Below are 72,089 nucleotides of genomic sequence, written 5' to 3' on the forward strand. Positions count from 1 at the left end.
TCTTTATATGTCTATACCATTTCTGTCCTTTATCGAGCCCATCTTTGCATGAAATGTTCCCTTGGTATCTCTAATTTTCTTGAAGCGATCTCTAGTCTTTCCCATTCTATTGTTTTCCTCTATTTCTTTGCATTGATCACTGAGGAAGGCTTTCTTATGTCTCCTTGCTATTCTTTGGAATTCTGCATTCAGATGGGTATATCTTTCCTTTTCTCCTTTGCCTTTAGCTTCTCTTCTTTTCACAGCTATTTGTAAGGCCTCCTCAGACAGCCATTTTTCCTTCTTGCATTTCTTTTTTTTGAGGATGGTCTTGATCACTGTCTGCTGTACAGTGTCATGAACGTCTGTCCATAGTTCTTCAGGCACTCTATCTATCAGATCTAATCCCTTGAATCTATTTCTCACTTACATTGTATAATTGTAAGGGATTTGATTTAGGTCTTACCTGAATGGTCTAGTGATTTTCCCTACTTTTTTCAATGTAAGTCTGAATTTGGCAATAAGGAGTTCATGATCTGAGCCACAGTTAGCTCTCGGTCTTGTTTTTGCTGACTGTATAGAGCTTCTTGATCTTTGGCTACAAAGAATATAATCAGTCTGATTTCGGTATTGACCATCTGGTGATGTCCATGTGTAGAGCCTTCTCTTGTGTTGTTGGAAGAGGGTGTTTGCTATGACCAGTGCATTCTCCTGGCAAAACTCTGTTAGCCTTTGCCCTGCTTCATTCTGTACTCCAAGGCCAAATTTGCCTGTTACTCCAGGTATCTCTTGGCCTCCTACTTTTGCATTCTAGTCCCCTGTGATGAAAACGACATCTTTTTGGGGTGTTAATTCTAGAAGGTCTTGTAGATTTTCATAGAACTGTTCAACTTCAGCTTCTTCAGCATTACTGGTTGGGGCATAGATTTGGATTATTGTGATACTGAGTGCTTTGCACTGGAGACGAACAGAGATCATTCTATCACTTTTGAGATTGCATCCAAGTACTGCGTTTTGGACTCTTGGTGACTCTAATGGCTACTTCCATCTCTTATAAGGGATTCTTGCCCACAGTAGTAGATATAATGGTCATCTGAATTAAATTCTCCCATTCAAGTCCATTTTAGTTCACTGATTCCTAAAATGCTGATGTTCATTCTTGCCTCCTCCTGTTTGACCGCTTCCAGTTTGCCTTGATTCATGGACCTAACATTCCATGTTCCTATGCAATATTGCTCTTTACAGTGTCGGACCTTTCTTCCATCACCAGTCACATCCACAACTGGGTATTGTTTTTGCTTTGGCTCTGTCTCCTCAGATATGCAGATGACACCACCCTTATGGCAGAAAGTGAAGAGGAACTAAAAAGCCTCTTGATGAAAGTGAAAGAGGAGAGTGAAAAAGTTGGCTTAAAGCTCAACATTCAGAAAACGAAGATCATGGCATCTGGTCCCATCACTCATGAGAAACAGATGGGGAAACAGTGGAAACAGTGTCAGGCTTTATTTTTGGGGGCTCCAAAATCACTGCAGATGGTGACTGCAGCCATGAAATTAAAAGATGCTTACTCCTTGGAAGAAAAGTTATGACCAACCTAGATAGCATATTCAAAAGCAGAGACATTACTTTGCTGACTAAGGTCCATCTAGTCAAGGCTATGGTTTTTCCTGTGGTCATGTATGGATGTGAGAGTTGGACTGTGAAGAAGGCTGAGCACTGAAGAATTGATGCTTTTGAAGTGTGGTGTTGGAGAAGACTCTTGAGAGTCCCTTGGACTGCAAGGAAATCCAACCAGTCCATTCTGAAGGAGATCAGCCCTGGGATTTCTTTGGAAGGAATGATGCTAAAGCTAAAACTCCAGTACTTTGGCCACCTCATGCGAAGAGTTGACTCATTGGAAAAGACTCTGATGCTGGGAGGGATTGGGGGCAGGAGGAGAAGGGGACGACAGAGGATGAGATGGCTGGACGGCATCACTGATTCGATGGACGTGAGTCTGAGTGAACTCCGGGAGTTGGTGATGGACAGGGAGGCCTGGCGTGCTGCGATTCATGGGGTCGCAGGGAGTCGGACACGACTGAGTGACTGAACTGAACTGAACTGAGCTTCATTCTTCCTGGAGTTATTTCTCCACTCCTCTCCAGTAGCACAGCGGCCTGCTGCAGGGGCAAGGGCTCTGGGTACAGCAGACCTGACTCACATAGCCTGTGGCATAAGCCCTCTTGGAGGAGGTCACCGTTAACCTCACCATAGAGCCACTGAGCAGACAACTCACAAACTGCAGAACAATTACACCAAATAGTGACAGTGACAAGACTCAAAACTTGGTCTTCTGACTTCATCTGGGGATGAAGAAGATAGGAGTACAAGATGTCCTGCTAACTATGTAAGGATTTCTGGTCCTGGAATCAGCTTGGGTCTTGGTCTTTCCTCCATTTAACTGTGACTTTAGGAGAGAGTTTTAATCTAAAACTTGATGCTTCATTTATTTCATCATTAAATTATTTAATGTCTTCTTTTACTCTGAAAACTGAGATTCTAGTTTTAGAATCTAGTCTTATCCTGTGCATTAGAAAAGATGATGCTTCAACCTACTGACAGAGCCAGTAACTCACAGCGATGGATGTCTCTAGGACTAACACCTGCCTTGATCCTAGCCCAGGGTTCTTCTTGCCATAGCAGACTGGTGTTAGAGCTGTCATAGAGTGTTTCCTACATGAAATGCCCTTTGAAAATGAAAGTCAAGTCGCTCAGTCATGTCCAATTCTTTGCAACCCTATGGACTGTAGCCCGCCAGGCTCCTCCGTTCATGGGATTTTCCGGGTAAGAATACTGGAGTGGGTTGCCATTTCCTTCTCCAGGGGATCTTTCCAACTCAGGGATTGAACTCGGGTCTCCCACTTTGCAGTCAGACTCTACTATCTGAGCCACCAGGAAATCCCTAAAGTGAAAGTCGTTCAGTCGTGTCCAACTCTTTGCGACTCCATGGACTATACAGTCCATGGAATTCTCCACGTCAGAATACTGAAGTGGGTTACCTTTCCCTTATCCAAGGGATCTTCCCAACCTAGGGATTGAACCCAGGTCTCCTGCGTTGCGAGAGAATTCTTTACCAGCTGAGCCATAGGGAAGCCCAGAACTGCCCTTTAAAGGTCACTAAGAAAATATGGTTTAAAATTCACTTGCAGGTGCATCGTGTGCTCAGTCACGTCAGACTCTTTGTGACCCCAGGGACTGTAACCTGTGAGTCTCCTCTGTCCATGAAATTTTTCAAGCAAGAACACTGGAGTGGGTCGCCATTTTTTACTCCAGGGGATACTCCTGACCCAGGGATTGGACATGCACCTCTTGCGTCTCCTGCATTGGCAGGCAGATTCGTTACCACTAGCACCACCTAGGAAATCCTTTATTATGTATAATTGTCTCCTGTGTTCTATTTGATAATAATGGTCCCCACAAGTAATAGGATTTGAGTTAACCTAAGTAGAAGTGTTGCTCAGTTTTATACCTGTCAAAGGAATTTTCTAAAGTCACCTGCTTCATAGGGTTATTGTGAGAACTAAGGACAACAAAGATCACTTAGAACAGTGCCCAGAACACGCCACCAACCATGGATGTGATCTCCGACTGTCAGATGGGGGTGTGCTCACCAGATTTCCTCATGGAGTGGCCAGCAGGTGTGTTGTCATGTCTTCGGTGTCAGCTTAGAGAGGTGTAAGTTCCCACATGAGGGATGCTAAATGCAAGGACCTGATACAGTATCCATGCCAGTGTTGACACGGGCAGAAAGCAGACAGAGGAAGGACAGGCAAATTCATGGACAGGCAGCGAGACTTCTGAAACTGAGCCTTAATCATATTTGCATCTGTTCTGAGAAGAAAATACCTCTTCACCCTCCTCAGATAGCCCACATCCTCGACTTTATCCTCTGTACTTGGGCAGCTGGAGGGACCAATATTATCCAGGACCTTCTAGAACCGCCCTACAGGAAGAGACCTTGAAGTCTGCAGGAGAGATGAGTGGAGAGGATGTGGTTCCAGGACCTCAGGTGGTTGATAAGACAGCCCTCATCTGCATTGTTATTTTATTCCTTTTGTTCCTGGTGGCATTGGTAGGTAATGGCTTAATCATCGCGGCACTGGGCAGCGAGTGGCTGCTGCGGAGAACGTTGTCACCCTGCGATAAGTTATTGGTCAGCTTGGGGACCTCTAGCTTCTGCCTGCAATGGGTGGTAATCAGTAAGAACATTTACATTTTCCTGAATCCAACGACCTTCCTTTATAGCCCTGTGTTCCAGCTCCTGGCTGTTCAGTGGGACTTCTTGAACTCGGCAACACTGTGGTTCTCCACCTGGCTCAGTGTCTTCTACTGTGTGAAAATCGCAACCTTCACCCACCCCTCTGGCTAAAGCGGAATGTATCTGGGTTGGTTCCTTGGATGCTACTCAGCTCTCTGGGGTTCTCTGCCTTTACCACCATTCTATTTGTCATAGGCAACCAGAGAATGTATCAGAACTATTTAAGGAGGGGTCTGCAATCTTGGAATGTCACTAGGAATGCTGTGAGAACGTATGAGAGGTTCTACCTTTTCCCTTTGAAAATTGTTACCTGGACCGTCCCTACTGTTGTCTTTATTGCGGGCACGGTTTTGCTTATTACATCTCTGGGAAGACACACCAAGAAGGTCTTCTTCTCCATCTCAGGCTTTCACAGTTCCAGTGCCCAGGCACACATCAAGGCCCTCTTGGCTTTTATCTCCTTTGCTATCTTCTTCACTTCCTCTTTTCTGTCACTGGTTCTCACTGCCTCAGGTATGTTTCCCTTTCGGGAGTTCCGGTTCTGGATATGGCAGATTGTGATTTATCTGGGTACAGCAATCCACCCCATTATTCTTCTCTTAAGTAACTGCAGGCTGAGAGCTCTGCTAGGGAGGGGCTGCTCCTCAGCACATGGGGCATCTTGAATTGCAATTGATGAAAAGCCTCAGATTCTGCTGCAGGAGGCCTGCCTGGATGGAATGGGATGTTGCTTCTTTAAATTTCTTTGCCACGTTTAATCACATTTAATTCTCTTTCCTTCTTTGCTGTGTTTCATGATTAGAAGAATAACTTCATTGAAACAGGATTAAAGGTGAAATAGAAGGTACTGAAGTAGTGGCCCAGCACCACTGACTTGTATCAACACTAGCAAGGGTGTAGCTGATATAGTTAATGTTCCTTGTGGGACCTGATGTGGCCAAAGAAGCAGGAAACTTTTATTTCCCTGTGACTAAACTCGGTGTTTAAAATTATCCTCCTGGAAACTGAATGCAAGGATCCTGACACATGATTCATTTTTTATCTGTTAAATCACACTGGAGAAGATTTTTGGAACATCAATTTTCCTCTGACTTCATCCTGTAAAACCATGTTTCCTTTTTCAGCCTTAACTGATTTCCAGCCATCTACTGCAATGAAACTCTCTTTCCTTTCATGCAACAGTTCCTGGTGTCTGAACTCCCTTTACAGAGCATGGTGTAATTTGTGTATGTGTGCAGCTGTGCGTGTTACCTGGGATTTGTATATTTGCAGATTACCTTTTGAGGACAGCTGATTGCTGGGAGTTTATGATTTATATATTGCTTATGTTCTCTATTATAGTCCAACCGGTTAGACTGCTCTATAAATGATAAGGCTCATGAGCCAGATGTGACTTCTTTTATGTTGCTCTTCAGTTCAGTTCAGTTCAGTTCAGTCGCTCAGTCGTCTCCGACTCCCTGCGACCCCATGAATCGCAGCACGCCAGGCCTCCATGTCCATCACCAACTCCTGGAGTTCACTCAGGCTCATGTCTATCGAGTCAGTGATGCCATCCAGCCATCTCATCCTCCATCATCCCCTTCTCCTCCTGCCCCCAATCCCTCCCAGCATCAGAGTCTTTTCCAATGAGTCAACTCTTCGCATGAGGTGGCCAAAGTACTGGAGTTTCAGCTTTAGCATCATTCCTTCCAAACAACACCCAGGACTGATCTCCTTTAGAATGGACTGGTTGGATCTCCTTGCAGTCCAAGAGACTTTCAAGAGTCTTCTCCAACACCACAGTTCAAAGCATCAATTCTTCAGTGCTCAGCTTTCTTCACAGTCCAACTCTCACATCCATACATGACTACTGGGAAAACCATAGCCTTGACTAGATGGACCTTAGTCGGCAAAGTAATGTCTCTGCTTTTAAACATGCTATCTAGGTTGGTCATAACTTTTCTTCCAAGGAGTAAGCATCTTTTAATTTCATGGCTGCAGTCACCATCTGCAGTGATTTTGGAGCCCCCCAAAATAAAGTCTGACACAGTTTCCACTGTTTCCCCATCTATTTCTCATGAAGTGATGGGACCGGATGCCATGATCTTCGTTTTCTGAATGTTGAGCTTTAAGCCAACTTTTTCACTCTCCTCTTTCACTTTCATCAAGAGGCTTTTTAGTTCTTCACTTTCTGCCATAAGGGTGGTGTCATCTGCATATCTGAGGTTATTGATATTTCTCCTGGCAATCTTGGTTCCAGCTTGTGCTTCTTCCAGCCCAGCGTTTCTCATGATGTACTCTGCATAGAAGTTAAATAAGCAGGGTGACAGTATACAGCCTTGATGTACTCCTTTTCCTGTTGGGACCTACTAAAACTTGTGACATGGAAAGATTCATCTGTATCTGATACAGATCTAAGAAACGCCTGGCTTGGTTTGGTGAAGCATGTAGACTGCTTTTCTGCTTTCCACAGGTCTTCTCAAACTCTCCTTAAGATCAGTGATCTTTTGAACCATTCAAACTGAGATCCCTCAAAGTCCCTCTGTTTGCTTCAAAATCTCTCAGCCTCATTTTCTGTTTTTCTTCCCTTTCCCGTCTGTATGAGAAGATAGAAATCAGTTTTTCACTTTTCAAGGCTAATCTTCACACTCTCCTAGCCTCCTTTCTTTCTCCTGCTCAATCAAGAATTCCTACTCTACCCATCTTCAACCTTTTCCTCTTTATTGTTCTTCCCTTCTTCATTAAGTGTGCCCCTTACTCTCTTCCCTAAAAAAATAAAATAAATCCCCTCCATGCTCTTATTGGTTCAAGTGATCAACCTGCTCATTAGTCACTTGCTAAGAGTCCCCTCCCCCTGCTCCTCCCCACCCCTCCTCCACAGACACACTTTTCTGATGCTCTTTCTGTTGAAATGTGTTTCTAAAGGACACCCTTTAGAGCTCCTGATCCCTAAATGTGGTATCCTCAGCCCCCATTTTCCTGTGTTTCTATAAAATTTGCCCCTCTTAATAAAAAATGATTTCTTCAAAAAATCTGATTAAAATATTTTACAAAAGGTAATACCTGATTTTGGAAGAAGGTTTTAAAATGGGAAAACCAGTGTTACCCATAACTGTTTACCCACACATCTTCCTAAAACTCTTTCCTCTTGGCCTTTGAGATGCCGCACGAGGTTTTGTCCCCTGCTCTGTGGCTCCTTGTATGTCTTCTTCACTATCTGCTATTTGTCTGACTCAGTTTTTTCCTTAGCCAGCTCTCTTCCTTCCTGGACATGAATCTTCCCCATTTTCCTTTATGTTCACATCTATCTATATATCAGTAGCTTTAATTATGACCTTCGTGTGAATAATCACCAAAGTCTTGACTGTCTCCAAAACTCTAAGCCTATGTTTTCCTCTGCTTGCTGAGCATTTCTATGTGATAGTACCATGAGCACGTCAGACTTAGCAAGTTTGAAACAGCTGTCCCTTTTTTTCCTCCTCCTCTTTCTTTCCCTCCGCCACCCAGTTGAATCTATTTTTTCTATTACTGATATCCAATAAGTCAGACTTACCAACTCTGAGTTAGTTTTCACTCCTCACTCTCCATGGAACACTTCCATCTAATCAGCAACTTGTCTACAATTGGTAACCCAACAATTGTCTGTATTATCTGTTCCTGTCTTCCTGTTCTGGAAGCTCCTTTCTTAGATTAGACTGTCCTCTTCTCCCACCTCGACTGCTTATATTTATTTTTCACCACTTACTTTATTACAGTGACTTCCCACCCACCACCAAGTCAAAATACCATTACCAGATTGATCTCTTGACCATTTCACCCATAGCCTTTTCACCGCCCAGTGCCTATCAGTTGAAACACAGGTTCATAAATTGGCATGCACCACAACGTGGCAACAGTTTTATCTTTGACATGAAGAGATTCATCTGTATTTGATACTTAAGAGTTAAGAAAACTCCCGGCTTCCATTCTAGTAGACACAACCCTATTTTGCAGCAAAATTTGGGTTATCGTTATTCTGAACATGCCTGGAGCTTCCTCCATGATGTACTAAATGTGATCTCTTATCCCACATCTACCTGTCAAAATTCTATTTAATTTTTTCCCCCCTGTTTAATTTTTAAAGGTTCATTGAAATGGCTTCTCTTCTGGGAAGCTTTTCTGGATGTGCCCCCACCTCAAACTTTGATCTCTTTCACCTCGGAGGACACACAAATGAAATGTTGCTCAGTTGTGACATGAATTCTGCCTTGTAGTGGTATTATCTGTATATTCATTTTATCCTTGTGTGTGTGTGTTTGTGTATGCGTAGTTCCTCAGCTGTGTCTGACTCTATGTGACCCTTTGGACTGTAGCCCACCAGGCTCCTTTGTCCATGGGATTCTCTGGGCAAGAATCCTGGAGTGTGTTGCCTTGCCCTCCTCCAGGGAATCATCCTGACCTAGGAATTGAACCTGCAACTCCTGTGTCTCCTGAATTGCAGGTGGATTCTTTACCCTCTGAGTCATTGAGGAAGCCCATTTTATTCTCAGATTTTAAAGTTCTTAGAGGTGTGGGCTGCCTCATTCTCTTCCATGTATCCCTGGAAGTCTTACAAATTCTTGCTGCATTGAATGGAATGGTTCTGTTGCACCTGGAATCCTGCTGTAAACACATGCATTTTTGTCTGTATATATATAATCTGAGCTACTTACTACTACCAATTATATTTTTATGGTTATATTTGAGCTGTATGTGCTTCACTGTCTGGCTAGCTTGTTTTTGGAGATTAAACATATATCCTGTTTCTCTTGAGTTATACACAATGTAGGAATAATAAATGGGTGAGAGAGTAACATTTGCCTGATTTTTTTGATGCCTTTCCCTTCTTCCTTCTGTGTTTACATGTTGCTAGGCAACCATGAAACTCCTTCCTCTGAAAATTTGCGTAAAGTGCCATTGCTCCCCTTTGTTACTGACCCAGTGGCCCTTGCCTAGCATGCTCTATCGGTTCCTCTTTGTTCCTTCCACTGTTCGTATTGTTAGCCTAGGAGAATTAAGCATCTACCCCAATCTGAATGATCTCTCCACAGGAGAAGAATGATCTTCCTTATAGGAGGAAGTTCTCTTGGAACTTTTTTAAAAAACCTTTTATTTTATATTGGAGTATAGCTGATTAGCCATTAACTGACCATGGGGTTGCAAGATTTAGACACAACTTAGCGACTAAACCACCACCAGAGCTGATTAAAGATGTTGAGATAGATTCAGGTGCACAGCAAAGGGACACAGCCTTACATATACATGTATCCATTCTCCCCCAAACACCTCTCCCATCTAGGCTGCCATGTAAGGTAGAGCAGAGTTCCATGTACTATACAATAGGTCCTTGTTGGTTATCCATTTTAAATATAGCCATGTGTATATGTCCATCCCAAACTCCCTAGCTATCCCTTGAACACACAGGGAAATATAAGAGAGATAGTGTTTGTTGTATTTTTTAAATGCCTAGTAATATTATTGTCATTAATTTTTTTTACCTACAGTCTAATTTCATTATGCTTTATGATGGTATTAATGGCAATCATTTATGAATGCTTATTTTGTATGAGTGCTGGGACCAGAAAATTTATTTATTTATATGCTTTATACATTGAATTCCTAAAATAACACTGCAAAGTAGAAACTGAGGCTTAGAGGAGTTTACTGAGGTCTCATGGCCACTGTATAATATAATAGAATTGGGATGTGTGTGTGTGTGTGTGTGTGTGTCTGTGTGTGTGTATGTTAGTTGCTCAGTTGTGTCCAACTCTTTGTGACCTCATGTGCTGTACCTACCAGGCTCCTCTGTCCATGGAATTCCCCAGGCAAAAATACTGGAGTGGATAGCCATTCCTTTCTCCAGGAGATCTCTCCAACCCAGGGATCGAACCTGGGTCTCCTGCATTGCAGGCAGATTCTTTGCTGTCTGAGCCACCTGGGAAGCCAAGAATTGGGATACTTTAGTGCTATAATATGTAAACCAGTGTGATTATTGGTATAGGGATAGGTAAGTTCACCAGCAGACAATTCAGATAATAGTTACATGAAAAGTTATGTTTAATAAGTAAAGCATTTCAACTCAATGAGGGAAAAGATAGTCATTCAATAGTGTGGCAGCAAATATAGAGTAAACATTTTATTTTAGATTCCAGACAGATGATCTTTAATGTAAATGTTATTTAATATTTTTAAAGCTCCCCATTTTGGATAATTTAATTTTCCAGTATTTTTACTCCATAAACATTGTCTTTATATTTTATAGAAATGTTAACTGTTTTCTCCCTCTCTTTTTAGGTGTCATTGCAGATTATGTATGTATTATCCTTCAGCTCCCACAATTCAAAATCCATGTTTTCACTGGCCGTCTTAAGCCAGACTCAAAATACCGACTCATAATGGAAATAATTGTAAATTTGACTACAGAAAAATTTAAGACCTTTTAATAAAATTTTTTATAAATGTAGGGATCACTGAAATCCTTTTCAGTTTTAAAAGGGAAAAGCAATAATAAGATAAAAGCTAATATCTCTAGTGTATAAAGAGCTTCTACCAATCAGTAATAAAACTACAGATAAATTGATAGAATATTGATTAAATGACAAAAATAGATAAAGATTGCCAAGTAAACATGTGAAGTTTATCATCACTATTGACCAAGCTAAACAATAAGAGTTCTGCTATGAACACAGTTGCATAAGCCAATGTTTTCCCCCCTCCTTTCCCTGGAAATCACATAAAAGCAACAAGAAAGCTGAAAAACATTATTAAAACTACATTTTAAATAAAGCTAAGAGACAGATAATCCAGAAATTTCAAATTATGCAGTATCACAGATGAGATCAGGTAGAGTCAAGAAAGAAGACGAAAAGAAGTATGAAGAGACATGAGAGGGCCCAGTGGGGACAGAGAAAATATTCCAGCAAAAACACACTCTTCAGAAAAGAGACAACTTGAAATGCAAAAGCCCCTTAGTATGCATGTGATAGCTGTCTATTGATGCATAACAAGTTGCCCCAACAGTTACTGGCTTAAAACAACCTTACTACAAACTCTTAGCTCCTGTAGATAAGAAATCCAGGTCTATCATAACACCGTTGAGAATCTCAACTGTATTTTCTGGCTCTGGGTCTCTCACAGGCTACAGTCATCTCCAGGCTCAACTGGGAAGGAGCCACTTTCCAACTCACTCACAGAGCTTTTGGCAGGAGTCAGTTACTCATGAGTTGTTGGACTGAGCCATAAGGTCCTCATGAGCTGTTGGCTGGAGCCCTCTTTAAGTTCCTGGCCACAGAACCCTCTCCTTAGACCAAAGCGAGCAAATGGGAAGGCAGAAGGTGTCAGCAAGAGAGAGAGTGCCAGCAAGACGGAAGTCGCAGACCTTGTAACATAATTCATTATTTTCCTCATTATTGTTCAGAGGTAATAACCAACAGATTTGGTCAAAAAAAGTATGAGGAATGAGAAAATTACATAAAATTATGTTTATAAAGGTAAGCACTAGAACAGAAAAGGCATACTTTTCTTAGAATTAATAGAGCCACAGACAAAACTGAAGAAACATACAATAAATATAAATACAATACAGATCCTTAAAAAACGCCTTTTCAAAAATAGAACATAAAACATAAAACAATGTGCTAGAACTAAAACTAAACATTGGATATATAATTAAATAAAAATGGGCTTTACACCTAAAAACACTGGTCTTTGGATTATCTAAATAGCAAAGAACAACTTTGTGATAGTTCTAAGATCCATAAAAAGAGAAAGTTTGAAAATAAAAGAATAAAAAATAATATGTCAAGTAAATGCCAACAAAAGAAATTTACACCTAAACGACCAATGAGATAACAATAAAAGTTTTTAATGTTAACAGGTAAAATGCAAAATTAAGATAGAAATAGTGTAAATATCTATATGACGAGAAACATAGCAGTCTTATTTATGGGGGCTTTCCTCATGGCTCAGACGGTAAAGAATCTGCCTGTAATATGGAGACCTGGGTTTGATCCCTGGGTCAGGAAGATTCCTCTGGAGAAGGGAATGGCTATTCCCTCCAGTATTCTTGCCTGGAGAATTCCATGGACAGAGGAACCTGGCGGGCTACAGTCATAATTATAAGAAATATAAGCAGAATTACTAAAAGACTTATTCTTTGTCAAATAGAGAAAAATTAAATATAACCAAATGTTAGCTTTTATTGATAAATGTCAAACTGTACACTTTCAGAAAACACAACTTCTTTGTAAATACTAGTGGAATAGTCATGAAAACGAATCTAACAAAAATTGCATAAAGTAATTACAACATGATCTCACTTAAGCAACAAAATCCTAAAAAAAAATTAGAAAGCAATGTCCAATAGTGCATTAAATCATTATCAAATAGAATTTAATCAGGAATTCCCTGGCTGTCCAGTGGCTAGGACTTTGCACTTGCCCTGCCAAGGGCACGGGTTCAATCCTGGGTCAGGGAACTAAGATCCAGCAAGCAGCTTGGTATGGCCAAAAACAAAACAAAACACACAGAGTTTAACCTGAGAATTTAATGATTCATTATTAGGAAATTCATTACTATAAACTATCTCATTAATAAATCTAAAGGAAAATTCATATAGTCAACTCCCCAAATGCTAAAATGCACTTGAAAAAGTTTAATAGAAATTCTTGATAAACTACTCAGTAATACGTATATTCAATAACATGACGCACATATCTATCTCAACCCAAACCTGCAGCATATTTGACATTCTTACAAAATTCAAACTATTAAAAGAATGAATATTGTCACCACTATTTTCATTTTAACATTATAATATCAAATATAAGAGAAATTAGTTACAGACACTGAAAATGGGAGGTAAAAATATATGTCTGCATAGTTTAAAAGTCCAAACATAAATCAAAAAATAAAAGCCACTATAGAACAATAAGGATTTTGTAAAATTGTTGCTGCTCCGTCGCTCAGTTGTGTCCAACTCTTTGTGACCCCATGGACTGCAACACACCAGGCTTCCCTGTCCGTCACTTCAGGAGTTTGCTCAAACCCACGTCAATTGAGTCGGTGATGCCATCCAACCATTTCATCCTCTGTCGTCCCCTTCTCCTCCTGCCTTCAATCTTTCCCAGCATCAGGGTCTTTTTAAAAGAGTCAGCTCTTCACATCAGGTGGCCAAAAAATAGTGGGGTGTAAAATAAATGCATGGAAATAAAAAATTTCTAATACATACAAATAATCAAAACTCAGAATGTAGAAAGATTCTATTTGCAATAACAACAAAAGTAAAATACTTAGAAATAAATTTTACGAGAAATATGTAAGACGTATATGAAGAAAACTTCAAATTACTCAAGAGGACATGGAAAAAGATATGAATCAATGGAATATAATACCATGGGCTTGGATGAGAAGAATCAGCACTGTAAAGATGTCAGCTACTCTAAAGTTAATTTCTTATTATATAAGAACTATAAAATCAAAATTTACCCCCTCTTTCTAAACCTATAAAAAGAAGGTGCTAACATTCTAAGGTTAATATGGAAGTTGGAGGAACCCTCCCCACCAAAAAACGGGTAGATAAGGTCTATCATACATTAAAAAGCATGATTTAATTTGCCGTATGAACCTCAAAGTTTAAAAAAGGTATGTGACTCTACAGTAGTAGAATAGATAGTCCAGAAAGCAAACATTTATAATATGGGAATTTAGTATAAATTCAGTAGATAAAAATTATATTTCAGATCAGGAATAAATGGATTATTCAATAATTGATACTGAGATAACAGGATGGCCATCTGAAAAAAAAATTAAGGTGCTGCCATATAGTGAGATAAAGTCCAAGTGGATCAAATATTTTAATGTTAAAAACAAAGTTACTGGAAAAAAGTGAGAGGGTGAAGATTCTTTTAAAACCTCAGGGTGTGGAAAATCTTTTAAACTCTTAAAAGATCAATTAATTTAAATTATGCATGGTGAAAATTCATAAGAGATTTGTAAAAAAAAAAAACAACAACCCAATCTTTGAAAATATATGCATTCATAGGCAAAATTTGCTTCTTTAATATATAAAGAGCTCTTACAAATGATAGGAAAAAAAATTAACAACTCCAAAGCAGGACTTCCCTGATAGCCGAATGGTTAAGATTTTGCCTTGCAATGCTGGGGCCATGGGTTTAATCCCTAGTCAGAGAACGATCCCACATGTCTTGAGCTCATGTGCCACAAGGAAAGATCCTGCACAAGGCAACAAAGATCCCACATGCCACAGCTATGACCCAAGGAAATCAAATAAATAATAAATATTTTTAAAAAAAGAAAAGGAGAAGAGTCATATGATAATGAATACATAATTCATAGAGAAGGAAATACAAATAGTTCTTAAAAACAGGAAAGGTAGTCAAGTGAGTTTATAACAAGAGACACACAAGTTAAAACTATACTGAGATACCATTTTTAACTATCCACTTGGAAAAACTCCTAAACTTTGTAAGTACTTTTTGTCAAGTTATTGGAGAAATATGTTTTCTGCACATTGCTGATGGAAGTATAAATTAGTAAATCTCTATGGAGGGCAATTTGGCAATATCTATCAAATTCAGTGGTAAAGAATCTGCCTGCAAATGCAGGATACATGAGTTCAATTCCTGGGTTGGGAAGATCTCTGGAGAAGGAAACGGCAACTCCCGCCGTATTCTTGCCTGGGAAATCTCATGGACAGAGGAGCCTGGTGGGTTACAGTCCATAGAGTCAAACATGACTTAGAGACTAAACAAGAACAACCAAATTGACTTATGTGTGCACCCTTTGATTTGCAATCTCCCCTTAGGACTTTGGTGTATATTACCTTCTCATGGGTCACAATTAACATCTTACCCTCTTGGGCATGCTGGGCTTGAGTATGGCTATAGTTCTGGAAGTAATGAGGGGAGAGAGAGTGTGTTACCAGGAGGCTCAGTAATACCTTACAAGGAACTACCACAGAGGCATCCATGACAGGCTCTGCGGGGATGGGGCGACTAGCTTACTCAGATAAGGGAGGAAGAGTTGCCTCTATTGATAAAGAAGATTTGACAGAATTTAGAGATTCAAGTTTCTAGCAAACTACACTCCAGATCTTCCTATAGTATCAGACAAAGATGACACCTGATGTAAAGAGCCAACTCATTGGAAAAGACCCCGAAATTGGGAAAAATTAAGGGCAAGAAGGGAGAAGGGGGTGACAGAGGATGAGATGGTTGGATGGCATCACTGACTCAGTGAACATGAGTTTGAGCAAGCTCCAAGAGATAGTGAAGAACAGGGGAGCCTGGCGTGCTGGAGTCCATGAGGTCGCAAAGAGTTGGACTTGACTTAATCACCAAACAACAAAGAGCGTATTAACCTTCAAACTCCCTGTTGTTGTTGTGGTTGTTTTGGTCTAGCTTCTTCCCCTTGCCTTGCCTCAAATCTTTTAATTTTCTATAGAAAATTAGAAAATTTAGATTTCTATAAAAATCACTTGCACAGGGACCTTCATTACAGGCTCTGATTCTGGAGAGCTTGATCTAAGTGGTTTGATCTTCAGATTGTATCATTTCTGATCTACATTTGTATATCAAACTTATCGTGTGCAAAACTGAACTCTGGTATCTCACTCTTCGACCTTTGGTTACTATTTTTCATATTTCCGGATGTGGCCATTCATCTAGCTGCTCTGGATGAAACTTTCTACATTTCAGTCAGGCAGCAGTTCTAGTGCTAAGCCATTTAACCTAGAGGTAAACCATTTTTAGATAAACTGCTTTTAGACTGGGTTCATATGCAATAAGCAGCTCCTTCACTGCAATCTGTTGAAAGCCAACCCTTGACACAAGGGTTTGAAAAAATTAGGGTTAGAGTTCCTAATTCAACTTTCCAAATGACCGTTTACCACCACCTTCATTGCTACCACTCAGTACAAGACACTATTATCTCTTGCTTGCTTTATTGCAATGGCCTTCTAATGGGTCTTGCAGCTTTTACTCTTGCTTGCCTTTAGTCTCTTTTCAACATCGCAGCTAACAAGATCCTTTAAAAATATGCCACATCTCTTTCATAATTCTCCACTTGCTTTTTAACCTGGAGCAAAAGCCTAAGTTTTCATGATGAACTAACATGCCCTTTATGATTTTGTCCTCCACCTCATACCTTTGAAGTCACATCCTGCTATTCTTCCCTCCTCTCACTCTGCTGTAGCCACTTTGTCTTCCTTTGATGTCTCTTGACTATGCCTGGCATATATATGACTCTCCATGGCCACTGTATTTGATGATCCCTGGTTGGAAGGTTCTTCCCCAGATACTGGCGTGGTTCACTCCCTCTCTTCTTTCTGGCATTGTCATTGTCATCCAAACTAAATCCTCCATTCCCTGCTCTGCTTTCTCTCCTTAGTATCATCATCATCTATTTTACTTATTTGTGTATTTGTTTTAATCATTTGTTTCCCTCAATCTAACATAAACTTCATAAGGACAGGGATTTGTATTTTTTCCCCCCACTGGCAAATGGTAAACCATAAATGTTTATCGAACACATGAATGCCTTATTTTATCATAATTACCTAGATTTCTTTATTGTTGTAAAATTTCATTATTTCTAAGCCTGTAGAAGTAACTATGGCTACTAGAAGCTGGATCATCAACTGATATTCTCTTATAAAGTCAGACACTTCAGTGATTTTTGCTGGTTCACTAATAAAATATTTAGTCTTCATATTTTTCTATAGTTGTTAGAGGTAATTGCTGCCATACCTCTTTTACATTTGAACAAGATTTTATTGACCATCTAGACATGTAGATCTAGGTACATATCTCCCTGCTAAGTGAAATGGAGATATGAAAATAGGATTTAAACCTACTGTGTAACATACTAAACCAGTTAGAGGAATATAGAACAGTTAAGAACTATGGTGTTGGAGAAGACTCTTGAGAGTCCCTTGGACTGCAAGGAGATCCAACCAGTCCATCCTAAAGGAGATCAGTCCTGAATGTTCATTGGAAGGATTAATGTTGAAGCTGAAACTCCGATACTTTGGCCACCTGATGTGAAGAGCTGACTCATTTGAAAAGACCCTGATGCTGGGAAAGATTGAGGGCAGGAGGAGAAGGGGATGACAGAGGATGAGATGGTTGGATGGCATCACCAACTCAATGGACATGGGTTTGGGTGGACTCCGGGAGTTGGTGATGGACAGGGAGGCCTGGTGTGCTGAGGTTCATGGGGTCGCAAAGAGTCAGACATGACTGAGCGACTGAACTGAAGAACTCAACTGACTGTTGTCAAGTACTAGTAGTTCATATAGTAAAGAGAGAGAGAGAGTTTTCAGTAGAGAGAATTCTAAAATGGAAATTAATCAGACACAGTTGTCTAATATTATGTTTAGCTACAAATTTTTTTTGTCTCGATTACATGATATTGGAGAGTTTCCATCTATCTTTGATAATAGTCTGTTTGATTTTGACATTTCTTACTATCACCAATGGCCTCCTTTCCTGAATTTTTATAGGATTATAGCCTGTATCACTGGCCACTCTTGTGTGATTCACTCAGGTGAAGGGTAATAATCTTGATATTTAAAAAAGTCATGGGACTTCCTTGGTGGTCCAATGGTTAAGACTCCAAACTTCCAATGCAGGGGGCCTTAAACGCTCCCTAATCAGGGAACTAAGATCCCACATGACCCATGGCACAGGCCAAAAAATAGTCACAAGATCAAGGGCTCGCGTGGGAGGAGAGTTGTGAAGGGAGATAAACAGTGAAATCAGATCAGAGTTGTGAAGCAGGAGTGAGCCAGGATGTAGCTTCTGGTGGCTGCTCATGGGGTTGGCCTCTGTCACAGGCTTGTAATGAATCTAAGTTCCAATGGTTTGGATGGTTGGCCTTGGTAACAGATAAAAGCTTTTAAAGCTGGGCTTTAGCAGCAGGCAGCTGAATGCATTTTGAACTTTAGTAGGCTAAGCTGACTAACACATCTTTTAACTATAAATAATACTTTTCCTGGACTATAGTGATGAAAACTCAAGGCTTTGGTGGAGGGGGGGGGGGTGGTTGGCAGTTTTTTTTCTTTTCTGGACTTTTATTTTCCTTTCAATGAACATGAGTTTGAGCAAACTCAGGGAGACAGTGAAGGACAGGGAAGCCTGATGTGCTGCAGTTCATGGGGTTGCCGAGAGTCAGACATGACTTGGTGACTGAACAATAACAACAAAATTTCCTTTCAATAAAATTAAACCATTTTAAAGAAGAACTTGATACACTATTTACAGAATAGTATTCATTCTCTGTTTTTCTCAAGATGATTTTTTTAATGAGAAAATACTCCTGTGTAATCAGATTATTCTATCACATCAGAACTAAAGTGCAATAAATTTTGAAAGCAACATGGAAACTCTGCCTTCAGGGAGAACTATAGTTTTCATAAGATAAGAGACTAGGACTAGTTTTTTGAGGTTAGGAGCTTCCTACCCTGCTGACAAACTCATTGGGAGCGCTGAGATTTGGGTCAACACCAAAAGTAGGATCTATTCAATCCTGTAGGGATCAGATTCAAGAAGACTGTTGATCTTATTGCTGGACAGTTTTAAATGGAGAAGGAAAATTTAGACTTTGAGATTTAGATTCTATATTCAAAGGTTTAGAACTGGAAAGCATTTGCATTCTGACTGCTTTGTACTGTAACAGAGAAATCCACCAGGAAGCTGGGGCGAAAGCTGCATTTCTCAAGTTAAAGCCAATGACTGTATTTATGTGAGTGAATAACAGTATACTTTCCTTCATCTGTGTTTGCAATTTTTTGTTACATGTATTGTAGTTGAGTTTTTACCAACCTGTTGTTTTGGGGCAAAATCATCACCAACCTTTAGCAGCAAGACCAGACTCTCAGGGCTCTAACAAGTAAGGCTGAAAACATTTTTGTTTGTACAATGTATGTGTTTCTTTTCAGCATTTCTAAGTTAGATATAAGCATTACTACTTCTATTATGATGGCACTTATATATAAAATCTTGTCAACTCAATCTCCTCAAAGAACCAAATATTAAAGCACATAACTAAATATGCCAATAATGCAATTTGTACAAGGGTGACACAAAGATTATTTTAAAAAGAAAAAGCAATCAAGCTCATTCAACAAATATTTATTTCCTGAGTGCCCACTGTGTGGGAGATGTGGGGGTTGGAGATGACCGTCTTTGTTCTGTAGAAGAACAACATATCTTTCTATTAGTCCAAAAGCAATGTCTAACATTCAAGAATGCATTTAAAAGATTAAGACCTTTGCTGTGTCCAGAAAATACTCTTTCAGAAAATACTTTTTTACTGTGGAAATAATAAACATAACATAGAATCCACCGTTTCAGCCATTTAAAGGTTTACAGTTAAGTGGCGTTAAGTGCATTCACACATTGTCACCACCCATTTCCAGAACTTTTTCCACCCTCTCCAGCTGAAACTGTGTCCATTAAACAATAACTTCCCATTTCCTTCTCCCTCCTAGTCCCTGGCCACTGCCATTCAACTTTCTGTCTCTATGAATCTGACTGCTTTAGGAATCTCCCATAAGTGGAGTCATACAGTCTTTTTGTGACTGGCTAATATCACTTAGCCAAATGTCATTAAGGTTTATCCATGTTGTAGCATGTGTCAGAATTTTCTTTTCTTTCATTCTTTTTAAAATTCATTTATTTGGCTGCACTTGGTCTCAGCCGTGGCACAGAGATCTAGTTCTCTGACCTACTTTGGGAATGGGGAGTCTTAGCAGTTGGACCACCAGAGAAGTCCCAGAATTTTGTTCTTTATTATGGTGCAGCAATATTCCATTGTCTGTATGTGCCACATTTTGTTTATCTATTTATTTGTTGATGAACACTTGGGTTGTTTCCACCTTTTGGCCATTGTTCGTAGAAGAATAATACTTCTATGAACACAGGAATTCCTGTAAGTCAGTCTTTGTTGTCCAGTTACTAAGCCATGTCTGATTCTTTTCGATCCCGTGAACTGCAGCAGTCCTAGCTTCCCTGTCCTTCCCTAGCTCCTAGAGTTTGCTACAACTCACGTCAGTTGAGTCAGTGATGCCATCCATCCATCTCATCCTCTGTCTCTCCTGTCTCCTCTTGCCCTTGATCTTTCCCAGCATCAGGGTCTTTTCCAGTGAGTCAGCTCTTTGCATCAGGTGGCCAAAGTATGGGAGCTTCAGTCCGTCCAATGTATATTCAGGGTTGATTTCCTTTAGGACTGACTGGTTTGAAGTCAGTCTTTAGATTAATATACAACTCTGCATAATAGTGGGACCTTGAATACTACTACCAGTTCTATCTACCCTGCCTTGTCCTACACTATGCCAGATCAGTCAACTCTTCCTAGTTTTAAATCATAGGGTTTTGCGGGTCAAGGTTAATGTTGGAGACAAAGTAGTTATTTAGTCTCCTTTATTTAAATATACCACAAATGGTTTATTAGTTTTAAAACTTTAGTATTTTTTTGATAATATATGATTGTTGTAGGAAACTAGAATATTGTAAAAAAGTTTAAAAATCACTCAAATTTAGGCTTCCCAGGTGGCTCAGTGGTAAAGAATCTGCCTGCTAATACAGGAGACATAGTTATGATCCCTGATCTGGGAAGATCCCACATACTGTAGGATAACTAAGCCTGCAACAGAAGACTAGCCCTTACTCATTGCAACTAGAAAAGAGCCCATGCAGCAACCAAGACAGCACAGCCAAAAATAAATAAATAAACAAATAAGCGTTTAAAAAAAAGTACTTTAACTTCAAACCTGACACTTGAAAGAAAATCCTAAATTAAAAACAATCACTATGTCCTTTCAGACACTTTTTTCTCACGTGGAGGTATATTTATATATGTGTGTGTACACAGATATAAGTAATGCTAATATCTCAGACATTTAAATAATTTTTGTAAAATTGGGGTAATAAATATATATTTTTTGTGTATTATGAATATTTTCCTTTTATGCAATGACAGGCATAGCCTTTAAATAAATATTGAAAGAGACTTTGAAATTTATAAGTGAAAAAGCATGCAAAATATAATGAATTAATATATTGAATAATGAGAAAATTAATCATTAATTTTTCATAAGGAATTATCATTTCTTTTCATAGATGGCAGTTTTCTAGGATACACAAATATTTTGTGGAAAGTATGGCATAGAATATGAAGAAACCATAAAGCTTAGGAGCAAAAATATTTTATTCAAAAACATAGCTGAATGAGCAAGCTTTTATTATAAATCTTTTACAGTGATTTTAAATGGAACTAGGACACAATAAACTTGGTGATGTTGTTTTAGAATTATTCCGTCACAGTGGTACTCACTTCCTAGCACCCAGCAGGACAGTCTGAAAAGGCAGATTCTGTATATTTTATTTCAGGAAATATTTTTATATCTTTGCTTGTTGTTTTGCAATCTAAACTGTAATGACTGTCATTTTAAATGTTCCATTTCCTCCTTCAAAGAGGGACTCATGGGCCAGTCCTACCTAGAATCTCAGTCCATGTTTTTTGGTATTATAGTTTTATGTCCCAAGGAGCATGCTTTCATGTGTCTTGACTTAATATTTACTGTTTTTAGCCACTACAGACCAAAGTTATATTCTCTAAGACTGTCCTAGAGACCATATTTGTTGTCCCTGACACTTTGAGGATATTTATTATGATTACTCTATTTTGTATCAAAAATTGTCATTGGTTCTCTCTTTCTTATAATCGCAAATTACATGTTTATTTATCCTTGTTTTTATTCATCCTGTTGTAGACACCTATATTTAAATGGTAATATAATAGTTAAAAAACATCATATTGTTCTACCCTTCTTAGTTAACATTCAGTTATTTTTTGATTGGCTACAGTCTTTTTTCAGCTTTACTGAGGTATAATTGAAAAATAAAATTATACTATATATATAGTGTACAACATGATGATTTAATGCTAGGCTTCAATATTACGTGAACCAAGAACTTCCAGATGTCCAAGTGGATTTAGAAAAGAAAGAAGAACTAGAGATCAAATTGCCAACATTCTCTGGATTATAGAGAAAGCAAGGGAATTTCAGAAAAACATCTATCTCTGTTTCATTGACTGCACTAAAGCCTTTGACTATGTGGATCATGACAAACTTTGGAAAGCTCTTAAGAGAGATAGGAATACCAGACCATCTTACCTGTCTCCTGAGAAACCTGTATGCCAGTCCGGAAGCAACAGTTAGAATTCTGTATGGAACAACTGACTGGTTCAAGATGGAGAAAGGAGTACGATGGGGCTGTCTGCTGTCACCCTGTTTGTTTAACCTATATGCTGAGCACATTGTGAGAAATCCTGGACTGGACAGGTTACAAGCTGGAATCAAGATAGGTGGGAGAAACAGCAACAACCACAGATATGCAGATGATACCACTCTAATGGCAGAAAGTGAAGAGGAACTAAAAAGACTCTTGATGAGGGTGAGGGGGAGAGTGAAAGAGCAGGCTTAAGACTAAATACTAAAAAAACTAAGATCATGGCATCCACCCTCATTACTGCATGGCAAATAGAAGGGGAAACGTGGAAGTAGTGACAGATTTCCTCTTCTTGGGCTCCAAAATCACTGCGGATGGTGACTATAGCCATGAAATCAGAAGACGATTGCTTCTTGGCAGGAAAACAATGATAAACCTGGACAGTGTGTTGAAAAACAGACATGACTCTGCTGACCAAGGTCTGTATAGTCAAGGCTATGGTCGTCCCAGTGGTCACATATGGCTGTGAGAGCTGAACCGTAAAGAAGGCAGAATGCCAAAGAATTGATGCGTTCAAACTGTGATGCTGGAGAAGACTCCTGAAAGTTCCTTGGACAGCAACGAGATCAAACCAGTCAATCTTAAGGGAGATCAAGCCTGAATATTCACTGGAAGGACTGATGCTGAAGTTGAAGCTCCAATATTTCAGTTATCTGATGCAAGCAGATGACTCATTGGAAAAGTCCCCAATTCTGGGAAAGACTGAGGGCTGAAAGAGAAGAGAGTGTCAGAGGATGAGATGGCTGGACGGCATCACCAACACAATGGACGTGAATTTGGGCAAATTCTGGGAGATGATGAGGGATGGCAGACCTGGAGTGCTGCAGTCCATGGGATCACAAAGAGTCAGGCGCGACTGGGTGCCTGAACAACAGCAACATACACTGTGAAAGCATTTCCATAATCAAGTTAATTAATATACCTCTCACTTCATATATTCACCTTTTCTCTTGACAACACTTAAGTTCTACTGTCAACAAATTCAATTATACAATACAGCATTGCCTACTATAGGCACCATGTGACTATATATTATACATTCAGATCTTATTAATCTTATAATGGAAAATTCATACTCTTTTAGCATTTAAAGCACTCCCAGCCCTTGGAGACTGCCATTCTACTCTGTTTCTGCAAATTCAAATTTTTTTTAAAAGACTCCACATGTGAGTTCACACAGCATTTGTCTTTCTCTGGGTTATTTCAGCTAGGAAAATGCCCTTTGGTTTTATCCATGTTGTTACAAATAGCAGGATTTCTTTTTTTTTTTTCTTTTTAATAAAAGGTAGAATAATACTCCACTGTATATTTATGTATATATCTTTATATCTATATCATATGTTCTTAATTCATTCATCCATCAACAGACACTCAGGTTATTTCCATACCTTGGCTATTGTAAATAGCTGGCAATGAACGTAAGAGTACAGTTATCTCTTCAGGTCAATGATGTAATTTACTTCGGATATATATTCCAGAAGTAGGATTGATAGATCATAAGGTAGTGCTATTTTTAGATTCTTGAGGAATCCACATACTGTTTTTCATAGTGGCTATATCAGTTTTCACCAACAGTGTCCAAGGATTCCCTTTTCTCCACATCCTTGCCAGCATTTGTCATCTCTTAACTTTTTGAGGTGGCTCAGATGGTAAAGAATCTGCCTGCAGTCAAGAGACCTGGATTTGATCTCGGGGTCAGGAAGATCCCCTGGAGAAGTGAATAGCTATCCACTCTAGTATTATTGCCTGGAGAATTCCATGGACAGAGGAGCCTGGCAGGCTACAGTCCACGGGGTCTCAGAGTCAGACACAACTGAACAACTAACACTCTCAGTCATCGTGATAGGTGTGAAGTTGATATCTTGCTTTGGGCTTGATTTGCATTCCCCCCTGATGCCTAGTGATATTGAGTACTTTTTCATGTAAGTCTTCTTTGGAAAAAATGTCTATTTGGGGATTTTACCCATTTTTAAGTTGGAGTATCTGTTTTTATATTGCTGAGGTGTGAGTTCCTTGCATATTTCAGATAAACCCTTATGGGCTATACGGTTTACAGATGTTCTCTCCCATTCCATAGGCCGTCTTGATTTTGCTGGCTGTTTCTTTACTGTGCAGAAGCTTTTGAGTTTAATGGAGTTCTGCTTGTTCAGTTTTGCTTTTGTTGCTTTTGCTGTCAAATCCAAAAAATTATTGCTAAAACCAGTGTCAAGCAGCTTACTCCCAAAGCTTTCTTCTAGATGTTTTATGGTTTCAGGTCTTGCATTCATGTTTTAATCTATTTTGGGTTGACTTTTGTGTATGGTTTAAGATGGGGGCCCGATTTAATTCTTTTGCATGCAGCTATGCAGTTTTTTACAGCACAGTTTATTGAGAAGGCTCCCTCTGCCCCGAGCCCAGAGATAGCTATGGGAAGTGCTTGTGTGACCATTTAACAACCGCTTTGTTTGCTGCAGTTCTGTGGGACTTGTGAACCCAAGTCACATTAGCCCTCAGAATGAGGTGATTTGAGGGGGCTCCGTGCCTCGGGGGGCAGCCTGAGGAGTGGGAGCGCTAGATGTGCGTTCCAAACTCTGTTCCTTCGGGGGAAGCTGGTAGTTGCAGGCTCCCTTGTTATTATAAGGCACTATGCCAGGGATGGGGTTTCTGGTGAAAGAGTGTCTTAGCCTGTTGAACCCATTTCCACATAGGTATCTTCTTAGTCACCCAATGTGTAGGAGTCAGTCAACTAGTTTCTGGGCTTCTTTCAAAGGGATTGGTCCGGGACAGTTGTGTATTTGTTGTATCCCTGGGGGGAAGGAAAGTCAGAAGCCTCTTCTGTCGTCCTCTTGGTGATGTCACCTTAGTTCTCTCTCTCTCACTCTCATAGCTGCATGTGCAGAGGTGCTGAGTAGACCAGAGCAGAGTGTAAGCGGACAGAGAACAGAACTCAGAATGAGAAAATCTCACTCGAAAGTCTTCCTCTAGTGACCTTGAAGTAGTCACTTAAATTCTTTTTAAAAATTTACTTACTTAAAAAATTTAATTTTGGCAAGATATGCATAACGTAAAGTTGGTCATTTTAACCATTTTTAAGTGTCCAGTTAAGTGGTATCAAATATATTCACATGGTCATGCAGCTTCATTGAACCTTCCCTGGTGGCTCAGAGGGTAAAGAGTCTGCTTGCAGTATGGAAGACACAGGTTTGATCCCTGGGTCGGGAAGATCTCCTGGAGAAGGAAATGGCAACCCACTCCAGTATCCTTGCCTGGAAAATTCCATGGACAGAGGAGCCTGGCAAGCTACAGTCCATGGGGTTGCAAAGAGTCGGACACGACTGAGCGACTTCACTTGATCCTTGATCTTGATCTTGTCATGCAGCTAATCTCCAGAACTCTTTCATTCTGCAAAATTGAAATTCCATAACTATTAAACAAACAAACAAAAAAATCCTCATTTCATGCACGTCCATCCCCCAGCCCCTGGCAATCGCCATCTACTTTTTATCTTTATGAATTGAATTACTTTAGGTACTTAACATAAGTTAGTTACACATTACTTGTTTTCTTGTGATGGGCTTATTTCACTTAGCTTTTTCTCAATGTTCTTTCATTGTATGTCACAATTTTCTTCCTTTTAAAAGCTGAATAATATTTCATTGTATGTAAATGCCACATTTTTTTTTTAACCCATTAATCTGTCCACTGATACTTGGGTATTTCTGCTTTTGAGTTTTTATGAATGATGCTGCTATGAGCAGGGGAGTACAGAAATCTTCTGAGATCCTGCTTTCAATTTTTTTGAGTGTATGCTCAGAAGTGGAATTGTTGGATTGTGTGGTATTTCTATTTTTAATTTTTTAAGGAACTGTCATAGTGGCTGCACCATTTTATACTCTCTCCAGCAGAGCATACAGGTTCTAATTTCTCCCCATTCTCGTCAAACTTGTTATTTTCTGTTTTCTACCTTTTTTTTTTTTTTTTTTGCTAGTAGCAAAAAAATGAGTGTGAGGTGGCATTTCTTTGTGGTATTGATTTGCATTTTCCTAATTATTAGTCATTAAGAAAGTCATAAAGATCCACCTAGTCAAAGCTATGGTTTTTCCAGTGGTCATGTATGGATGTGAGAGTTGGACTGTGAAGAAGGCTGAGCACCGAAGAATTGATGTTTTTGAATTGTGGTGTTGGAGAAGACTCTTGAGAGTCCCTTGGACTGCAAAGAGATCCAACCAGTCCATTCTGAAGGAGATCAGCCCTGGGATTTCTTTGGAAGGAATGATGCTAAAGCTGAAGCTCCAGTACTCTGGCCACCTCTTGTGAAGAGTTGACTCATTGGAAAAGACTCTGATGCTGGGAGGGATTGGGGGCAGGAGGAGAAGGCGATGACAGAGGATGAGATGGCTGGAAAAGACTCTGATGCTGGGAGGGATTGGGGGCAGGAGGAGAAGGCGACGACAGAGGATGAGATGGCTGGATGGCATCACTGACTTGATGGATGTGAGTCTGAGTGAACTCCGAGAGTTAGTGATGGACAAGGAGGCCTGGTGTGCTGCGATTCATGGGGTCACAAAGAGTTGGACATGACTGAGCAACTGAACTGAACTGAACTGAACTGAATGATTAGTGATTTTGAGCATCTTTTCATGTGCTTGTTAGCCATATACCATTGTTAGTATATTATCTTTGAGGCAATAACTATTCAGTCCTGATCCATTTTTTTTCCAGTTTTATTTAAATATAATTGAATATAGCACTCTAAAGGTGTATCACATGATTTGACTTACATATGTCATGAAATGATGACTATAATAAGTTTAGTAAACATCCATTATCTCATATAGATATAAAATTAAATGGAAAAAATAGGTTTTCCTTGTGATGAGAATTCTTAGAAGTTACTCTCTTAATGACTTTCATATATAATGTAGCAGTGTTCTTTATATTTATCATGTCATATGTTACATTAGCTCAGTGGTAAAAAAATCCACCTGCCAATGCAGGAGATGTGGGTTCTATCCCTGGGTCAGGAAGATCCCCCAGAAAAGGAAATGGCAACCCACTTTAGCTTTCTTGCCTGGGAAATCCCGTGGATGGAGGAGCCTGGCAGGCTACAGTCCACAGGGTCGCAAAAACGTTGGACAAGACTTGGTGACTAAACAACAACAACAATGTGGAACCTCGTTGTCCCAGCATCATTTTTGAAGCTCACTAAGTTTTAATGAGTTTCAAAAAATTAATTTCTGTAAAGCACCTACATAGCACATAGGATGCAAGCAGCACTGAGTAAATACTAGTTATTATTTTATCATTTATTATGCTAAATCATCATTATATGTCTACTTGTCTTTCCCTCTCAAGACTACCTGGATCTTTGTACCTCCAGGCTTGTCCTAGTACCTGACAGACAGTACATGCTACACGCTAAAAGGATTTTGTTGAATGGACGAATGATAAATATGACTTCTCTGCTGAGGCTGCAGGTAAAGTGCAGGGCAGATGCTAGTCTCAGCACTGACATTCTTTATGAACTGTGGGTCCCAACCAGAGGGCCTCTCAAGCTTAGAACATACCAACAGCGTCTGCCTTAGGGTATCTTCCCAGAGAGCATAGCACACAACCCCTTGATGCAGATCACCCTGGACAACTAGAATCTCTTTAGCATGTTTATCATTTCCACATGGCCCTCCACACTTGTTTGTTTGCCCTCCACTTGTCCCTGAGCATGAACTCAGGGAATGGAATCCCTCCCTGATATTTGCTTCAGCCAAACCTCCTCTGCTGGATCCTTTGGCTTTCAACCTCTAAAAGTTGAAAGGTTCAAGGCTTACTCTCAGCACCTTAACTATTTCTGTCTACATTCTTTACCTACATGATCTCATCTGGTTTAATGGCTTTAAATACCACATAAGTGGTGATGACTCCCAAACTTGTTATTCCAGCCATAAATCTTCACTGAGATCCAGACTTGTATTTCAATTGTCTTCTTCACGTCTCATCTCAGATCTCTAATAGGCATCTCAAACGTAACATAAACAAAACAGCTTCTTTCACTTCTTCTCTCAGTCTTCCTCATCTTGGTTGTTGTTGCTGTTTAGTTGCTAAGTTGTGTCTGACTCTTTTGTAACCCCACGGACTGTAGTCTGCAGGCTTCCTCTGTCTATGGAATTTCCCAAGAATTCTGGGGTGGGTTGCATTTCCTTCTCTACGTAAAAGACTACATAAAATTCTCCTGGTTGCTGAAATAAAAAGTTTAGGATTTGCCCCTGATTTTTTTTTCATCTCTATATCAAACAAATCCTATCAGATCTGCCTCGCAAATATACTAGTATCTTATGCCCAATTACCACGTCCAAAGCTTCCACTTAAGGACAAGCCCTCTGCTTGTACTCAGTTTAAGACAGTAGCCTCTTACTGCTCTCTTCCACTCTAGTCTCTTTCAACCCCATTCTTTACATAATAGTCCAGAAGATGTTTGAAAACATAAGTTATCTTGCTCCTCTGTTTAATACCCTCTAATGGTTTCAGTTACATTTGGATGATATCCAAATTTCTTACCATTGCCCACATGACTTTCTTGATCTTATCCTTTACATAACAGCATGTTAAAGGCTGAAATTTCTACCAGGTGCAAAGATTTAATGAAAGGAGATTTCAGACTGAGTTGCCAGTTCACAGTATGCAGATGTTCAAAGGAAACGGACATAAACCTTTCATAAGTCTTGAAACTCTTTGATAAAATAAAAGAGTTGAGACAGTAGACGAGAGAAGATTTTGTGAGAAATATTTAGAAAATCCTACATTGTGAGTCCAACTCCACATTCTACCAAGAAAGACTAGGAATGTCTCCTCCTCCCCTCAAACCTGGTGGTGGTTGGGAGCTTCCATGGGGCCACACACAAAACTTACTGGGTTATTTCTTCTGTTGGGAAACAGACTAGGGTCTTGCTTCTGCCTGTAGGACTAAGAGAATGAGAAAAAAGCTGGGTGATTTTGGGGACAGAGTCAGGAGAATAATGGCTACATTAGGCCTGGGGGGCAGGGTTAATGGCCAGCTGTGGGCCTCAAGAGGAGAGCTTGTGTGTGACGGTGTCCTGAGATCTGACTAACAGGGCTGTCCAGTGGAGTGTGGCAGCTCCTGCTGCAACTCTTGGTGGTCAATTCCCCGAAACTGAGGAAGGAGTCCTGAGGGATTACTCAAAATAGAGATTTTTTGCCCCAGCACACAGAACTGCAGAGAGAGGGCTCAGTAGGGAACCTCCAGAGTCCTGAAAAATCCTATGAGGGAGAGAGTCAGCATTAAACCTCCACCAGGCCTGGGAAACACAAAGCCAGATTACTTTGGTTCTAGTCCAAAAGAGACCCTTCTTCCTCCTTTACCAGTCTCCATCTGCATCGGCCAATCTCAGAGGGGTCGAAGCTATAGTTATCTAGTTTTGATCTACTGCATTGAAATGTCCAATTTCTGGCTTGCGGCTGCTTTGTGACTTGAAGCGATCTTGGGACGACCTGTTTGACAGAGTGAAAAGTAAATTCATACGACATGCTGGAGTTCTTTCTTTCTGGCTGGAGAAGTTTCCCTTGCTGAATAAAGTTGGAAGAAGTGGTAGAAGAGAATGAGTAAAACTATGGTGTGATAGTATTATGAGTACAGCCAGCTCCCTATGGCAAAGGCTCTGCTTGTTTGATCCCTCACATTATCCCCTGAGAAAGCCTTCCCCAGCCTATAGGTTTAAAGGAGCAACATTTTTTTCTCCGCCTGTTCTTCAGCAATTTTACTCTTGTTTTTTCTTCAAAGCACTGACTACAGTGTGAAAGTATCTTGTTCAGCTGTTTGCTTATTGTCAGTTGTCTTCCCTTGGTTCCATAAAAGCAGGAATCCTTTCTCTTTGCCTCACTGCTATATCTACCTACTGACTACAATAGGTGCCCTGTGTATATAAGTGCTCACTAAGTAATTTTTGAGTGAATGAATGAGTAAAAACTATAGGTCAAAGAGTGGGAAAAATGCACATTCATCCCACTTCAATGGGGTTTTTGTTTTCACACAATTATTCATTCATCCTGTGGTGGTAACAACGGTCACATTATTTGTATGACTAACTTTTTTAGTTGACACCTTCATGAAAAAGTCATATTACAAAAGGAAACACAAACATTAAGGAAGTTTTAAACAAACATGGAGGCAGGACCAGTTTGAAGTATTCAACCAAAAACATTTGACTGTAGATCGATTCGAATCTATTTTTACTCAATAATATATTTTTACTTTTCAACATGGTCTCTCAAACATCTCTCTTTACCGTTCGTACTGGAGGGCAGGACTCACATATGCCCAGTAAGCTAAGGAATCTCAGTGTGGGGGACACACTCCAAATTGGCCCCCCAGGACCCTCATCCCTGGAAAGTGCACCTTTGTGGAACCCCCTTCCTATGAGTGTCCATGGTGACTGCAAGTTCCTTCTATCTAATAGAATATGGTAGAGGTGATAGAATGTTGTTCCATGATTATGATATGGTTGTTAACCCACATCTTTCTAGCCAGCTCTTCTCTTAGGGACTCTCTTTGCTGGCTTGAGCTGTTATGTTGAAACAGTTCACTTGGTAAAGACTGAGGGTGCCCACCAGGATCTGAGGGCAGCCTTCAACTGACCCCCAGCAAGAAGCAGATACCCTCAATTCCACAACAACAAAGGAAGAAATTCTCTTACTGGAAACATAAACTCCACTTAAACCATTATCAATCATTAACACTCCAGGGTCCATGAAGGATTTAATAAGAGGTTTGGTAGAAGGGTGGATCAAAGAATCTGACCTTGAAGGGGATGACTGCTCTAGGTGAGAATAGATCTGTAACAGGAAAACTCAACTGGAGATATATCCCTCCGGCATCACCACTTTCCTGGGTCTTGGCCATATGAATTGTTTCCCATATACTTAATGTCTTTACAAAGATCTGATGAGGAGAGATGTGTTTCTGGAGCCCAAAGGTGGAATAAGAGGGATGAGGTTGTCAACAGAATCAATAAACAGTCTATCATAGGAATTGAAAAGAATTTTATTCAAGCCAAACTGAGGACTACAGCCCAGGAGACACAGATTCAAGAAGCACTTGAATTGTGTTCCTCTGGACTAAAATATGGGAGAAGTTTGTATATAGGCAAAATCCACTAAGTTACATAAATTGTTTGTCAAGAATTAAGATCGGAACTGGCAAGTAATAGTGCTTGTTAAGCAAAAATAGGTTGAGCTCTGAAATGGTTGCAAGGGGAAACCTTGAGACGGTTAAGACTGCAGTTGGCAGTTGTTAGCAGATACTGTTTTGGAAACCACTGTTGGTGTCCTTTGAATTTGATATAGTTCATAAAATTCAAGTTCTTGGCAAAGCAAGAACGTGTTTGAAACCCCATCCACGGTGGCCACCCAGCTCCATTTTAGATGCCTGAACCACAGTTTTTATCTTATCAGAACAAAGAACAAACATCAAATATGACGGGGGTACATTCCTTCAAACTTTCAGGAGAGGAAGATTAGCACGCACACAGTGAGTCAGCATGTCCTTGGTTCCTGGGAAGGGACCCTCATTTTTGAACAAGTAACTAACATTGGCATCCTAGGAAGGGGGCAAGGCCTTTATTCCTGTCTTCAAAGTGGACATTCTAAACAATCTGGTAAATGCACTCTTTTTTTTTTTTTAAATGCTTAAAGTAGGTATACCGTGTGTGTCTGACAGGCGCTACAACAGGCCGTTCTAGTTGGTGTAAGGTTCAAGCCAAATCATGGATAAACCAGAATGACTTCCCCATACGTCAGTGCATGAAAATTCCTTCCTTCAGAGCTCAGTCACAGACACCCTGAACAACCCTCCACAATGACACTAACCATGGCCACGTGTAGGCAAAACCAAAGAAGGCAAATGGGGGGCAGTCAGTGGGCCTGATGGTAACTGAGCCTGGGGGGAAATTTGCATCCTCGCTGAGCTGAGATCACCTTCCTCTGAAGCCTGAGCATCCTCCTTCTAAGGGAGCTCTGGCTCAGATGCAGAGCCTGAGCTTTCTTCTCGCATCCCCAGAAAAGAGGGACTCTTCTCACATTCCCTGAAACAGGGACTGTGGATGGAGGAGGCAGGAGGCCAGGGACCAAGGCCTGGGGTGGTGACCGGAGGACGGGCCAAGATGCACCCAGAATTCACAGTCCTCTTCATGCTGCTCTTTGTCCTGCTGTGTATCCTGGGCCTCCTGGCCAATGGCTTCATTGTGCTGGTGCTGAGCAGAGAATGGGTGCGACGTGGGAGGCTGCTCCCCTCTGACCTGATCCTCTTTAGCTTGGGACTCTCCCGCTTCTGCCTGCAGTGGGTTGGAATGGGGAATAACTTCCACTATTTCCTGCATCTGGTCGACTACTGCAGTGGTCCCGCCCGGCAGTTCTTCGGTCTACCCTGGGTCTTCCTCAACTCCGTCACTTCCTGGTTTGGCTCCTGGCTCAGCGTCCTCTTCTGCATGAAGATTGCTAACTTTACCCACCCCGCCTTCCTCTGGCTAAAGTGGAGGCTCCCCAGGTGGGTGCCCTGGCTTTTGCTGGGCTCTCTGCTCACCTCCTTCACTGTCACCCTGCTTTTTTTTTCAGGGAACCATGCTTTGTATAAAGGGTCCTTCACTAGAAAACCTTTCAGGAACATGACCTATCATCAATGGAGCAGGATTCTGGAAATGTGCTATTTCCTGCCCCTGAAAATGATCACTCTTTCAGTTCCTGGCTCTGTTTCTCTGGCCTCGATTGCTCTGCTGATTCACTCTCTGGGGAGACACGCGTGGAGGATGCAGCGCAGTGGTCACAGCCTGCAGGATCCCGGTGGCCAGGCTCACACCAGAGCTCTGAAGTCACTAGTCTCCTTCCTTGTTCTTTATATTCTGTCTTTCGTGTCCCTGATCATTGATGCTGCAGGGTTCTGCTCCTCAGACAGTGACTGGTACTGGCCATGGCAAATTTTAGTCTACTCGTGCACTTCCATCCATCCCTTTATCCTCATCCTTGGCAACCTCAGGCTTCGAGGGGCATTTGGGCAGCTGATTTTGTTGGCCAGGGGCTTCTGGATGGCCGAGGTGGTGTGATCCCCTTAACCAGTCCATCAGAAGAGGCTCAAGTGAGGATGACAGAGCCGCAGACCAAATACATGAAAATGTCCTCAATATCTGTTGGATCATATTGTGGGCTTTCTCCTTTGGGAAGGAGAGGAGGGGAGTAAAATCTGGGAACTCTTTGAGCATAATTTCTTCCTGGAACACTGTTAAACTGTGGCCCCACAGGTCCCAGAGAGCCAGCATCATCCAGAAGGTCAGAATATAAAAATTCTGTGTTATTCTCTCTCTTTGTATCCCCTCTGTTACGTGGAAGTCTTTGGTTAAAAAGTCGTAACTGCACTCTCTTTAAAAAAAGTGATTTTATTTATTTCTTTGTTTTTGGCTGTGCTGGGTCTCTGTTGCTGTACCGGCTTTTCTCTAGTTGTGGCACGTGGGCTTCTCATGTGGGATCCTCCCAGACCAGGAGTCAAAACTGTGTCTCCTGCATTGGCAGGTGGATTCTTTACCGCTGAGCCACTAGGGAAGCCCCCTAACTGCACCATCTTATCTCAGTTGTCTGCTGGGAAATTAAGAAAAATCGTGTCTGTTACTGAACTAGTATGTGGCTGGGGAAGCAGTGACCTTCCTGAGGATAATATAATAGTCACTATGTGAGCCCCAAAGGACAGTAATTGTGGTGGGCAGTGGCCTGGGCTGCGAGACCCTTCTTTCTATGGGGATTCTTTTTCTCTTACCAAACTTGGACACTTCGATTTTAATTTTTATTAAAACTACTAGGCTTCTTCACAATACATTTTCTCCTTAATATTTCTGTTGTTCTGGTTTTGATTTTCTCTAAGTGACAGTCAGACTTTTCCCATGTTTATTCTTCCTTTGGAATCACATGTTGTGATTTTTCTTCTTTTTCAGATTATCTCAAACTTTTTCCTAAAGCAAATGTCTCAAAGTCACATGTGAATTAAATAAATGAATTAAATAAACATGTACTTTTTATTCTGAAAAAAAAATAAAGAATTTCACTTAGTTTGTGTTCAAAATTGTTTAACTTCTTTTTTTTTTTAAAGAATCACCCCATTAAATCTTATGTTTAACTATTTGTTTAAAACAGTTTGTTTCAATTACTACACAGAAGTTTTAAGAAATAATTTTGGAAAAAATTTTAATTAGAGTTAGGTGCCTCTAAGGCAGAATATAAAAAGTTTTTGGTAAAAGTATCAATGTGCATATTTCAGAGACTAACCTGCAACTTTTTTTTGCATTTCTTTTCCATGGGAATGGTCTTGATCCCTGTCTCCTGTACACTGTCATGAACCTCATTCCATAGTTCATCAGGCACTCTATCTATCAGATCTAGGCCCTTAAATCTATTTCTCACTTCCACTGTATAATCATAAGGGATTTGATTTAGGTCATACCTGAATGGTCTAGCGGTTTTCCCTTCTTTCTTCAATTTAAGTCTGAATTTGGCAATAAGGAGTTCATGATCTGAGCCACAGTCAGCTCCTGGTCTTGTTTTTGTTGACTGTATAGAGCTTCTCCATCTTTGGCTGCAAAGAATATAATCAATCTGATTTCAGTGTTGACCATCTGGTGATGTCCATGTGTAGAGTCTTCTCTTGTGTTGTTGGAAGAGGGTGTTTGCTATGACCAGTGCATTTTCTTGGCAAAACTCTATTAGTCTTTGCCCTGCTTCATTCCACATACCAAGGCCAAATTTGCCTGTTACTCCAGATGTTCCTTGACTTCCTACATTTGCATTCCAGTCCCCTATAATGAAAAGGACATCTTTTTTTGGGTGTTAGTTCTAAAAGATCTTGTAGCTCTTCATAGAACCATTCAACTTCAGCTTCTTCAGCATTACTGGTTGGGGCATAGACTTGGATAACTGTGATATTGAATGGTTTGCCTTGGAGACGAACAGAGATCATTCTGTCGTTTTTGAGATTGCATCCAAGTACTGCATTTCAGACTCTTTTGTTGACCATGATGGCTACTCCATTTCTTCTGAGGGATTCCTGCCTGCAGTAGTAGATGTAATGGTCATCTGAGTTAAATTCACCCATTCCAGTCCATTTTAGTTCACTGATTCCTAGAATGTTGACATTCACTCTTGCCATCTCTTGTTTGACCACTTCCAATTTGCCTTGATTCATGGACCTGACATTCCACGTTCCTTTGCAATATTGCTCTTTACAGCATCGGATCTTGCTTCTATCACCAGTCACATCCACAACTGTGTATTGTTTTTGCTTTGGCTCCATCCCTTCATTCTTTCTGGTGTTATTTCTCACTGATCTCCAGTAGCATATTGGGCACCTGCTGACCTGGGGAGTTCCTCTTTTGGTATCCTATCATTTTGCCTTTTCATACTGTTCATGGGGTTCTCAAGGCAAGAATACTGAAGTGGCTTGCCATTCCCTTCTCCAGTGGACCACATTCTGTCAGGCCTCTCCACCATGACCTGCCCGTATTGGGTTGCCCCGCAGGCATGGCTTGGTTTCATTGAGTTAGACAAGGCTGTAGTCCTAGTGTGATTAGATTGACTAGTTTTCTGTGAGTATGGTTTCAGTGTGTCTGCCCTCTGATGCCCTCTTGCAACACCTACCATCCTACTTGGGTTTCTCTTACCTTGGCGTGGGGTATCTCTTCATGGCTGCTCCAGCAATGCAAAAAAGCAAAATGGCTGTCTGGGGAGGCCTTACAAATAGCTGTGAAAAGAAGAGAAGCGAAAAGCAAAGGAGAAAAGGAAAGATATAAGCATCTGAATGCAGAGTTCCAAAGAACAGCAAGAAGAGATAAGAAAGCCTTCCTCAGCGATCAATGCAAAAACATAGAGGAAAACAACAGAAAGGGAAAGACTAGAGATCTCTTCAAGAAAATTAGAGATACCAAAGGAACATTTCATGCAAAGATGGGCTCGATAAAGGACAGAAATGGTCTGGAGCTAACAGAAGCAGAAGATATTAAGAGGAGATGGCAAGAATACATGGAAGAACTGTACAAAAAAGATCTTCATGACCCAGATAATCATGATGATGTGATCACTAATCTAGAGCCAGACATCTTGGAATGTTAAGTCAAGTGGGCCTTAGAAAGCATCACTACGAACAAAGCTAGTGGAGGTGATGGAATTCCAGTTGAGCTATTTCAAATCCTGCAAGATGATGCTGTGAAAGTGCTGCACACAATATGCCAGCAAGTTTGGAAAACTCAGCAGTGGCCACAGGAATGGGAAAGGTCAGTTTTCATTCCAATTCCAAAGAAAGGCAATGCCAAAGAATGCTCAAACTACCGCACAATTGCACTCATCTCACATGCTAGTAAAGTAATGCTCAAAATTCTCCAAGCCAGGCTTCAGCAATACGTGAACCGTGAACTCCCGGATGTTCAAGCTGCTTTTAGAAAAGGCAGAGGAACCAGAGATCAAATTGCCAACATCCGCTGGATCATGGAAAAAGCAAGAGAGTTCCAGAAAAACATCTATTTCTGCTTTACTGACTATGCCAAAGCCTTTGACTGTGTGGATCACAAGAAACTGTGGAGAATTCTGAAAGAGATGGCAATACCAGATCACCTAACCTGCCTCTTGAGAAATCTGTATGTAGGTCAGGAAGCAACAGTTAGAACTGGACATGAAACAACAGACTGGTTCCAGATAGGAAAATGAGTGCGTCAAGGCTGTATATTGTGACCCTGCTTATTTAACTTCTATGCAGAGTACATCATGAGACACGCTGGGCTGGAAGAAGCACAAGGTGGAATCAAGATTGCTGGGAGAAACATCAATAACCTAAGATATGCAGATGACACCACCCTTATGGTAGAAAGTGAAGAGGACCTAAAAGCCTCTTGATGAAAGTGAAAGAGGAGAGTGAAAAAGTTGGCTTAAAGCTCAACATTCAGAAAATGAAGATCATGGCATCTGGTCCCATCACTTCATGGGAAATAGATGGGGAAACAGTAGAAACAGTGTCAGACTTTATTTTTTTGGGCTCAAGAATCAGTGCAGATGGTGACTGCAGCCATGAAATTAAAAGACGCTTACTCCTTGGAAGAAAAGTGATGACCAACCTAGATAGCATATTGAAAAGCAGAGACATTACTTTGCCAACAAAGGTCCTTCTAGTCAAGGCTATGGTTTTTCCTGTGGTCATGTATGGATGTGAGAGTTGGACTGTGAAGAAGGCTGAGGGCTGAAGAATTGATGCTTTTGAACTGTGGTGTTGGAGAAGACTCTTGAGAGTCCCTTGGACTGCAAGGAGATCCAACCAGTCCATTCTGAAGGAGATCAGCCCTGGGATTTCTTTGGAAGGAATGATGCTAAAGCTGAAACTCCAGTGCTTTGGCCACCTCATGCGAAGAGTTGACTCATTGGAAAAGACTCTGATGCTGGGAGGGATTGGGGGCAGGAGGAGAAGGGGACGACAGAGGATGAGATGGCTGGATGGCATCACCGACTCGATGGACATGAGTCTGAGTGAACTCCGGGAGATGGTGGTGGACAGGGAGGCCTGACGTGCTGCGATTCATGGGGTCGCAAGGAGTCGGACATGACTGAGCGACTGAACTGAACTGCACTGAACCTGCAACTGGATTCCTGATAAACAGAAATTTTAATTTCCTCTGAGAGTAAAAATAATTTCCTTACTGATCAGGGTATATGCTGCTGAGTGGATGTACACTCATGAACTAAAATCTTTGGGCAATTATTCTACACTTTAGCTTTAACTATTTTTTAATAAGTAATATGTTTACATTGTTGAAAATTCAAAAAGTACTAAAGAGTATATATTTAAAAATCTCTCTCCTACTTTCCCCTTCTGAGATATTCTGAACAGTTTCAAGTCTGTCCTTCTAAAGATATTTTATTCTATGACAGAAAGCCACGAATATCTAACAAACCTTTCAACTAATTTACTTACAAACTACTGTATTCCAGGTGCTATGCTTAGTCGCTCAGTCATGTCCAACTCTTTGCAACCAACTAGCCAGCTGAGTTATTACCTATCATCTGTGGCCTTTACACAAATGGCTGTACATGATTCACGCTTCTCTATACCTCACTGCTTCTGTTTAACAATACATGAATCTTGGAGATCTACACAAATGCACACACATACATTTCCTCACTTTTTTAGATGTACCACAGTTTTAAAAAATGTCACCTGCTTGTGGTCAGTTAAAGTTGCTTCCTGTCTTCTGCTATTAGAATATTGATAGCAACGGTGCAATGTTGGCCAACTCTTGTACATATGTCTCTGGTACCTGTACAAATTAACTATAGGATAAAGTCCATGAAATGGAGTTACTGGGTCAAATGGTGTGTGCATTTCTAATTTTGATGTGTTGCCCTCTATAGATTTTGATCAATTTTCTTCCTCACTAGCAATTTATGAGTGTGCTTATTTTTACACTTTTCATTTTTTTTGGCCAGTGAAAGGTGGCATATTAGTGTAGTTGTAATTTGCAAAACTTATTTTGAGTAAGGTTTATCATTATTTTATATGTGTAGAGCCATTTGTTTTTATTCTCTGTGAAAAGCCTATATCTTTGTTTAATTTTGAATTTGGATTTTGGCTTTTTTCTTCTTTTTTCTTTTTGGCTGGACTGGATTTCATTGCTGTGTGTGGTCTTCTCATCAGAACGGCTTCTCTTGTTGCTTAGCACAGGTTCTAGGGCAAGGCAGGCTTCAGGAGTTGCATGGGTTTAGTAGCCCCATGGCATGTGGAATCTTCCCAGACCAGGGATTGAACTCATGTCCCCTGCACTATAGGTGGACTGTTAACCACTGGACCACCAGGGAAGTCCTGGCTTTTTTCTTATTTGTTTGTAAGAACTCTTTACATTTCAGCAAAATTAGCTCAATTATTTGATGTGAATGGCAAAACATTCCCCCACCCTCAATGTTTTTATCTTACTTTATTCTTGATTCTAATGTTAATTTTTAAAAGCATCTTTATTTTGAAATAATAGTAGACTCACAGAAAGTTACAAAAAGAGTAGAATCCTAGGTACTATTCAGCTAGCTTTCTCCAGTGATAACATCTTATGCAGCTATAGTACAATATCAAAACTGTTAACAGTTTCCACTAATTTTTTTACCCTGCATTCAGAAAGGCAATGCCAAAGAATGCTCAAACTACTGCACAATTTACTCATCTTACATGCTAGTAAAGTAATGCTCAAAATTCTCCAAGCCAGGCTTCAGCAATACGTGAACCGTGAACTCCCGGATGTTCAAGCTGGTTTTAGAAAAGGCAGAGGAACCAGAGATCAAATTGCCAAGATCCACTGGATCATGGAAAAAGCAAGAGAGTTCCAGAAAACATCTATTTCTGCTTTATTGACTATGCCAAAGCCTTTGACTGTGTGGATCACAAGAAACTGTGGAAAACTCTGAAAGAGATGGGAATACCAGACCACCTGACTTGCCTCTTGAGAAACCTATATGCAGGTCAGGAAGCAACAGTTAGAACTGGACATGGAACAACAGACTGGTTCCAAATAGGAAAAGGAGTACGTCAAGGTTGTATATTGCCACCCTGCATATTTAAATTATATGTAGTAGAGTACATCAATGAGAAACGCTGGGCTGGAGGAAGCACAAGCTGGAACCAAGATTGCCAGGAGAAGTATCAATAACCTCAGATATTCAGAGGACACCACCCTTATGGCAGAAAGTGAAGAAGAACTAAAGAGCCTCTTGATGAAAGTGAAAGAGGAGAGTGAAAAAGTTGGCTTAAAACTCAACATTCAGAAAACAAAGATCATGGCATCTGGTCCCATCACTTCATGGGAAATAGATGGGGAAACAGTGGAAACAGTGTCAGACTTTTTTTTTCTGGGCTCCAACATCACTGCAGATGGTGACTGCAGCCATGAAATTGAAAGACGCTTACTCCTTGGAAGGAAGGTTTTGACCAACCTAGATAGCATATTCAAAAGCAGAGACATTACTTTGTCAACAAAGGTCTGACTAGTCAATGCTATGGTTTTTCCAGTAGTCATGTATGGATGTGAGACTTAAGAAAGCTGAGCGCCAGAGAACTGATGCTTTTGAACTGTGGTGTTGGAGAAGACTCTTGAGAGTCCCTTGGACTGCAAGGAGATCCAACCAGTCCATCCTAAAGGAGATCAGTCCTGGGTGTTCATTGGAAGGACTGATGTTGAAGGTGAAACTCCAATACTTTGGCCACCTCATGAGAAGAGCTGACTCATTTGAAAAGACCCTGATACTGGGAAAGATTGAGGGCAGGAGGAAAAGGGGACGACAGAGGATGAGATGGTTGGATGGCATCACCGACTCAATGGACATGAGTTTGAGCGAACTCCAGGAGTTGGCAATGGTTGCAAAGAATTGGACATGACTTAGTGACTGAGCAATAAAATCTAATTTTAGAATAATTGCGAAGATTTAATGTGTAATATATGTGTATGACATGTTAACAGTATTCATCATAATTTGTTAGTAGTATTATAATAATGCATAGTTAATGTTATTTTTAAAAATTATTTTTTGTATCTTCATCAGTATGAAAATAGTAGAGGAAACAGGAAGTGGCAAGGAGTTTTCTAGCCAGCAGGAAAGACCAGGCTTTCTTTCTCTTTCTCTGACTCTTTTTTTTTTCAATTTTTTGAGTTGCCAAGCAGTGCAAATATGCCAAGTGTGACTGAGATAAAGAAAAGCCACTTGTGGTGGATAAGAAATCACTGAGAAGGAAGTCTGATGCTGAAGAAGGCCACTGCAAGTTCACTAGAGGGTGTGACTAAGAGAATAATTTACTTAAGTAGCATTTTGACATCAGCTAAGGAAGTAAGTCTAGTCGAGGCTATGGTTTTTCCTGTGGTCATGTATGGATGTGAGAGTTGGACTGTGAAGAAGGCTGAGGGCTGAAGAATTGATGCTTTTGAACTGTGGTGTTGGAGAAGACTCTTGAGAGTCCCTTGGACTGCAAGGAGATCCAGCCAGTCCATTCTGAAGGAGATCAGCCCTGGGATTTCTTTGGAAGGAATGATGCTATAGCTGAAACTCCAGTGCTTTGGCCACCTCATGTGAAGAGTTGACTCATTGGAAAAGACTCTGATGCTGGGAGGGATTGGGGGCAGGAGGAGAAGGGGACGACAGAGGATGAGATGGCTGGATGGCATCACTGACTCAATGGACGTGAGTTTGAGTGAACTCTGGGAGTTGGTGATGGACAGGGAGGCCTGGCGTGCTGCGATTCATGGGGTCGCAAAGAGTCGGACACGACTGAGCGACTGAACTGAACTGAGGAAGTAAGAATAGAACTAGAAGTTATTTTTTCTTCAAAGGAAGAATAAAGGAGAAAGGATGAAATTATAATGGAATACTGAGTGTTACTATACAATAACTATTACCCTTAAACTTGATTCTATATTTTATTTTGTAAGGTTGCTGTGTTACGCTGATATATTGAAAATTGAAAAGACTAAAAAATAGAAGTGTTAGAAATCACATTAGATCAATGGGAAATCAGATTGACTGGTGGACCCTTGATCACATGCTCTTTTTGGGCAATTTTTTTTTAATGATAAGTTGGATTCTATGGACTTCCCAGGTGGCACTAGTGGTTAAGAACCACCTACCAATGCAGGAGACATAAGAGACATGAGTTCAATCCCTGGGTCAGGAAGATCCTCTGGAGAAGGAAGTGGAAATGCACTCCAGTATTCTTGCCTAAAAATCCCACAGACAGAGGTGCCTGGTGGACTACAGTGCATGGGGTTGCAAAGACTTGGACACAACTAAAGTGACTTAGCATGCACACAAGTCCAATTCTGTAACGTCAGGGAAGCTCATCTAAAACCCTCATCTTATCAATCAGTGGCAAATATCACAGCTTACTCCTAAAGCTTTTATAAAACATATTTTCTAAAATTTAAAAACATGTTGAAACTCAATACATAAATTGGGATGTGTTAACCTTTTGTGGTGGCCGCAGATTCTTTGAGAATGTATCAGTTAACAAATATTTTTTGAGTGCTTACCTGTAGACAACGCCCTGAGCTGGGGATAAAGTAGTGAGTATCACAGATTAAGCTTCTACCCCATGGAATTTCCAGTCCTGTGGGGAGTTGGGAATAGTGTCTAGTCATTCAGGTGAGCATGTCATTACAAATTGGGACAAGCGTGAGGAGGGAAAACCCTGGTGTCCTGTGAGTGTGTAGCAGGAGGACTTGGGCGGGTGGGGTGGGAAGAGGCACGCACCAGCAGGACTTACTCAAGAAATGATAAAACTGTGATAAGACCCCACTTTAGCACACATTTCTGGGGGCTCATAGACCCCAAACCTGTCAGTTCCAGACTAAGAAGCCCTGCTCTCTAGTGGTGTTCCTGGTCTTGAGTGTGTAAAGCGGAGAATGCTATGGAGGAGATTTTGTTCTGAGTAGAAGAAACTGGGTTTGTGTCCAAGGAGCAGGAGGTCCTGAAATCAGGGGACCCTCTGTCTTGGAAATTTCCAGGTGGGTTCAGACAGATGTTATGTTGTCACACTGGTTTGCTATCATCTCCCTTGTCTCTAAGGGAATCCAGAAATACTCTCTTAATCTGGCTTCCATTTTGGACCCTGAATTTTGTTTTCCTGGGGTTCATGCGCTGATTTATTCTCCATGAAAAAAGAAATTGACAGCTTTCCTGGGCTAGTGCCTTGGTGAGAGTCAGACTCATTTTGTGAACTGACATTAGAAAAACAAACTCCAAATCTCCCCAAACTGGGGCAGGACCTACTTAACCAGGGGGTTGTTGTCTAAACCCAAGCCAGAAAAACAGGGTTGTCATCAGAGCTGACACTTAAAGAAAACACCAAGTAAGCTCTATTTATTTTTGCTTGATCTTCAGCTGTTACTCAGATGGCATGGTTATCTTCTGCATTAAAAAAAGGAAAATAGAAGGTGCTTCATCTGTCATTATAACCTCTGTTCAATTATCAACTTCAAGACCTGATCACTCATTTTTATTTCTAACATTTCTCTTCATTGTAAATAAATTTTGGTCTGTGTCCCCTAGCTTTCCAATTCTTGGTCTTTCAACCTTATCTTATAGTCTTCCCTAAATAAAGGAAGTTGAATTATAAACAGTTGATTCACTTACTCCCACCAGTGAAGCATGAAATAGAGAGTTTGCTGGACTAAAAGAAGAAAATAGTTTGTCTCAATTTGTCTAACATGCCTGGTGGAGAAGAAGAGGATAATTTCTAGAATATTATATATTAGGTGCGCTGTTCCCTACTTCAAAAACTGTGCTCTCTTGCTATTGCCTCTAATGCAAATTCCATGGCCTTGTTTTTAAAGCCCTACTATGCACACCACCCCCACTTTCCAGCCTTACCTCCTCTTCACTGACTCCTCAAAATGAAATCTTTGCTCTATCCAAACTGGTTTGTTCACTCTTTCCCAGACAGACCTTAGTGTTTTCTATCTCCTCACCTGGCTTGCATCATTTCCCTGTGAGCCAAGAATGAACTCTCTCTCTACTCTCTCATCTGTCCAAGTTCTACCATTTTCTGTGGCCATTTTAATTTTTCCTTCCCCATCAATTCTTTTGCAAACCACCTAGGTTTTTTTTTCCTTCATAAGAGAATTTTGTGAATTCCATGGGCTTTAATGTCTATCTCATATTTGGCAGCTAACCAAATATTGCCTAACTGTACTTTGCCATTACTGAATTATGTTGCAATTTCTTTTTGGTATTTACCTTTTATCTTTTCATATAATCCCCAGGTTATGGGGAAGGACTTCATATTAGATTGGGTGTGTCTCCTACAGCACCTGGCATGGTGTACTGAACACAGTGGAGCTTGACAAAAATCTGTTTGTTGATTGATATTTCTCTCCAAGTCCTGCATGGAGTCCAGGGCCCCATGATTCTCTCAACACTCGGAGGGAACACTGCAACATCCACACAGGCCACATGGCTCATGACACAGTGCCCACAGGTGGGCAAGTGCATGGGGACAGTCATCTCCACTTCAAAATTAGCCAGGCCCACAAACCAAGAGACCACTGTCGGTGTTGGACTGATTGCTGCTCCACAGTGCAGAGATTGACCACATAGTGTTCATAGACCATTGCTGTCAGCAGTGAGAACTTAGTCCCTGAGTCCTGGGTGCTCATTGGAAGGACTGATGTTGAAGCTGAAACTCCAATACTTTGGTCATCTGATGCGAAGAGCTGACTCATTTGAAAAGACCTAGATGCTAGGACTTCCTTGGTGGCTCAGATGGTAAAGCATCTGTCTGTTTACAGTGTGGGAGACCCGGGTTCAATCCCTGGGTTGGGAAGATCCCCTGGAGAAGGAAATGGCAATCCACTCCAGGACTGGTGCCTGGAAAATCCCATGGACAGAGGAGCCTGGTAGGCTACAGTCCATGGGGTCGCAAAGAGTTGGACATGACTGAGTGACTTCGCTATATAGTCTATACAATGCTGGGAAAGATTGAGGGCAGGAGGAGAAGGAGACGACAGAGGATGAGATGGTTGGATGGCATCACAAACGCAATGGACATGGGTTTAACGGGTGGACTCTGGGAGTTGGTGATGGACAGGGAGGGCTGGCGTGCTGAGATTCATGGGGTCACAAAGAGTTGGACATGACTGAGTGACTGAACTGACCTGCCCCACCCCAGGGCCAGTGAGAAGAAGTGCTGGGTACCACATCGGGCGGAGGAGATGGTCTTCTTCTCCAGGAGGAAGTGCATCAGCATCTGGGGAACCCCGCTGGAGGTGTAGCAGATGTCCACTACGGAGCGGTTGCCAAGGAAGAAGTACATGGGCAGCTGGAGGCGGGAGTCCAGCCAGACCAGGACGAGGATGAGCCCGTTACCCAGCAAGGTCAGCAGATAGGTGGCCTCGAACGGGACAAACAGCCCAGCCTGGGTCTGCCAGTCCCCGGAGAGGCGCAGTAGGATAAACTCACTCACCCAGGTCAGGTTGTTCTTCCCCATGACGCAGGCAGGTCAGGCTACCTGAGGAGGTTGTGGCTTAAAGAGTCCAGAATCAGAATTCACAGTCTGAGTCTAAACAAAGGACTTTAAGTAACACTGCAAGTACTTGTATGTTTTCTCTGTTAGACTCTGAGCTTCTTGAAGTCAGGGACATTTCCTGATTTTTCTTTGCATACAAAGATTTCTAATGAATGTTTCACAATAAAAAACTTTGTGTTGGGGAAATGAATAAAACAGGTTTCAAGTGCTAGTGTTGAGGATTACTATCTGATCACAAAACACAAGACTTGAGTACTGAAACTCTCCCTTGTCCTTATTACTCATTCTGGAGCCAGTGGTTTTCCAGCTTCTCCTGTAATCCAGGCTGGGTCAGTGACAGGAAAAAAAAAATCCCTCATTTGGTTCTCAATGTACTGATTAAACAGGCTTAGTCCTAGGATGATAAGATCAAGGCCTCACTGTAGAACATTATACCAACTATAATTATGTCCCAACTTTGTGTGATTATGCTATTTCCTTGGTGAAACTCTGGCATTCATTTGGATGTTAAACTAAGTGATTAATAAAGGATGAATGCACACACCACTTACTTGCAATAACAACATTTGGAAACTGACAGTGCCCACTGATGAAGTCAGTAAGGGAGTGCCTGTAAAGCCCTTGGAGCTTTGTTATGTGTAAATCCTTCTGTCATAGCAAAGACATGTTTGCCCCTGGAACACCTCCCTGTTTACTTTGCTGGTCTTTAACCTCTATCAAAAAGGTAAAAAGACAAAGGTCTGTTTAGTCAAAGCTATGCTTTTTCCAGTGGTCATGTATGGTTGTGAGAGTTGGACTATATAGAAAGCTGAGTGCCGAAGAGTTGATGCTTTTGAACTGTGGTGTTGGAGAAGACTCTTGAGAGCCCCTTGGACTGCAAGGAGATCCAACCAGTCCGTCCTAAAGGAGATCAGTCCTGAATATTCAAGGACGGACTGATGCTGAAGCTGAAACTCCAAAACTTTGGCCGCCTGATGTGAAGAACTGACTCCTTGGCAAAGACCCTGATGAAGGGAAAGATTGAAAGCGGGAGGAGAAGGGGATGACAGAGGATGAAATGGTTGAATGGCATCACCTACTCGATGGACATGAGTTTGAGTAAGCTCCGGGAGTTGGTGATGGACAGGGAAGACTGGCGTGCTGCAGTCCATGGGGTTGCAAAGAGCTGGACATGACTGAGTGACTGAACTGAACAGGGGAAGTTTGAGAGGGAAGGAAAAAACTCCAGATTAAAGGGTTTGCCTATGAAAATCCCACAGGACCCATGGTAGGAACCAGAGCAGTGCTTTCCACATCAGCTATACCTTAGAATCACTGGGATGCTTTGAGAACTCCAGAAGCCCAGACCGAACTCTGAAGTAATTAAGAGAGAATCTCAGGAGGGTGAAACCCAGACATTCATATGTGAGTAACTTTACTGTTTCCTGGTAACTAAAGTGTAAAACTTTAATTACATATTTGAGAATCACTGCTTTAGTGGGAACTTTTAACCTTATTTTTGAAAACTCAAGATGTACTTTTTTGGGATAAAAACCCAGAAGAGTTTTTGAGGAGGAAAAATCTTTGACCTAAACTTCTCATTCTTTGTTTGAAAAAGTTGAGGCCAAGAGAGTTAAAATGACTTGCCTCAAATCCCACTGAATCAGTTAAAAAGTGATCCTGGATATCTTGCCTTTTGTGTGCTGGGTCTCCCTTAGCTTTAGCCTTCTAAAGTGAAAGTCTTAGTCACTCAGTCATATCTGACTCTTTGTGACCCCATGGATTCCTCTGTCCATGGGATTCTCCAGGCAAGAATACTGGAGTGGGTAGCCATTCACTTCCCCAGGGGGTCTTCCTGATACAGGGATCACACCTGGGTCTCTTGCATTGCAAGAGGAGTCTTTACTGTCTGAGCACCAGGAAGCCCTTAATCTTCTAAGGTCTGACCCAAAACAAATGTTTTAGAATATCTTAGATCCAGGGAAAAACTAGTTAGTGTCAAATGAGGTGATATGTGAGAAAGCTCTTCATAACTTCAGTTCAGTTCAGTTCAGTTCAGTCACTAAGTCATGTCCAACTATTTGCGATCGCATGAAGTGCAGCACACCAGGCCTCCCTGTCCATCACCAACTCTCAGAATTTACTCAAACTCATGTCCATCGAGTCAGAGATGACATTCAACCATCTCATCCTCTGTCATCCCTTTCTCCTCCCACCTTCAATCTTTCCCTGCATCAGGGTCTTTTCCAAGGAGTCAGTTCTTCACATCAGGTGGCCAAAGTATTGATTGGAGCTTCAGCTTCAGCATAAGTCCTTCCAATGAATATTGAGCACTGATTTCCTTTAGGATGGACTGGTTGGATCTCCTTGCAGTCCACGGGACTCTCAAGAGTTTTCGCCAACACCACATTTCAAAAGCATCAATTCTTCTGCCCTCAGCCTACTTTATGGTCCAGCTCTCACATCCATACATGATTACTGGAAAAACCATAGCCTTGACCAGAGGGACCTTTGTTGGCAAAGTAATGCTTCTGCTTTTTAATATGCTGTCTTAGTTCAGTTCAGATCAGTCGCTCAGTTGTGTCTGACTCTTTGCGACCCCATGAATCGCAGCACACCAGGCCTCTCTGTTCATCACCAACTCCCGGAGTTCACTCAAACTCATGTCCATCAAGTTGGTGATGCCATCCAGCCATCTCATCCTCTGTCGTCCCCTTCTCCTCCTGCCCCCAATCCCTCCCAGCATCAGAGTCTTTTCCAATGAGTCAACTCTTCGCATGAGATGGCCAGAGTACTGGAGTTTCAGCTTTAGCATTAGTCCTTCTAATGAACACCCAGGACTGATCTCCTTTAGAATGGATTGGTTGGATCTCCTTGCAGTCCAAGGGATTCTCAAGAGTCCTCTCCAACACCACAGTTCAGAAACATAAATTCTTTGGTGCTCAGCTTTCTTCACAGTCCAACTCTCACATCCATACATGACCACTGGAAAAACCGTAGACTTGACTAGACGGACTTTTGTTGGCAAAATAATATCTCTGCTTTTTAATATGCTATCTAAGTTGGTCATAACTTTCCTTCCAAGGAGTAAGCGCCTTTTAATTTCATGGCTGCAATCACCATCTGCAGTGATTTTGGAGCCCAAAAAAACAAAGTCTGACACTGTTTCCACTGTTTCCCCATCTATTTCCCATGAAGTGATGGGACCAGATGCCATGATTTTCATTTTCTGAATGTTGAGCTTTAAGTCATCTTTTTCACTCTCTTCTTTCACTTTCATCAAGAGGCTTTTTAGTTCCTCTTCACTTTCTGCCATAAGGGTGGTGTCATCTGCATATCTGAGGTTATTGATGTTTCTCCGGGCGATCTTGATTCCACCTTGTGCTTCTTCCAGCCCAGCGTTTCTCATGATGTACTCTGCATAGAAGTTAAATAAGCAGGGTGACAATATACAGCCTTGATGCACTCCTTTTCCTATTTGGAACCAGTCTGTTGTTCCATGTCCAGTTCTAACTGCTGCTTCCTGACCTGCATATAGGTTTCTAAAGAGGCAGGTCAGGTGGTCTGGTATTCCCATCTCTTTCAGAATTTTCCACAGTTTATTGTGATCCACTGTTATTTGACCTGAGGCCAAACTGTGGTGGAGATAATGAAGATAATGGCCACCTCCTTCAAAAGGTCCCATGCATGCACTGCCTGACTCAGTGCCCCCAACCCTGCAGCAGGCCACTGCTGACCCACGCCTCTGCCAGAGACTGCTGGACACTCACGGGCAAGTCTGGGTCAGTCTTTGGTGGGGTCACTGCTCCTTTCTCCTGGGTCCTGGTGCATACAGGGTTCTGTTTGTGCCCTCCCAGAGTCTGTTTCCCAGTCCTGTGTACGTTCTGGCAGCTCTATGGTGGGTTAATGGTGACCTCCTCCAAGAGGGCTTATGCCACACCCAGGTCTGCTGCATCCAGAGGCGCTGCCCCCACGGCAGTCCACTGCTGACCCGTACTGCCACAGGAGACACCCAAACACAGTTCTGTCTCAGTCTCTGTGGGGTCTCTGGGTCCTGGTGTGCATACAAGGTTTGTTTGAGCACTCTGAGAATCTCTGGCAAGTATGGGCTTTGATTCTAAACGTGATTTTGCCCCTCCTACCATCTTGCTAGGAGTTCTCCTTTGCCCTTGGACATGGGATATCTCCTTAAAGTCACTCCAGCACAGCGCAGCTGCTGCTCCAATGCCATGTGGCAGACGTGGGGCATCTCCTCACCCTTGCTCCAGTGGTGCTCCAGAGCATTTAGATAATGCTCATAACTTCAGAGCATTATCTAAATAAAAAGGATTTGTAGTAAAGATATGCGGGATGGGCCATAAAATCTAATGAAATGGAAATGAAAACAATTCAACCCAAGTCTTTCTAACAGGGTTTGAAGATAGGGCTCTGGCTGGATGGGGGTGAAGAGGGCAGAGCAGCTTTATGCTATCCTCTGTCTTTCCTATTGAGTTGGAACCTACCCAGTTCCTTCTTTCAGTCCTTTTGTGGCTGGAAGGTATCACTGTAGAAAATGCCAAAAATAGAAACTGGCTTTGGCACAATACCCAGCCCTGGCTTTCCACAGAGCCTATTTCTTTCATCAGTGCAGTAAGTAACCAAGCTATGGTCCCCAAATGTGGTTCATGAGTGCCGAGAACAGCACCTGAAATTCTCACCACTGAAAAGTGAAATGCACAGTGAGAGTCACAAAAAAGAATACAAGCTGGGAGGAAATTTTAGGATTATCATCTCAACCTCGATGGTTACAAGTGAGGAAGCTGAGGCTCAGAAAGCAGAAGTGATTTTCTCAGGATTGTTCTGCCAGTTGGGAGCAAAACTGGAACTGAATCTGAAATCTGATGACCACAATCCCATGTTCTTCCTGTTACATCACATATGTTACCATCTGGAGCATCAAGAGGGTATCACAGCCACTACTGGGGAGCAGCACCACCATAGGTTTGATTTATAGAGAAGGGGGTGTCAGAAAAGATGTGGTGTTTGGATGCTGCTCCTGGGGAATCAGATGGAAACTTTGAACTGTCATAAAGGGCTCTAAAATTACTGCAGATGGTGATTGTAGCCATGAAATTAAAAGATGCTTACTTCTTGGAAGAAAAGCTGTGACCAACCTAGGCAGCATATTAAAAAGCAGAGACATTACTTTGCCAACAAAGGTCTGTCTAGTCAAGGCTATGGTTTTTCCTGTAGTCATGTATGGATGTGAGACTTGGACCATAAGGAAAGCTGAGTGGCAAAGAATTGATGCTTTTGAACTGTGCTGTTGGAGAAGACTCTTGAGAGTCCCTTGGACTGCAAGGAGATCCAACCAGTCTATCCTAAAGGAGATCAGTTCTGAATATTCATTGAAAGGACTGATAGTGAAGCTCCAATACTTTGGCCACCTGATGTGAAGAACTGACTCCTTGGAAAAGACCCTGATCCTGGGAAAGATTGAAGGTAGGAGAAGGGGATGACAGAAGACGAGATGGCTGGATGGCATCACTGACTCGATGGACATGAGTTTGAGCAAGCTCTGAGAGTTTGTGATGGACAGGGAAGCCTGGCATGCTGAAGTCCATGGGGTCACAAAGAGTTGGACACGATGCACTGAATGCAGGAACACAGACTGAAGGGTAGCCTGGCCAGATCAGTGGACTGGCAGTCCAGTTTGCCAAGTACCAACTGACCTCTTTCCACTTTATCTATAAAAGGGAAACATCCACCCCATAGTGAAGTAGAAGGATGGAGCCCACATACCTGGACTCTCAACTTTCTCTGAAGCCAGGAGATAGAATTGGAAAACTGCCTCCACTAAGCCCAGCTCTTTCACTCCCCTTTTCTGATTGCTAACAAACAAACTGCTTAAAGGATAGAGTATTTTCTGCTTTTTATTGTGCGCTTTCTAGTTTGAACAGAGACTGGCATATAGAGCTGGTGGACTGACTGACTGACTGAACATCATTTATTCATTGAGAAGTGGTCCCTTGAAATTTCATTGTCTTATCTAGGAGCTCAGTGTAGAACCTTAGTATTGATGTTTTCACAGAGTTCACTCTGTGAAATGACTCTAATCAGAAGGGTCTCTTGAAGGATAATAGAGTTTTTGCCTCCTGATAGTAACTGTCCTTTAAATACATTGAGTTTCTCTTTAAAGACTCAAAAGGGCCAAAAAGACTTTAAAGGGCTGAAAAAAAAAGTCCTAAAGCTCAACTAATGGAATCGGAGCAGAAAATAGGAAATAGGAAAATATTTTGTACAATTCTCATGAATTGGTATCTTCTTTGGATAAACTACATGTATGCACTACAACTGTGGACAATAGAAATTAAGTTTTATTTACAAAAGATACGTTTTAATTATTAGGATTCAGTTCAGTTCAGTTCAGTCGCTCAGCTGTGTCCGACTCTTTGTGACCCCATGAATCACAGCAGGCCAGGCCTCCCTGTCCATCACCAACTCCCGGAGTTTACCCAAACTCATGTCCATCGAGTCAGTGATGCCATCCAGCCATCTCATCCTCTGTCATCCCCTTCTCCTCCTGCCTGCAATCCCTCCCAGCATCAGAGTCTTTTCCAATGAGTCAACTCTTTGCATGAGGTGGCCAAAGTACTGGAGTTTCAGCTTCAGCATCAGTCCTTCCAATGAGCAGCCAGGACTGATCTCCTTTAGGATGGATTGGTTGGATCTCCTTACAGTCCAAGGGACTCTCAAGAGTCCTCTCCAACACCACAGTTCAGAAACATCAATTCTTTGGCTCTCAGCTTTCTTCACAGTCCAGCTGTCACATCCATACATGACCACTGGAAAAACCATAGATTTGACTAGAGGGACCTTAGTCAGCAAAGTAATGTCTCTGTAATTATTAGGATTAGAAGATGTCAGTAGATTATTTTCCCAACTATATAATAATTTGATGAAGAATTATAGCTCAACAAGTATAGAACGAACATCAGTTGACCACTTCCAACTTTTAATGGGTTTTTATCAAGCCTCATCCACAAAGTTTGCTCATTCAACTATTTGATGAGCATTTTTGTAGGCAGGTTATGTTTGAAAGTATAGTAGAATATCACACTGCTCAAAGCTTCTTCCATAGACCTGTGTTAAGGGTAAACGAAAATATACCAAAGTATAAGTGCTTTCGGTTTGTTCTTTCAGGAGAAACTCTTGAGGTTTCTTTGCTGTAGAAGTCACAGACAGCAGGCAAACGGCAAGCAGATGCCTAAGTGTGAAGGCTTTTGTTGGGGGAGAGATCTTTGAGGAGGAATAGAGAAAGGAAAAGATAATCTGTTGATCTGGGGGAGAAATTGATAATATAAAAATGAGAAGAGTCTGAAAACGAGAGTTAACAAATTTTTCCCAGGGGATAGGGCTGGGTGCCTCAGATGGGAGTGGGAGTGGGAGTGGGAGGGAAAGGGGCTTCCTTAAGTGGCGTTAGCATTAGCAGTAAAGAACCCGCCTGCCACAGCAGGAGATACGGGTTCAATCCCTGGGCTGGGAAGATCCTCTGGAGGAGGGCATGGCAACCTACTCCAGTATTCTTGCCTGGAGAACCCCATGGACAGAAGAGCCTGATGGGCTATAATCCATGGGGTCTTAAAGAGTTGGACATGACAAAAGTGACTTAGCACACACATACGTGATAGGGGAAAGGACCAGGGAGGGGATTAAGAGGAGGATGGAGGCTGGTGGTCATGGTCTTAGGGGGAGAGGGTAGCAGAGAGGGGCTAAAGCAAGGAGTGAGAGGAAGGGAAGGGGTGGGAAGGGGGGAGTCTTCAATAAGATTAAAAATGAAAGTTTTGCTAGAACATACACAAATGGCCAACACACACATGAAAAGATGCTCAACATCTTTAGTCATTAGGGACATGCAAATTAAAAACACAATAACATGTCATTTCACACACACTAGGATGGCTACAGTCAAACAGAACATAAATTTTGCCAAGAAAGCAGAGAAATTGGAACTCTCATTTATTGCTAGTGGGAATGTAAAACAGTTCGGCTATGGTGAAGAGCAGTTTGGCATTTGCTCAAAAAGTTAAATATAGAATTACCGAATGACCCAACAGTTCCACTCCCGGGTATGTACCCAAAAGAATTAAAAACAGGTTTTTCTATTAATAACAAAAACTTGTACGTGAAAGTTTATAGCAGTACTATTCACAATAGCCCAAAGTTAGGAAAAAACCCAAATGTCTATCACCTGATGAATAGGTAAAAAAACATGTGGCTATTTCCATACAAGGGAACATTATTCAGACATAAAAAAGAATGAGGCCTTGCTACATTTGACAATATGGATAAATTTCAAAAATAATATGCTAAGTGAAAGAAGCCAGACACAAAAGATCACATATCATATGATTCCATTTATATGAAATGTCCAGATCAGGCAAATCCTTAAAGACCGAATACACTGTGGCTTTAAGAGCCTGGGAGGAGGGAGGAATCAGTTCAGTCGCTCAGTTGTCGCTCATTTGTGTGTGACTCTTGTTGACCCCATGGACTGCAGCATGCCAGGCCTCCCTGTCCATCACAAACTTCTGGAGTTTGTTCACATTCATGTCCATCGAGTTGGTGATGCCATCCAATCGTCTCATCCTCTGTCATCCCCTTCTCCTCTTGCCTTCAGTCTTTCCTAGTATCAGGGTCTTTTCCAATGAGTCAGTTCTTCATCAAGTGGCCAAAGTATTGAAGCTTCAGCTTCAGCATAAGTCCTTCCAAAGAATATTCAGGACTGATTTCCATTAGGATTGACTGGTTTGATCTCCTTGTGGTCCAGGGAACTCTCAAAAGTCTTCAACATCACAGTTAAAAAGCATCAATTCTTCAGCACTCAGTCTTTTTTATGGTCCAACTCTCACATCCATACATGACCACTGGAAAAACCATAGCTTTGACTAGACGGACCTTTGTTGGCAAAGTAATGTCTCTGCTTTTTAATATGCTGTCTAGATTGGTCACAGTTTTTCTTCCAAGGAGCAAGTGTCTTTTAATTTCATGGCTGCAATCACCATCTGCAGTGATTTTGGAACACCCCAAAATAAAGTCTGTCACTGTTTCCATTGTTTCCCCATCTATTTGCCATGAAGTGATGGGACCAGATGCCATGCATGATCTTAGTTTTTTGAATGTTGAATTTTAAGCCAGCTTTTTCACTCTCCTCTTTCACATTCATGAAAAGGCTCTTTAGTTCCTTTTCGCTTTCTGCCATAAGGGTGGTGTCATCTGCATATCTGAGGTTATTGATACTTCTCCCTGCAACCTTGTTTCCAGCTTGTGCTTCATCCAGTTCAGCATTTCCCATGATGTCCTGTTTAAAGGGTATGAAGTGCCTTTTAGGGGTGATGAAGATGTTATGGAACTGTGTAAGCATGAGGTTCCATGACATTGTGAATATACTAAATTCCACTGAATTGTACACTTTAAATGGTCAAAATCTTGAATTGTATGCGATGTGAATTTTACCTCAGGTTTGAAAAATTGTTTTACTAGGAATTTTCAAAGGTACTTCATCTCCTCCTCCTCAATCTTTCGATATTTTCTTAACAGACTCAGTTTGAATTATTCTCAATTTATATTTTGTTTGTTTGTGGGTAAGATAAACCAGACAGCTATAATATTTATGTAAGAGATGCTTCATTCCGATTTTTAAAAATAGTTTTAAACATTTTTCCAGATAAAATATCATGGTCTCACTTTACATTCTAGGATGTTTTGAGCTCAATCATTAATTTTTGTGTCAGTAGAATGAAAGGATCACTAACAGGGAGTTGTGATCCCTTCTTTCTTAAGTAGCCTGACTTACCTCTGATGGTCTGTGCACGATTCTTAGGCAAGCATGAGTTCTGATAATATCCTTCAGTTTTCATAAGAGCATATCCTTAGACCTGATTATGTAGAGAGATGTTTGCGGTTATGAACTTTTCACTTTTTGGCCAGCCACTTGCCACCATGGCAAGTTTGAAAGGAAAATGAGCGACGTGATATCCACTGACTCATATGGAGCCAGCCCTGTTCCTCATGGATGTGCGGATAATTACTGCGACTTTGGCTCCAGGTCCCCCTGTGAACTCTCCACCCTTGGAGCTGAGTGGGACCATTGGTGACCACATGATGACCCTTTTACCTCTGGCCCAAGGCCTGTTTGATCCCATGGGCATGGTGAATCTTGTAAGTCACAACTTTTCCTCTCTTTTTTTCCCCACTCATTTCAGAAAAGCTTAGACTTGTGGCTGTAGAATTTAGGAAATAGACTTTCTTGGCATAAATTCTGTGCACTGCCCAACATTTCGATTTAGTCTTCCTTTCTAATTCATATATACCAGTATATCTTTTTTTTTTTCTCCATATAATTTTCTGTGGACTGTATGTGTTTCTAAGTCGTTGTAATTCACATTTTTTAAAGACTAAGTCAGGGACCAAAAACAGAGCCCAGAGATAAAATTCCATTTCTCTGTGGACTTCAAACGATGGTGCGGGATTGAGGCCCCTCCCATCGGCTCCCTCACACAGACACACACCACACACGTGCACTCACATGTCCACACACGTACATGCACGCACAGTAGGCGGCAGGCACGCTGCCCTGCCCACCGTCCTCAGAGCGAAGCCCTTGAGCCACAAGGTCCCAGGCTACCATGTTGATTCAGAGCTCCTTGTCAGAACCCGAGTCAGAGCAGCCTTTATCTCCTTGTTCCTCAGACTGTAGATGAGCGGATTCAACATAGGGGTCACCACCGCGTAGAAGAGCACCACCACCTTGTCCTGCTCGGCGGAGGCGGTGGCGCGGGGCTGCATGTAGGTAACCAGGGCCATGCCGTAAGACATGGAGACCACGGTGAGGTGCGAGGCGCAGGTCCCGAAGGCTTTGCGGCGCCCCGCGCTGGAGCGGATCCGCAAGACGGCGGCCACAATGCGCGCGTAGGACAGCGCGACCAGGCAGCAGGGCACCAGAAGCACCACCACGCTGGATGCCAGTATGACCGCCTGGTTGAGGGTGACGTCCACGCAGGCTAGCCTGACGAGCGCCAGTGTCTCACAGGCCACGTGGTTCAGCACGTGGCGCCCACAGGTGGGCAGACGCACGGTGACCGCAGTCTCCACCGCCGCGTTCGCCAGGCCCACGAGCCAGGAGACGGCGGCCAGGCCTGCGCAGAGCCGCGGCCCCATGACGGCCGCGTAGCGCAGGGGGTCACAGACGGCCACGTAGCGATCATAGGCCATGGCGGCCAGCAGCAGGAACTCGGTGCCCCCCAGGGCCAGCGAGAAGAAGTGCTGGGTACCACATCGGGCGGAGGAGATGGTCTTCTTCTCCAGGAGGAAGTGCGCCAGCATCTGAGGAACCCCGCTGGAGGTGTAGCAGATGTCCACTACGGAGAGGTTGCCGAGGAAGAAGTACATGGGCAGCTGGAGGCGGGAATCCAGCCGGACCAGGACGAGGATGAGTCCGTTGCCCAGCAAGGTCAGCAGATAGGTGGCCCCGAACAAGACAAACAGCCCAGCCTGGGTCTGCCGGTCCCCGGAGAGGCCCAGCAGGACAAACTCACTCACCCAGGTCAGGTTGTTCCTCCCCATGGAGCAGGCGGGCCAGGCTGCCAAGGGAGGAGCGGAGGCAGGGAAGGGCAAGTAAAGGTCTCTCTTTGGGAGTCTGGGATTAAGCCATGGGCCAGGTCTGGAGCTGGAAGTGGGGCACCTCCCCTCAGGTTCCTTAACCTAGGTGCTGAGGGGACAATGCCATGAGGCGGGAGGGAAAGGGAGATTTGAGTTCTCACAGTGGACTCAAGGATGAAGTCCCTGTTCTGGTCGTCCTTAAGCATCTAGGATCCAACACAGTTACAATTACATAGGATATAAGCGATCAGTGTAAAAGGAAAGATAGAGGAAAAGGTGGTGGAGAGAAGGGAGGAAGGGAGATAGGAAAGAAAAAAGGGAGTAAAAGAGAAAGAAAAACTAGGGAAGGGAGGTAGGAGAGCAAAAAATGAGGGAAGGAAAGTGGAAGGCAGGGAAGAAAAGAAAGAGTCTCCAGTGTGGGGTGGCCAAAGACGACACTTGAGCTCAAGAGGAGCGCCTAGGGGTCAATGCCTAAGTCTGAACTCACTCGCTCCTTATGTTTTCTCTGATGTTCAGGTCTGGGTTTCTGCCTAGTCTTCTCACATAGCTCTTGTGCCCAACAGTCTGGATAAAGTTTAAATCAGTATCTCTAAGCCCCTGCTGTGTGTCACGGACTGTGCGAAACATTAGACGCCTGTCTGTGAAACAGAAATACAGAAGCACAAGTTCTGTTCCTTTCGTTCTTATAATTTAATCAGGGACACAGACTAAATTAATAATTACAAAAATTAATTATGTATAATTGTGCTAAGTGCCAGGAAGGAGAAGAACAGGGTTTCTAGTTAGTTAATTAAATTTGCAGCTGTAATTAAATTATGACTGCAGTTGTGCCTTATTTCTCAATAATATGCAATTTATATAGTAAGTTGTGGGCATTTATTTAGGTGTTTAAATAAATGGTAAACAATGTAATGAGAACATTTGTAAACCATTGATACTTACATGTTTATACTGAGTATGAAGTGACTGACATCTGCTGACTTTTTTAGGGGGAGTGAATTCTTTCTCAGCTAAGATTGCACTGGGTTATTTTCCCTCCAGCACATTGACCAGTCTTCTATAAACATAAATAAATGTCATCAGCTTTTTCTTAATAGAAACAGAATCTTAAGGTGTATTTCTTGCTCTTAAAATAGTAAATTAATTAATTCAATTCAAAATATTTATTGAGTATATGAGGCACTATGCTTTCAGCCAATTTCTGGGAAATACTGCCTTTCTATGTTAGGAGTTTGTTTTAGAAAATCAGCAGTGCCACAGAATCAAATAAAAAATTTTAAAAATTGGATCTTTGTAAAGTCTATGAGAATCAAATGAGACAGTGTAACAAAGGACAAAGGCAATATATCAGTGTTAAGGAAACCAGAGTGGAGCCACATAATCAAATACAACAGAATTGAGAAGGGTAATCTAATTCAGTCTTTCTGGCTGGGAGCAGGGCCCGGACTCTGGTGGAGGAGAAAGCCAAGAGCTGGATGAAGCAGGCAGCTCTTGCCGTCTGTTCAGCCCTGGGCCTGCAGTGGCCAGCAGGTGTCACTGTAGAAACTGCAAAGAATAGAAACTGGCTTTAGGGTCTCAGGATTCGAACCCAGTTCTGCGTCCGGAGTGTAGGAGTTGGTGGCTGGGATTCTGAGCACTGTCCCAAGGAGTCCGTGGCTACCCGCAGAGCTTAGTCCTTGGGTCAGTAGAGAAAGTAATTCAGCTCTGATCTCTGGAAGTGCTGCAACATCCAGAATCCTCACCTTCAGAGTTGATGTCATGGATTCACATTCCCTCCAGAAGGTCCCTGTTACTGTTTGAGAAAGTTAAAAATGTTAGAAAGGAAAGAAACCACAGACATCAGGTATTGCATCCATTTCATTCTACAGATGGAAACCAAGGAAATGGGGTGAGGTGACTGGCACTGGGGTCAGGTCTACCTGGGAGCAAACCTGGAACAGGCCTGGAACCTGAGGCTTCACGCTGTGCTGCACAGCTCAGTTCTCACTGAGCCTGTTAGTGAGGGCTGGGAAGGGGTTCTAGAAGGATGTGGTCTAGGAAGGGAGGCACTTGAAGAATCTTAGTTTGGAAACCCAGGACAGCTATCCTGCCACGCAGAGAAATGCTATGTGATGAGTGGGAAAATCTTTGAATGAGAAATCAAGGGATCCAAGTTCTAGTTAGCCTGCTGTGTGCCCTGGGCAAGTTAGTTGACCTCATTGAACCTCAGTTTCTCCATTTGAAATGTGGTAATAATAATAATGTCTGTCTCACTGTATTTTGAGTAAGAACAGATAAAGATATGAATATGAATGTGTTTGTAAATTACTAAGTAAACACAAAAGGCTATTTTATTATACTCAACAGGTGAGGTCAATTTGCCTGGTGATAAGGGAATAAGAAACAATATCAATTTGTGCTATAATGGCAAGAGAGTTAACACAATGTGGGCCATAAAGCCCCTTTGCAATAAATCTTCTTACCTAAGTCACCTAATTAAAAAGATCCTGTTTAAATAAAATGAGTTAATGTAGAGTCTGTCTATACTCAGTGAGTATACCATGCTCCACATACAGTATAAGCACAATATCTTTTTTTTCAACAAAAATTTGATGTTTTTAGATGATGATAAAACATTGATTTTATTAATAGATGGCTTTGTTCTCAGCTTTTGAGGATAATTAGAGAATTTCTTTCCACTTTGCTTGACTTAGTGAACATTTACTGAGCACTGAGTAGAGCCTGGACCAGTGGCAGGTGCCGGGGTGAGAAGGATCAATACAGCCTGGTCTCCATCTCCAGGAACTCAGCCTGGCAGGTGGATAGAGAGGATAAGTCACCATGATCTTATCAGAGAACATTTGAGTACCAAGTCTGGTAACTGGAGACATCAGTTCAGTTCAGCTCAGTCGCTCAATTGTGTCCAACTCTTTGTGACCCCATGGATGGACTGCAGCACGCCAGGCCTCCCTGTCCATCACTAACTCCCAGAGCTTACTTAAACTCATGTCCATGGAGTCGTGATGCCATCCAACCATCTCATCTTCTGTTATCCCCTTCTCCTCCTTCCTTCAATCTTTCCCAGCATCAGGGTCTTCTCCAGTGAGTCAGTTCTTCGAATCAGGTGGTCAAAGTACTGGAGTTTCAGCTTCAGCATCAGTCCTTCCAATGAATATTCAGGATTGATTTCCTTTAGGATTGACTGATTTGATCTCCTTGAAGTTCAAATAGAGTTGGACTATGTAAATAGCCAGGAAGGTATGTAGAAATACTAATGTAGAAGCAAAGAAATAAACAGTGCATTTGCTTCTTGAGAAAGTAGATATGGTTTATGGCACATGTAGATTGGTAGTAAGACCTGGAGACCTGGTTTTCAATTTGTATCAATAAACCATCTAGGTATTGTTGTAAGTCACTATGTTTTCGAATTGTAATTTCTTCATCTGTAAAATGAGTGAATTAGGTAAACACTAAGATTTCTACTCGTTCTAAAGCTCTGCAATAAATGAATTTATGTAAGCTGCATGTAAGATAAAAATCTTTGCTTTTGATCATCCTAAATATGGGTAGCTAGTGAGACTGTAGGAAATAAGATATGGGTTACTGAGTTTAAAGTTCAAAGCATTAATATCACACATAACTGTTTGGTGAGGTGCCAATGAATGAGACTAGGCTGACTTGAAAACCAGAGGCTAAGGAAATAGGGAAGGGACAAAACAAATAGAAATGGGAGAATGACTTGGGTCAAGGCTGAAAGACTTGTAGGCTTTAACACATGAGTTTCTTTTCAAAGTTCGTCCCAGATATTCATAATGTGAGGTAATTCCTAACACCAGATCAGGGTCCAAACCTGAGAAAACAAGGAATCCATGTCTATCTTTGGTTCTTATACCAATCCTGCTTTCTTGGTTCCTTTTCAATATAATATAAATGCCATAAAGCTAAGAAAAGAGTCTTACGTCTTTTGATCTCCACTCTTTAGCTCGTTGAATGTATGTCTGTATATACTGAGCACTTCAGTTTATAGGGGGATTGGATCACTGACCAAGGCCAAGGACTTTGTCGGGTGGGAAGAATCAAAGTGCCTCCAACTGCAACCAGTGAGAAAAACCCAGTGGAGCATCCCAGGACAGTCCTGGCTGCTCCTGGGGTTTTGGGTTCTATTTTCTCACCTTCCTCCTATTCTTCTCAATGGAGGACTCACCAAGGCTGAGTGCTTACCTTATGCATGGAACTCACTTTAGGTGAGGGGGAACCGTCTTTCAGGAAGTCCTTGAGGCAGCTGTCCATCCTCTTCTTGGAAATGAAGCTTTACTTTCTCAGTCTTAGCGATACCTTTTCACAACCTAAGAATCCCCAGAGGGCAATTACTTGCTCTTGCTGTGTTTTTTCATTCATTCTTCCCCTCCTCCCACTCCAGCTTTGTCTCAGCAACCACAGCTCCCCACTCTTCTAAGTTCCCAATGGGATAAACATTCTGAAAATGTTTTACCCCACTTTTAATTGTCTTTCTAGTTTCCAGACTAATGAGCTCTTCCCTCACTTTTTTGGGTCTTTCACTGCTTTTCAAGGCTATGACATTGCTGAGGACTTTTAGCAGGAGTCAGGAGACAAGACTGTTTACACCTCTGACTTGAGGGGGAAGGATTGCAGTTAACTGGGAAGAAGTAGAACTAAACTCCAGATATGAACTCCTAACTAAGAGAAGACGAATGCATCTTCTCCCCTCCTTCCACATATATAGTTTTAGTGACCAGGGAGTAGTGAGTAAAGTAAAAATTGTCAAGGAGAACCGTCACTTCCATGCCCTGGAAGCCTTCGAGAAGTCGCAAGTTCATAGTCATTGAAATCCTGCCACAGTCTCCTTGGTGGTATCCCATCTCACATGACTTGAGTTGTGCATTCTCATGCTATCAAAAACTTGTCCATTTTTCACCAAACTTGACTTCCCAAATCTTAATCATCTTCCATGAAAGTTTCGGTCTCTTCACCAGAATCACTCCAAGGAGCAGAGAAAACAGTGGGTCAGTGTGGGAATTTTTCCCTATTTACTTATCCATTTCCTCAACAATAGAACATGGTTCTTTAGTAAGATGGGAAGAAAAAAGAGAGACAAGGTTAGCAAGTAATCCATTAGAGTTTTCCTGTAATAGTTGCCCAGTATCCCAGGTTGAAGGTCAGGAAGGGCAGCAGTAAGGAGATACCCCTCTTCCAAGGTAAGGAGCAGCAGCTGTGCTTTGCTGGAGCAGCTGGGAAGAGATACCCCACGCCCAAGGTAAGAGAAACTCAAGTAAGATGGTAGGTGTTGCAAGAGGGCATCAGAGGGCAGACACACTGAAACCATACTCGCAGAAAACTAGTCAATCTAATCACACTAGGACCACAGCCTTGTCTGACTCAATGAAATCAAGCCATGCCCGCGGGGCAACCCAAGATGGGCGGGTCATGGTGGAGAGGTCTGACAGAATGTGGTCCACTGGAGAAGGGAACGGCAAACCACTTCAGTATTCTTGCCTTGAGAGCCCCATGAACAGTATGAAAAGGCAAAATTATAGGATACCAAAAGAGGAACTCCCCAGGTCAGTAGGTGCCCAACACGATACTGGATATCAGTGGAGAAATAACTTCAGAAAGAATGAAGGGATGGAGCCAAAGCAAAAACAATACCTAGCTGTGGATGTGACTGGTGATAGAAGCAAGGTCCGATGCTATAAAGAGCAATATTGCATAGGAACCTGGAATGTCAGGTCCATGAATCAAGGCAAATTGGAAGTGGTCAAACAAGAGATGGCAAGAGTGAATGTCAACATTCTAGGAATCAGCGAACTAAAATGGACTGGAATGGGTGAATTTAACTCAGATGACCATTATATCTACTACTGCGGGCAGGAATCCCTCAGAAGAAATGGAGTAGCCATCATGGTCAACGAAAGAGTCCGAAATGCAGTACTTGGATGCAATCTCAAAAACGACAGAATGATCTCTGTTCGTCTCCAAGGCAAACCATTCAATATCACAGTTATCCAAGTCTATGCCCCAACCAGTAACGCTGAAGATGCTGAAGTTGAATGGTTCTATGAAGAGCTACAAGACCTTTTAGAACTAACACCCAAAACAGATGTCCTTTTCATTATAGGGGACTGGAATGCAAAAGTAGGAAGTCAAGAAACACCTGGAGTAACAGGCAAATTTGGCCTTGGAATACGGAATGAAGCAGGGCAAAGACTAATAGAGTTTTGCCAAGAAAATGCACTGGTCATAGCAAACACCCTCTTCCAACAACACAAGAGAAGACTCTACACATGGACATCACCAGATGGTCAACACTGAAATCAGACTGATTATATTCTTTGCAGCCAAAGATGGAGAAGCTCTATACAGCCAGCAAAAACAAGACCAGGAGCTGACTGTGGCTCAGATCATGAACTCCTTATTACCAAATTCAGACTCAAATTGAAGAAAGTAGGGAAAACCGCTAGACCATTCAGGTATGACCTCAATCAAATCCCTTATGATTATACAGTGGAAGTGAGAAATAGATTTAAGGGCCTAGATCTGATAGATAGAGTGCCTGATGAACTATGGAATGAGGTTCGTGACATTGTACAGGAGGCAGGGATCAAGACCATCCCCATGGAAAAGAAACGCAAAAAAGCAAAATGGCTGTCTGGGGAGGCCTTACAAATAGCTGTGAAAAGAAGAGAGGCGAAAAGCAAAGGAGAAAGGGAAAGATATAAGCATCTGAATGCAGAGTTCCAAAGAATAGCAAGAAGACATAAGAAAGCCTTCTTCAGGGACCAGTGCAAAGAAATAGAGGAAAAGAACAGAAAGGGAAAGACTAGAGATCTCTTCAAGAAAATTAGAGATACCAAAGGAACATTTCATGCAAAGATGGGCCCGATAAAGGACAGAAATGGTATGGACCTAACAGAAGCAGAAGATATTAAGAAGAGGTGGCAAGAATACATGGAAGAACTGTACAAAAAAGATCTTCATGACCCAGATAATCATGATGGTGTGATCACTCATCTAGAGCCAGACATCCTGGAATGTGAAGTCAAGTGGGCCTTGGAAAACATCACTACGAACAAAGCTAGTGGAGGTGATGGAGTTCCAGTTGAGCTGTTTCAAATCCTGAAAGATGATGCTGTGAAAGTGCTGCACTCAATATGCCAGCAAATTTGGAAAACTCGGCAGTGGCCACAGGACTGGAAAAGGTCAGTTTTCATTCCAATCCCAAAGAAAGGCAATGCCAAAGAATGCTCAAACTACCACACAATTGCACTCATCTCACATGCTAGTAAAGTAATGCTCAAAATTCTCCAAGCCAGGCTTCAGCAATACGTGAACCGTGAACTTCCAGATGTTCCAGCTGGTTTTAGAAAAGGCAGAGGAACCAGAGATCAAATTGCCAACATCCACTGGATCATGGAAAAAGCAAGAGAGTTCCAGAAAAACATCTATGCCTGCTTTATTGACTATGCCAAAGCCTTTGACTGTGTGGATCACAAGAAACTGTGGAAAATTGTGAAAGAGATGGGATACCAGACCATCTGACCTGCCTCTTGAGATATCTGTATGCAGGTCAGGAAGCAACAGTTAGAACTGGACATGGAACAACAGACTGGTTCCAAATAGGAAAAGAAATACGTCAAGGCTGTATATTGTCACCCTGCTTATTTAACTTCTATGCAGGGTACCTCATGAGAAACGCTGCACTGGAAGAAACACAAGCTGGAATCAAGATTGCCGGGAGAAATATCAATCACCTCAGATATGCAGATGACACCACCCTTATGGCAGAAAGTGAAGAGGAACTAACAAGCCTCTTGATGAAAGTGAAAGTGGAGAGTGAAAAAGTTGGCCTAAAACTCAAGATTCAGAAAACGAAGATCATGGCATCTGGTCCCATCACTTCATGGGAAATAGATGGGGAAACAGTGGAAACAGTGTCAGACTTCATATTTTGGGGTTCCAAAATCACTGCAGATGGTGACTGTAGCCATGAAATTAAAAGACGGTTACTCCTTGGAAGAAAAATTATGACCAACCTAGATAGTATATTCAAAGGCAGAGACATTACTTTGCCCACTAAGTTCTGTCTAGTCAAGGCTATGGTTTTTCCTCTGGTCATGTATGGATGTGAGAGTTGGACTGTGAAGAAGGATGAGCACCGAAGAATTGATGCTTTTGAACTGTGGTGTTGGAGACTCTTGAGAGTCCCTTGGACTGCAAGGAGATCCAACCAATCCATTCTGAATGAGATCAGCCCTGGTATTTCTTTGGAAGGAATGATGCTAAAGCTGAAACTCCAGTGCTTTGGCCACCTCATGCGAAGAGTTGACTGATTGGAAAAGACTCTGATGCTGGGAGGAATTGGGGGCAGGAGGAGAAGGGGGTGACAGAGGATGAGATGGCTGGATGGCATCACTGACTCAATGGACATGAATCTGAGTGAACTCTGGGAGTTGGTGATGGACAGGGAGGCCTGACGTGCTGCAATTCATGGGGTCGCAAAGAGTCAGACACGACTGAGCTACTGAACTCAACTGAACTGATCAGCAAGGTAAATTTTTAATTATCTTGAAAGTTTGTCATGCTCATGATGATGGGCTAAGGAAAGGTAGTTTCACTCCCTGCTCTTCCCTTTGTGCAGGACCTGTCCTGCCTCAGACTCACCTCCGTTCCCTCCACCATTCAGATAAACCCAGGACTCAAAGGATCTGAAGCTCTCCCAGCCTCAAGCGGTGAAAACTGGTGGGCCTTTGGACTGAGAGTTTGAGCCAAAAGTTGAAGGGATCGCAGAGGTAAAAAAGAAGTCTGAGGGTGCCATGAGGGAGAAGAGAAAGAGAGACTGACAACGGACAGGCGGGACTCTTGATGCACACCAAAGACGGACTGAGCTATAAACCAGTAGAGGTGACTCAAGGGTAAAATGACTGTCTTTTGGGTGTCATAGTGCATGATCTTCTAACAAAAATATTTCCTTGCTGTTAAAGCAAAAAACCACCTTTCATACTTTCCCAAGTACCAAGGTTAGAGATGACCTGTTACTGGATGAAATGAAAAGGTTAAAGACAGTAGGTTTAGTAAGATTCTAAGTTAAAAAAATAATACACATACAATTAGATGTGCATAAGGACAAACACGAGAAAGAACTGGAAGGACGATCATGAAATGTCAATGGATTTTCTCTGGTAATAGGTTTAGAGGTATTTTTATTTTCTTCTTTTTGCTCATCACTAGTTTAAAAAATGTCTATAATAAACATAATTGTTCCAATATGAATCCAAATTAAAATTTGAAATTATTATTGATATATCACATTGAGACAGGGATGCTGGGAAGTTAGCTTGCTGGCTTAATGTCCCGCACTACTGACTGGCCCTTGGACAAAATGGGTGAGTGTTAACGGGTGGAGAGAAGGAGTAATTAAAATTCTGCCTCAGCAAAGTAGATATGACTGCAGGCTTTAAGTCATTTATACCATGAAAGGTAAATCTGTAAATATTCTATAACAAACACTGCGGACTGGGGATAGGATGTTTGCTGATGTTTGCTCTGGCTCCAGTGAAAATAGCTCCATGACTTTGGGCATGTCATTTACTTTCTTTGTTTTACACTTATGAAACAGAGATTCAGTGAGACTCTAGGAACCCTGCAGCTCTGGAAGTCTGTGTCTTCCAGAGTGGACATTGCAGTATTCTCCCAGATACTGATGTCTAAGACTGGAGTCAGACCATCATAGGATCCACACTGTGGTCCATAGGAGTAATTACCTCCTTCCAGCCTGATTCCCATGAGGAGTTTCATTGACAGAACTGATATTTTATGCACTCTTTGGATCCCCAGCCCTTGGAGATAATTCACTTCCTGCAGTGAATTATCTGTGTAGCCCCAGGCCTGCTGCTTCCCTGGTCTCTCCCTTCTCTCTGATGAAATTGCCCCATCACTGCTGCTTCCCACCCTTACTTCTCTCCCAGGCTATCTCCTTGACACAGGACTTTCCTGTTACTAGGAATAGTTTAGTTTATTCCCAGTTATCTAGTTCTCAGTTAAGTACCCCCTTTTAGTTCTTTCCACTCTTTCTTTTTTTTTCTTAAAGAAGGTCTCTCTCTTTAAAATTTATCGATCTATTTATTTACGTTTTTATTGGGCTGCACTGGGTCTTCGTTGCTGTGCACAGGCTTTCTCTAGTTGTGGCAAGCAGAGGCTAGTCTTCATTGTAGCGCGTGGGCTTCTCATTGCAGTGACCTCCCTTGTTGCAGAGCATGGGCGGTAGGCGCATGGGCTCCGTAGTTGTGGCGCACAGGCTTCGTTGCCCCGAGGCGTGTGGACTCTTCCAGGGCCAGGGATGGAATCCATGTCCCCTGCTTTGGAAGGTGGACTCTTAACTACCTGACCAATAGGGAAGTTCCCTCTCTGTTTTTTCTTAACCAGGACAAGCTTTCTCCCATGAATTGTCAATAGGCAACTTATAGGAAGCAGGTTACCTGGGTTGATGACCTCTACATTTGACAGTAGCTTAGTTTTGGCTACAATTCATCACTAATTATCTCTGTCATGAGAGTCTGAATACCCTGATTCCTACCCCTTACACACTAAGCAATGTAAAATGATGTTTCTGTGCTTTGGTCTCCTCTCTGTGCATAACCAACTGGGCAACTTGAGGGAAACCACTTAAGTAGTAGTGGCGGGGATGAGAAACACTTGACAACTAATATGTAATGAGTACTCAATGCTATATGAGTCATCTCCTTGAAACTTTATGTAATTTCCTTATTATGTATTAACATTGGGCAGAAACAGTACAGCCCATTTCTAGAAAAGAAGGCTTTCCTTAGTAGATTACTAGCACACACATGGAGCACGGAGCAGCCTTTACTTCAAGATGGGAAAACAACTTTAAAGACACTCTTCATGGATGTTAAATGAAAGTGTAGCTTTGTTTCCTACAGTGATCTTATCATCCTAAGTCTATGTTCTGATGCTTAGTATCAGTTCAGTTCAGTCGCTCAGTCATGTCTGACTCTTTGTGACCCCATGAATCCCAGCACGTCAGGCCTCCCTGTCCATCACCATCCCCCAGAGTTCACTCAGACTCACGTCCATCGAGTCAGTGATGCCATCCAGCCATCTCATCCTCTGTCGCCCCCTTCTCCTCCTGCCCCCAATCCCTCCCAGCATCAAAGTCTTTTCCAATCAGTCAACTCTTCGCATGAGGTGGCCAAAGTACTGGAGTGTTTCAGCTTTAGCATCATTCCTTCCAAAGAAATACCAGGGCTGATCTCCTTCAGAATGGACTGGTTGGATCTCTTTGCAGTCCAAGGGACTCTCAAGAGTCTTCTCCAACACCACAGTTCAAATGCATCAATTCTTCAGTGCTCAGCTTTCTTCACAGTCCAACTCTCATATCCATACATGACCACAGGAAAAACCATAGCCTTGACTAGACGGACCTTAGTCAGCAAAGTAATGTCTCTGCGTTTGAATATGCTATCTAGGTTGGTCATAATTCTTCCAAGGAGTAAGCGTCTTTTAATTTCATGGCTACAGTCACCATCTGCAGTGATTTTGGAACCTCAAAATATGAAGTCTGACACTGTTTCCACTGTTTCCCCATCTATTTCCCATGAAGTGATGGGACCAGATGCCATGATCTTCGTTTTCTGAATCTTGACTTTTAGGCCAACATTTTCACTCTCCTCTTTCACTTTCATCAAGAGGCTTGTTAGTTCCTCTTCACTTTCTGCCATAAGAGTGGTGTCATCTGCATATCTGAGGTTATTGATATTTCTCCTGGCAATCTTGATTCCAGCTTGTGTTTCTTCCAGTCCAGCATTTCTCATGATGTACTCTGCATAGAAGTTAAATAAGCAGGGTGACAATATACAGCCTTGACGTATTTCTTTTCCTATTTGGAACCAGTCTGTTGTTCCATGTCCAGTTCTAACTGTTGCTTCCTGACCTGCATACAGATATCTCAAGAGGCAGGTCAGATGGTCTGGTATCCCATCTCTTTCACAGTTTTCCACAGTTTCTTGTGATCCACACAGTCAAAGGCTTTGGCATAGTTAATAAAGCAGAAATAGATGTTTTTCTGGAACTCTCTTGCTTTTTCCATGATCCAGTGGATGTTGGCAATTTGATCTCTGGTTCCTCTGCCTTTTCTAAAACCAGCTGGAACATCTGGAAGTTCACGGTTCACGTATTGCTGAAGCCTGGCTTGGAGAATTTTGAGCATTACTTTACTAGCATGTGAGATGAGTGCAATTGTGTGGTAGTTTGAGCATTCTTTGGCATTGCCTTTCTTTTGGACTGGAATGAAAACTGACCTTTTCCAGTCCTGTGGCCACTGCCGAGTTTTCCAAATTTGCTGGCATATTGAGTGCAGCACTTTCACAGCATCATCTTTCAGGATTTGAAACAGCTCAACTGGAACTCCATCACCTCCACTAGCTTTGTTCGTAGTGATGTTTTCCAAGGCCCACTTGACTTCACATTCCAGGATGTCTGGCTGTAGATGAGTGATCAACCATCGTGATTATCTGGGTCATGAATTCTTTTTTGTACAGTTCTTCCGTGTATTCTTGCCACCTCTTCTTAATATCTTCTGCTTCTGTTAGGTCCATACCATTTCTGTCCTTTATCGGGCCCATCTTTGCATGAAATGTTCCTTTGGTATCTCTAATTTTCTTGAAGAGATCTCTAGTCTTTCCCTTTCTGTTCTTTTCCTCTATTTCTTTGCACTGGTCCCTGAAGAAGGCTTTCTTATGTCTTCTTGCTATTCTTTGGAACTCTGCATTCAGATGCTTATATCTTTCCCTTTCTCCTTTGCTTTTCGCCTCTCTTCTTTTCACAGCTATTTGTAAGGCCTCCCCAGACAGCCATTTTGCTTTTTTGCATTTCTTTTCCATGGGGATGGTCTTGATCCCTGCCTCCTGTACAATGTCACGAACCTCATTCCATAGTTCATCAGGCACTCTATCTATCAGATCTAGGCCCTTAAATCTATTTCTCACTTCCACTGTATAATCATAAGGGATTTGATTGAGGTCATACCTGAATGGTCTAGCGGTTTTCCCTACTTCTTCAATTTAAGTCTGAATTTGGTAATAAGGAGTTCATGATCTGAGCCACAGTCAGCTCCTGGTCTTGTTTTTGTTGACTGTATAGAGCTTCTCCATCTTTGGCTGCAAAGAATATAATCAGTCTGATTTCAGTGTTGACCATCTGGTGATGTCCATGTGTAGAGTCTTCTCTTGTGTTGTTGGAAGAGGGTGTTTGCTATGACCAGTGCATTTTCTTGGCAAAACTCTATTAGTCTTTGCCCTGCTTCATTCTGTAATCCAAGGCCAAATTTGCCTGTTACTCCAGGTGTTTCTTGACTGCCTACTTTTGCATTCCAGTCCCCTATAATGAAAAGGACATCTGTTTTGGGTGTTAGTTCTAAAAGGTCTTGTAGGTCTTCATAGAACCGTTCAACTTTAGCTTCTAAGCCAAAAAAAGCAAACAATATAATATGGCCTGTTAAGGATATTGTTCCAGTAGTCATGTATGGATGTGAGAGTTGGACCATAAAGATGGCTGAATGCCGAAGAATTGATGCTTTTGAGCTGTGGTGTTAGAGAAGACTCTTGAGAGTCCCTTGGACTGCAAGGAGATCCAACCAGTCCATTCTGAAGGAGATCAGTCTTGAATATTCACTGGAAGGACTGATGTTAAAGCTGAAGCTCCAATACTTGGCCACTTGACAAAGAACTGACTCACTGGAAAAGTCCTTGATGCTTGGAAAGATTGAAGGCAGGAGGAGAAGGGGATGACAGAGCATGAGATTGTTGGATGGCATGAATTTGAGCAAGCTCTCGGAGTTGCTGATGGACAGGGAAGCCTGGCGTGCTGCAGTCTGTGGGGTTGCAAAGAATTGATCACAACTGAGCGACTGAACTGAACTGAGGGATGTTAGTTTCCTACAGTACAAACATTATCTTTTGACTAAAAATAATCTTTCCAGGTAAATAATTAATTAAAAGTTCAGCCTTTGTTCAGAATGGTTTCTTTTCTCAAGGCGGCTTCTGGGTATAAGAGAAAACTGCTACTGTGGGACAATGTGGAATGTGGGATGAGGGTATAGAGTCCCTGTGTTTCAGGCTGGTGCTGGCGCTGGTCTTTGCAGTTGGTTGATCACTCTTATCTGTGCATACACACATGGCTGGTTTCTGTTGAGTTGTGGTCAATCTGGACCTAGCCCATGGCATCCGCTATTGAAGTCTGTGCCCAAGGGTCTAAGGGGCAGTTTGTTGTCTTGGCTTTGTCAGGGTTCAGTGGCAATCCTTTTGTTGAGATGGCTCCATTTTAGACTTTTCTGATGTGATTTCCCCCTACCTTCAAGAACACACATCACCTCCAAGAACTGACTGTGATTCCTCTTGGGGCCATGGCTTAGAAAGTCCACCTGGAGGCCTTTTGCTGTACCTGATCCTACCCTGGCAGGTCCTCTGGTAGAGCTTTCAGCTGCCTTCTGTACCTCTCATTTGAAATGTGCAGGAACTGGGGCATCCAGCCCATGTTCTAGGGGCCAGGAACATGCCCCAGACCTATCTGGTGCCCTCTTCCCCTGCCGTACTGTGGCCTCCCTGAACAACTATCTCCTGCGAGGTTTCCAAATGGGGATCAAGAACATATGTCTACCTTTGAGCCTCCCCTCCCCCTATTACTTCTCCATCCTTTAATCTCTGTGTTCCATATGTATCCCAGCCCTGATCTAGCATGCAGCTTCTCTGTCTTGGCCTTTTCTGGAATTTCCAGTCATTCTGTTTCATTCTGTTCCATGGATGCTATTGATTAG

At 42.0% G+C, this 72,089-nt stretch overlaps 3 protein-coding genes across 3 annotated transcripts; 2 read left to right on the top strand and 1 right to left on the bottom strand.

The window, feature by feature from the left end:
• Window positions 1-3,994: 3,994 nt before the first annotated feature.
• TAS2R60 (taste 2 receptor member 60) lies at window positions 3,995-4,941 on the top strand. Its single transcript, XM_069588905.1, is given in 2 exon segments — window positions 3,995-4,376; window positions 4,379-4,941. Coding segments are annotated over 2 exon segments (945 nt in total).
• Window positions 4,942-32,735: 27,794 nt separating this feature from the next.
• LOC138439833 (taste receptor type 2 member 41-like) lies at window positions 32,736-33,671 on the top strand. Its single transcript, XM_069588907.1, has one exon. It carries the CDS (start codon window positions 32,736-32,738, stop codon window positions 33,669-33,671), a length of 936 nt encoding a protein of 311 aa, XP_069445008.1.
• Window positions 33,672-56,284: 22,613 nt separating this feature from the next.
• LOC138439834 (olfactory receptor 2F1-like) lies at window positions 56,285-57,226 on the bottom strand. Its single transcript, XM_069588908.1, has one exon. The coding sequence runs from the start codon at window positions 57,224-57,226 to the stop codon at window positions 56,285-56,287; it is 942 nt and encodes a 313-aa protein (XP_069445009.1).
• Between the last annotated feature and the right edge of the window lie 14,863 nt (window positions 57,227-72,089).

This window comes from Ovis canadensis, chromosome 4, assembly GCF_042477335.2.
Source record: "Ovis canadensis isolate MfBH-ARS-UI-01 breed Bighorn chromosome 4, ARS-UI_OviCan_v2, whole genome shotgun sequence".
NCBI classification, from domain to species: Eukaryota; Metazoa; Chordata; class Mammalia; order Artiodactyla; family Bovidae; genus Ovis; species Ovis canadensis.

Coding starts and splice junctions, on each gene's coding strand:
- LOC138439834 (XM_069588908.1), bottom strand. CDS start 57,226: ATGGGGAGGAACAACCTGACCTGGGTGAGTGAGTTTGTCCTGCTGGGC.
- LOC138439833 (XM_069588907.1), top strand. CDS start 32,736: ATGCACCCAGAATTCACAGTCCTCTTCATGCTGCTCTTTGTCCTGCTG.